General features: G+C 37.3%; 1 protein-coding gene across 1 annotated transcript; it reads right to left on the reverse strand.

The window, feature by feature from the left end:
* Positions 1-3,744: 3,744 nt before the first annotated feature.
* adipor2 (adiponectin receptor 2) lies at positions 3,745-44,903 on the reverse strand. Its single transcript, XM_084710753.1, has 9 exons — positions 44,760-44,903; positions 27,816-27,887; positions 26,972-27,241; positions 15,237-15,407; positions 13,535-13,706; positions 6,820-7,006; positions 6,516-6,703; positions 6,041-6,234; positions 3,745-5,929 (listed from the first exon to the last, which is right to left on the reverse strand). The coding sequence occupies exons 3-9, from the start codon at positions 27,056-27,058 to the stop codon at positions 5,801-5,803; spliced, it is 1,128 nt and encodes a 375-aa protein (XP_084566879.1). The 5' UTR covers positions 27,059-27,241; positions 27,816-27,887; positions 44,760-44,903; the 3' UTR covers positions 3,745-5,800.
* Between the last annotated feature and the right edge of the window lie 7,561 nt (positions 44,904-52,464).

Raw genomic sequence — 52,464 nt, forward strand, 5'->3', positions numbered from 1 at the left:
TACATTTGACCATACATACATACATACATACATACATACATATGAGCATACATACATACATACATACATACGGCCATGCATACATACATACATACATATGACAATACATACATACATATGACCATGCATACATACATACATATGACCATGCATACATACATACATATGACCATGCATACATACATACATATGACCATGCATACATACATACGAGCATACATACATATGACCATGCATACATATAAACATACATACATACATACATACATATGACCATGCATACATACATACAACCATGCATACATACATACATATTACACTACATACATACATATGACCATGCATACATACATACATACATATGACCATGCATACATACATATGACCATGCATACATACATACATACATATGACCATGCATACATACATACGACCATACATACATACATATGACCATACATACATACATACATACATACATATATACATACATACATACATATGAACATACATACATATGAGCATACATATGTACATACATCCATCTGACCAGGCATGCATACATACATACATACATACATATGACCATATATATGACCATGCATACATACATATGACCATGCATACATATGACCATGCATACATACATACATACATATGACCATACATACATATATACATATGACCATACATAAATATGACCATGCATACATACATACATATGACCATACATACATATGACCATGCATACATACATATGACCATACATACATACATATGACCATACATACATACATATGAGCATGCATACATACATACGACCATGCATACATACATACATATGACCATGCATACATACATACATATGACCATGCATACATACATACGACCATGCATACATACATACGACCATGCATACATACATACATATGACCATGCATACTTACTTACATACATACATACATATGAGCATACATACATACATACATACATATGAGCATACATACATACATACATATGATCATACATACATACATACATATGAGCATACATATGAGCATACATACATACATATGAGCATACATATGACCATGCATACATACATACATATGACCATGCATACATACATATGACCATACATACATACATACATACATACATACATACATACATATGACCATCCATACATATGACCATACATACATACATATGACCATACATATATACATACATATACATGACCATACATATGACCATGCATACAAACATATGACCATACATACATACACACATACATACATATGACCATACATATGACCATGCATACAAACATATGACCATACATATGAGCATACATACATACATACATATGACCATGCATACATACATACATATGACCATACATATGACCATGCATACATACATACATATGACCATGCATACATACATACATATGACCATGCATACATACATACATACATATGACCATACATACATACATACATACATATGACCATTCATACATACATACATATGAGCATATGTACATATGAGCATACATATGAGCATACATATATACATACATACATCTGACCATGCATACATACATACATATGACCATGTATACATATATACATATGACCATTCATACATACATACATACATACATATGAGCATATGTACATATGAGCATACATATATATGAGCATACATATGAGCATACATATGAACATACATATATATGAGCATACATATATATGAGCATACATATGACCATGCATACATACATACATACATACATACATATGACCATGCATACATACATATGACCATGCATACATACATACGACCATGCATATATACATACATATGACCATGCATACATACATACATATGACCATGCATACATACATACATATGACCATGCATACTTACTTATATACATACATACATACATATATACATATGACCATACATACATATGACCATACATACATACATACATATGAGCATACATACGACCATACATATGACCATGCATACATACATACATATGACCATACATATGACCATGCATACATACATACATACATACATATGACCATGCATACATACATACATACATATGACCATACATACATACATACATACATACATACATACATATATATGACCATACATATGACCATGCATACAAACATATGACCATACATACATACACACATACATACATATGACCATACATATGACCATGCATACAAACATATGACCATACATATGACCATGCATACAAACATATGACCATACATATGACCATACATACATACATACATATGACCATACATACATACATACACATGAGCATACATATGAGCATACATACATACATATGAGCATACATATGTATGACCATACATACATACATACATACATATGACCATACATACATACATAAATATGACCATACATACATACGACCATACATACATATGATATACATACATGTGTAAAAATGTACTTGTCTTTGATCTTTGTCTGTGTAATTATCACCATAGGTATGAAATGTAACATAAATGATATAGTAATGATAATGGTAATAATATTACCCGAACCGTAGAGGGTGAATAAAGGGCATTAATTTAAATTACTTTGTAAAAAGGCGCTTTATGAAGTTCGGTCCATTTCCTGGCATTAGTTTACGGGGCAGATCTGCCACATCCAATATGGCGGACACGCCGACGTATCCCAGCAATGGGCCAACCCGCTCAATGCAGCGTCTAAGTATATATGTCTATGCATAGACATATATGCTATGTCTATGCATAGACATATATGCGTTTATATGTACATATATACGTTTCTGGGTGTCTGGGTGGGTCGAACGGACTAAGAAGTCATGCACAGAAAACAGGGGAGAATCCGGTTGAGTTTCAAAATAAAAGACCCCGTGCAGACTCGCGATCATAAAGACAGACAGAAAATAAACAGTTTAACTACGTAGCCTGATTATCCATGGTGGAAGCACAAAGAGCAAGGAAAGAGGACTTAATGAACAAAATCAGAGCAAGTAAACATAATCAGACGGGCAAAACGCTGCGCTGCTGAAACGCTTCTGAAACGCTGCTGGTGTAAATTGAAATTTAGTACTTTTACTGAAGCAGTATGGGAGTATGAGCAGATAAAATGATGACTTACCACCAGATGATACTTCTCACCGTCGTCTTTTCTCCAAAAATAGGCGAAAAACAAAACACATAAACAAAAATGAAGAAACAAACGCCCTCTCTGGATCACCTCTCCTCCTCAGAAACACAGGTGTTTCCAGTTCAAATGATTGGATGCTGTCCTCACAGACAGAAACGCACCGCCTCCTAATCCTGTTCAGCCAATGAATGAAGAGCATCAGAGGCGAGCGTGAGACACCCGCACACCTCTGATCTCTCTTCACTTTACTGATGTATGTTGCATAGTCACAACAAATTACAAACTTTCATTAATGTTTACATCTGGGTACTTTACAACCAAGGAGGGTTGCTTTAAAAAATGTAGTCAGTAATGTAATCCAAATATCACCATGTTAAAGCAATGTAACTTGATTACTTTCTGTTACTACCTCAATATAAAATATAGAGAAACTGTTTAGCCTAATTCAGCATTTTTAGGGCTGCAACTAACGATTACAAAATGGCGGTTCAACATTGTGGACTGTATATGTACACACTATTAACACAAAGTGACACAAAGTGACAGATTCAAAAAACCTTTTTTTATTAGAACAATACAGCAGATATAAAGGTCTATTGCAATCAAACACTCCCATCAGAACGGAACGTGTGCTTCAACAGACAATATGCGCTCCCCAAGAGAAATAAATTAATATAAACTAGATAAAATAAAAACAGAAAAGAAAAGAAAAAAAAAAACAAACATTGAAATTTGTGTGATGCAAAGAAGAGACGCTGATCACCCCAAATCAAATTCCTGTTCAGAAAAAGCAGCCGTCAAATAGAAACTTGCAAATTACAAACAATCATAGACATACAGTTTATGATATAAGCTCTGAATTTCCATTGTGCAGATGTGTGAGATTTTGGTATTTGCCAGAAAACTTTTTTTTTTAAGTTCACCTTGTTTTAATCTCCAAGTTATGTCCCTTAAAGTAGTTCACTTTATCTTGAGAGGAGACTTGTTTTTTTTTTTTTGCTATTTTAGACATATGATCCCTGGCTAAATGATCAAAACAAATGATAAATAATAGAAAAAGTGAAATTAAAGCTTGCAATAATAATAATAGTAATAATAATAATACCAAAAACAGCAGTGGATAAATCAAAATACAATCCAATCAAGAAGAAAAGCATGTTTTCAGGCAGAGTATCATTGATCTGTGAGGAGGTGAATCTTATCAAGTGTCACAAAGGAGGAAGACGATGATGAACTGCATCTGTACTGTAATAATACTGCAGTTTACCGCACCAAAATGATACATAAATACGACTCTGGGGACTAGTTTATAAAAATATCTTCAAGTCAACGTAAATGTGTTTTAATAAATCATTGAGAGGCTTGTCAAACAGAAGAAAAACCTCTATTGCTGACATGGAAATGGGTTTTTATCAAGGTGAAAATGGCTACAAATCAACATGATGTCATAGCTTTTTAGATTTAAGCTCAAAAGTCTAATTTGAGATAAGAACACAAAAGTGAAAGAAGAACAGTTTAGGAGTCATTCTGCTGTCTCCTAGTTTAATGTTCAAGGTTTTAAAAACAGAAAAGTGACTCTGTGACTTGAAGTCGCTGTTTGTTTGATAAGATTCAGATGTTGTGCCTTTTATTTCCTCCTCGCCTTCACCTCTCATCTTTGCTTATACAGATCACATGAAGTTGTGTGAAGCGCTTCCCTCCTTCCAACCACAGTTATTATTGTATTATTCTCTCCACCTCACTGCTGGAGCAAGTGTAGCTTTACACCTCTCCATCCTCGTCTTTAATTGGTTTATCATCTAACATATTTATTTATTCTTGCCATCATAGGATAACATATTTTTTTTGTTCTTTTTTCATATATATTTCATACAAATCTATAACCCAAAATTTAGAAATCTTATTTACATGGAAAAGTTTGTTTTTTTTAAACTTTAAAAGTGACTATTAACCCCTCCTCCCGCCCCTGTTCCCATCATCTCCCCCTGCTACCTTCACAATCATGGGAAGAAATCCATTTTCCACTCGATCATTTTTCTTTTTTCTCATATTTGAATGCTTCAAAGTGTGAAAACAGCATTCAGAAAAAAACACCCCAAAATGTTTTTTCTTTTAAAGCCACAATTATTCTTCCTTTTCAAATCAAACCATTAAACTCTTAAAGGTCAGAACTCAAACACAGAAGAAAATGTAGATTATTGGAGGGAGGCTTTGAACGCCTCGCTGCCGCCCTCCAAAAACAAGCTTCCTGGAAAGAGTCTCAAAAATTATAAAACACACCGTCTGTGAAGTGGTTTTATAGTCAACGGAGCCGGAGGAGGTGGGGGTGGACAGACAGACAGACCAGAGGGACAGAAAGAGAATAAAACCCCTCATCAGTCTGTTGTAAGAGCGCCCCCTGGGAGGACATCCTGTGTATTACACACACAGACACACACCAGACAAGCCACACAGGTCTTCAGTCTGGGGGTGTGTGCATGTCTTAGGTTTTATGTGCGTGTGTGTGTGTTTGTGCGTGTAATTCTGTGCATATTATAAGAACCAGTGCCTCCCCGAAAGATGTGAGTGAATCAGTGAGTCAGTGTATGTGTGTGCGTTAGAGAGTGCCGTCCTCAGCGCAGCCCGCTCCCGCCGTGTAGCGAAACTCCTGCAGGTTGGAGACGCCGTGGAAATGAACGAAAGCCCCCGCGACCACCAAGATGTGAAACAGTTGGTGGGAGTGGAACTACGAAAAAAAAAAACGGAGAGGGAAAAGAGTAAATCAAATGTGCACGAAAGAGAAACAGAGGGACATAAAGAGTGAAAAGTGTGAGGAGGAAAAGTGTTCGTCACTTACCCAGATGTCACACTTGCCAGGGAAGAATCTCTCGGGGATGCGAGCGGCGTACAGACAGGCGCCAGTGATGTAGAGCGTCGCCATGAGCAGCAGCCAGCCCATCTGACCCATGGTCGTGGCTTTGATCAGACCCTCGCTGATGACAAAGTGCAGGGTGGGAACGACGCCGCTCAGACCGAGACCCACAAACACTCCTGAACACACACAAAGAGGAGGATTTTGAATACTTAAATCTGCAATAACTGATTTTTTTGCAAGTAATTTAACACAACACTGACTTATTTATCATGGACAATAGTATCGGCACACCATCGGTATCTGCAGATAAATTAAAATCTAGAAATTAAAATCTTATCAGTAGAAATGTTTCTCATTAAGGCCACAAACAATATTTAATTTTCAAGCTTTTATTGGCCAATATCGTGCATCCTTAAAGATAAATGTTGAAATGTTTCACATCACTATTTGACTCTACCTGCTCTGACTCCTCTGTACTGTGGCGTGGCGAAGAAGTCGCACTGTGAGACGGTGATGGCAGCCAATCCGAGTATGCACACCACTATCAGGTAGATGAAGCAGGGCTGGGGGGAGCAGTAGAAGGAGTAGTACAACCAGGGGACGAAGGAGCCCATGATCAGGAAGGCAATCCCACTGTAGTCCAACCTGGACACACAGAGACAAAGAGTGGATTATAGACATAACACATGACAGTAACTTTACTTTAAGGGCATTTTATATTGTAGAATTTTTGTGAAATTAGTGAGTTTATGGTGTCTTACTTGGAGAAGACTCTGGAGACGCCCTCAGAGTGGCAGTACACTGTGTGGAAGAGCCAGGAGAAGGAGAGGCAGAGGATGGCTCCAAGGAAAAACATCCCGATAACCACCTTCTCCTGGACCGGAGCCACGAACGACATGTTGGGCCTGAACATGTACATCAGACCCAGACAGAGGAAAAACAAACAGCCTGCAGAGACAGCACATGGAGGGACAGACAAGAGGACAGAGTGAGGATTAAATATCAGTCTAGCAAGACCCCCTACAAGTGTTAGTGTCCCACACTGAGTTTATCTGAGATAAATATATCACCATGCATTCATTCAGCTGAAGCCTTAGCATCACCTTTTTTAGAAACTTTTACAACTTGTAGCAAGTGTGTAACTAAATTAAAGTACAGTTTAACTCCCTAAGGATCATAAATCAAAAATAATATGCTGACCATACATACATACATATGAGCATACATACATATGACCATACATATGAGCATACATACATATGACCATACATATGAGCATACATACATATGACCATACATATGAGCATACATACATACATACATATGACCATACATACATGCATACATATGACCATACATACATATGACCATACATACATACATACATATGACCATACATACATGCATACATATGACCATACATACATACATACAAATGACCATACATACATATGAGCATACATACATAAATACATATGACCATACATACATATGACCATACATATGAGCATACATACATACATATGACCATACATACATATGACCATACATATGAGCATACATACATATGACCATACATATGACCATACATACATACATACATATGACCATACATACATATGACCCTACATATGAGCATACATACATACATACATACATATGACCATACATACATGCATACATATGACCATACATACATATGACCATACATACATACATACATATGACCATACATACATATGACTATACATACATACATACATATGACCATACATACATATGAGAATACATACATAAATACATATGACCATACATACATATGACCATACATACATACATATGACCATAAATACATATGACCATACATACATACATATGACCATACATACATATGACCATACATACATACATACATATGACCTTACATACATGCATACATATGACCATACATACATATGACCATACATACATACATACATACATACATACATACATACATATGACCATACATACATATGACCATACATACATATGACCATACATACATACATACATATGACCATACATACATATGACTATACATACATACATACATACATATGACCATACATACATATGAGAATACATACATAAATACATATGACCATACATACATATGACCATACATATGACCATACATACATACATATGACCATAAATACATTCATATGACCATACATACATATGACCATACATACATACATACATATGACCTTACATACATGCATACATATGACCATACATACATATGACCATACATACATACATACATACATACATATGACCATACATACATATGACCATACATACATACATATGACCATACATACATACATATGACCATACATATGACCATACATACATACATACATACATACATACATACATATGACCATACATACATATGACCATACATACATACATACATATGACATACATACATACATACGTATGAGCATACATACATATGACCATACATACATATGAGCATACATACATACATACATACATATGACCATACATATGACCATACATATATACATACAAACATACACATGACCATACATACATACATACATACAAACATACATATGACCATGCATACATACATACATACATATGACCATACATACATACATATGAACATACAAACGTACATATGACCATACATATGACCATGCATATATATATACATACATAATATGACCATACATACATATGAACATACATATGACCATGCATACATACATACATATGACCATACATACATACATACATACATACATACATACGACCATACATATGACCATACATACATATGACCATACATATGACCATGCATACATACATACATATGACCATACATACATACATACATACTTATGACCATACATACATACATACATACATGCAGATATAAACACTGGTTGATAATATCGGCCCAGATTTACTCATCGGACCGATGCCGATATGTGATCAGTGATACAAACATTGGCCGATACCGATATTAATGCCGATATATCGTGCATCCCTAATGAAGTACTACAATCTCACCCATATAACAAATACATACATACATACATACATACATATGAGCATACATACATATGACCATACATACATACATACATACATATGACCATACATACATACATACATATGACCATACATATGACCATGCATACATACATACATATGACCATACATATGACCATGCATACATATGACCATACATACATACATATATACATATGAGCATACATGCATACGACCATACATATGACCATACATACATATATACATATGACCATACATATGAGCATACATACATACATACATACATACATACATACATACATACATACATATGACCATGCATGCATATGACCATACATACGAGCATACATACATACATACATATGACCATACATACATATGAGCATACATATGAGCATACATACATACATATGACCATACATATGAGCATACATACATACATACATACATACATACATATGACCATACATATGACCATGCATACATATATACATACATAAGACCATACATATGACCATACTTACATACATATGACCATACATACATGCATACATACATATGACCATACATACATACATATGACCATACATATGAGCATACATACATACATATGAGCATACATACATACATACATACATACATACATACTTATGACCATACATACATATGACCATACATATGACCATACATATGACCATGCATACATACATACATATGACCATACATACATATGACCATACATATGACCATACATACATATGACCATACATATGACCATGCATACATACATACATATGACCATGCATACATACATACATATGACCATACACACATACATACATACTTATGACCATACATACATACATATGACCATACATACATACATACATGCAGATATAAACACTGGTTGATAATATCGGCCCAGATTTACTCATCGGACCAATGCCGATATGTGATCGGTGATACAAACATTGACTGATACCGATATTAATGCCGATATATCGTGCATCCCTAATGAAGTACTACAGTCTCACCCATATAACAAATACATACATACATACATACATACATACATATGAGCATACATACATATGAGCATACATACATACATACATACATATGACCATACATATGACCATGCATACATACATACATACATATGACCATACATATGACCATGCATACATATGACCATACATACATACATATATACATATGAGCATACATGCATATGACCATACATATGACCATACATACATATATACATATGACCATACATATGAGCATACATACATACATACATACATACATACATACATACATACATACATATGACCATGCATGCATATGACCATACATACGAGCATACATACATACATATGACCATACATACATGCATACATACATACATACATATGAGCATACATACATACATACATACATACATATGAGCATACATACATACATACATACATACATATGACTATACATACATACATACTTATGACCATACATACATATGAACATGCATACATATGACCATACATACATACATACATACATACATACATACGACCATACATATGACCATACATACATATGACCATGCATACATACATACATATGACCATGCATACATACATACATACATATGACCATACATACATACATACATACATATGACCATACATACATACATATGACCATACATACATACATACATACATACATACATACATGCAGATATAAACACTGGTTGATAATATCGGCCCAGATTTACTCATCGGACCGATGCCGATATGTGATCAGTGATACAAACATTGGCCGATACCGATATTAATGCCGATATATCGTGCATCCCTAATGAAGTACTACAGTCTCACCCATATAACAAATACATACATACATACATACATACATATGACCATACATACATATGACCATACATACATACATACATACATACGACCATACATATGACCATAAATACATACATACATATGACCATACATATGACCATGCATACATATGACCATACATACATACATACATACATATATACATATGAGCATCTATGCATATGACCATACATATGACCATACATACATATATACATATAAGCATACATATGAGCATACATACATACATACATACATATGGCCATGCATACATACATATGATCATGCATACATACATACATATGAGCATACATGCATATGACCATACATACGAGCATACATACATACATACATATGACCAGACATACATATGACCATACATATGAGCATACATACATACATATGACCAGACATGACCATACATACATACATACATATGACCATACATATGACCATGCATACATATATACATACATAAGACCATACATATGAGCATACATACATACATATGACCATACACACATGCATACATACATACATATGACCATACATACATACATACATACATATGACCATACATACATATGACCATACATACATACATACATACATACATATGAGCATACATACATATGACCATACATATGAGCATACATACAGACATACATACATACATATGAGCATACATACATACATACATACATACATATGAGCATACATATGACCATACATACATATGACCATACATATGACCATGCATACATACATACATACATACATATGACCATACATACATACATACATATGACCATACATACATATGACCATACATATGACCATACATACATACATACATACATACATATGACCATACATACATACATACATATGACCATACATATGACCATGCATACATACATATAAATGACCATACATACATACATACATACATACATACATACATACATACATACATGCAGATATAAACATCGGTTGATAATATCAGCCCAGATTTACTCATCGGACCGATTCCGATATGTTAAAAAATGACAAACATTGGCCGATACCGATATTAATGCAGATATATCGTGCATCTCTAATGAAGTACTACAGTCTCACTCATATAACAAATGCTTTAGTTGCAGTATCTCTGTTAAACCACAAGGTGGCAGCGGAAACTCACACAGTTGAGACATAAAAGGCTCTTTGAGCCATTAAAGAAGAAAACAAGATGCTTTGGATTAAACAAAGTGTTGAAACAACAGCTTAAAACCAAGTTTTCTTCAAACACTAAACCAACTAATTCTAAGGCGCTCACTAGAAAACTAAAGTAATGCCCTGGAATTTAATGGACTTGAGGACTTTTACTGTTTTCTTTGTTTTCTTACACAAACCCACAGCTCAGCTCTTGACATGGCAGTACTTGTAAGAGCTAATAAATCTGGTTTTGCTGGTTGCTGGAGTGAAATTTTACATAAGATTTTGTTATGAAACCTGTCTGGTTTAATGAGGATTGACGAAAGGATAAAGAGTTCTTTCCTTCTTTCTTTGTTTCTTTGTTCCGTCCTTCCTTCCTAAATATTGAGCTGCAACAATTAATCAATTAGTTGTCAAGTATTAATTTAATGATTGATTGATTAATTTACAATTTTCTGAGAATCAGAAAAATAGTTGTCAGATTAAGTTGCAGCCCTATTAAATATCTGGTGTTGCCAGTTCTGGCAACAGTTAAAGTTTTTAATCCTCTTCTTGAAGCAACACCTTTGAGATTAGGTTTACATGAATGGGTTAAGGCTATAGGAGTGCACTGGATGATATATTGTCCCACAAATTATTATTATTATGATAAATGATTTTATCATTTTAAGTTCATTTTATGCCATGCCACTGATATAATGATGACATAATAACAAAGCACTGTGAAAACATGCGTCAGGCCTAATTCTGTCTGAACGTCTCAAGCCTCGTGTCGTACAGACACAGGTGATCTTCTCCTCTGTCCAAATCTCTGCCATTGCTGACAGTTTGTAACTGACCAGGCCAGCTGACTTTGCTACGAGCTGATTGGCTGCTGAAACAGGAGACGTTCTACAACGAGCCGCTGGCGACTTGACAAACTGAGTAGCAGGTGATGTCATCAGCGTGCTTGAGATGAGCTGGGCCTGAGATTAGATGATGGGCCTGTTCACACTGCTGCAACTTGTCCCTGCGACGTTCTGAAACCATTCTGTCTTGTTGTGAGTCTTTGGTTTGAATTGAGGTTTCGGCTCTGCGCCCGAATCTTATACTGGCGGGAAAACACTGCTGTTTATTCCGGATAAAATGTTTGTAACATTCTTTTGTAAACAAACTTGCACGTAAACACAACGGGCATAATCAAGTCGATAAGTCGATGTTTTAATCATGACACGCTTAAGTGCACAGTTGTTTAGGTTGTAAGAGTATCTGTGTGTGTGTGTGTGTGTGTGTGTGTGTGTGCTACCTAGCAGATGTGTCCAGATGTTTCCCGTCTCTGTGTGGATTCTGAAGATGCTCTTGAAGCAGGCGCGGAATGAAGGCATGGGCGGCCTGTGGCCGTGAAGCAGGAAGTCGTTGTCCTTCAGCCAGTCGGGGAGCACGTCGTGAGGTATGACGCGCCACCGGCCCTCCCACACCTGATTGGTTAACAAAGGACACACAGAGCAAGACATTATATGATGACGAAATGATTCCTAATCTAATTTAAATGTCCTTTATGAGAAGCAGCTTGTTGTTTACTGAACGTAGGATGCGTGTGTGAGAGTACGAGGGGAGTACAGTCCGGGATCACGAGTGTGTGTAGTGCAGGTGTCAGTGTCAAATGAACAGTATCGAGGTCAAGTGATGTAAATAAATAAACTGAAGCCCGATATGGCAGAGAGCGGAGAGAAAGAATCCTTTGACAGTTTCTCTCTTGTGATTCATTTCCCTAATTTACAACCTGCTGGTTGCAATTTCAGTGTGTGTGTGTGTGAGAGACAGAGAATATTAGTCCAAGCTGGTGTACTCATCACATGAGTCCAAATTCCAGCGGAGTCATCTTCCAAGCAGATACTCTAACTCTTAATGTTGGCCTACTTTTTCCATTTTCTGTTTCAAAATAATAAATAATAGTGACACATAGTTGGTTAAGAAAAGCCTTACAGGACATAAACTGGCTTCTTAGAATTCGATATCAAATCCATCAAATCATAAACATGTTCTATAGGAGTGTCGTGATTCTCAAAATCCACAATCCATTTTGACTTCCACTTTAAAAGTCACGACACTGACAGCTGACAGGTTTTATGCGCTGATACCTTACATTTTCAAATCATTCTTTAAAAAGAAGCTGCATGGTTGTATGACATAACTGCCATATTTTTTGTGAATCTATAGCACTTTTTAAAGGTGTATTTTCAAGCTTTTCCAGCACCTTACAGCAGTGGTTAATTACATATTTATATACATATACTCAAAATTATTATTTCATCTCTTCATCAGATTAAATCAGATGTTATTGTGCTATAAAAATTATACCTCATAACAGTATTCTACAGGAGGATGATGAATGAAAAAATGAAAACACAAAAAAACTTTCATGTTTCAAAATGTGTCACCAGTCTGTAAGCAGACTCCTCATCAACCTGGCTGAGCCAGTATACGACTTATTTTATTTTTATATCTAAAAAGCAAATTATTCAGTTAGGTATGAGTTATTATGAAAGTAATAAAGTGATAAAATTGTAATTTCAAGCAGTTTGAAGCACTTTATCCAAAATGAATGCACTTTTCAACCCGTGCACTCTCAAACTACACCATAAAACACCTTCATCACTGGGAAACTGGTTGATTTCTGCCAGTGACTGGCTGACTATGACTATATTTTGGACATTTTCCACTTTGGCTTTTCTCCAGACTGATGAAACGTGTTCTGTATGAGAGATTACGAAGAGCACTAAAAAAAATATAAATAAATAAAAATGATAAAGCATTTGAGGTTTTCTCAGGACACCAAACGCCTGTTTTCATTGTGTTTTTATGGTTTTATTGGTTGATTTTACTGTGTGATTTTATGCTGCGTTGTTGTTAAATCACCTTGGTAAAACAAACGTCACACTGGGGATCTTTTGTGTGTGTGTGTGTGTGTGTGTGTGTGTGTGTGTGTGTGTGTGTGTCCTTGTTACCTTGTGCACAAACTCCTCCATCCTCTCCATGGCATGGTGAGCCTGCAGCAGTGGAGTCATTCCCATGAAACCTTCATCACTGCTCCTCTCATCCTCTTCCTTCTCCTCTGCTTCTCTTCCTCTGTCATCCTTTTCGTTTATTCTTCTGTCCTCGTCGCACTCTGGGACACTCTGATGAGACAAGAAACAGACACCTTTTTAGGACAGAAGGATTTTATGACACATTTTCTCTTGTTTGAACAAAGAGCAAAAATGTTTTCTTTTCAAGCTGACATTTTATTTCTTGGGTTATTTAAGCTTTATTATGTGAATGAGAGTGTGTCTGGATGATCACCACTTCAGAAATATGTGTGACTTTATTGATTCCAGCTTGCATAATCCCGCTCTCACATGCAAATGAAATTCAACATGACAAGAGAACTTCCTTCCAGGTTCATCATCGATCATCTTGCATAATCTGCTGCTGCTGACCTGTGATGTTCAGCGGATGAACATCATCACAAATCATGTTGTTGTTGTTGTGTCCTGAGGTGCACTGTGATTTTTCTTCTTTTAAATTGCTTGCGAGCAGTAAACACAATCATTTACTCATCATGTCACTTTTTTTAATTATAGCAAAGAGACTCACTGTGTCTCTGTGATGGTGTGTATGTTGCAACATATTGAACTCAGATGCCTACAAGCTGCTCGTATTCTCCAAATCAACCAATTTTCTCATGTTTTCTAAATGAAAACAATTACAGAGAGCATTTTAAAAATGTCTTAAAGCAGTTACTGCCAACCAAAAACATTTTTTTCTGTATTTTTGCTTCTTTTCAATTATATTCATCATCTCAGCACTTGTAATGAAAATAAAATGTCGAAAAAAAGGTTGATACACTCTCAAAAGCCCTTCACAGACCTGTGGTTCATAGCCCATTGACCTCTATTTTCAGTCTCCCTCAAGAATTTATCTGTTTCACCTTCAAGGAGAGAAATATTATTGCTTTTACCTCTCTAGTAGCCTACAGGGATATATTACTTCATTGGAAGGATCAAAAGAATCCATCTTCTAATTCTTAGCTGAAAGACATAAAGTCCGTCTTATACTTAGAGAAAATTAAGCACAGTATTAGGAATAATTTAACAAAAGTTTGGTTCCTGTTCTTTCCCATGTTAATTCTATTCCATCTTTGGAAGATTAGCATGATTTATTTAGTCAGTCATCTTTCTAAATGCAAAGATTTGGTATGCGACTGTTCATGCAGCCCCATGTGCAACACATTCAGATCTTTCTTAGTTTTTAGTGTCTTTTTTTCCTACCATATGTATGTTTTTGTGCGTATATTATACTGGAGAGAGTGTACTGTGTTTTTATGTGTTCATAATGATGTAAAACTGGGTGACGTACTTTCAGATGGATGTATGCTGTGTACTGACAACTAAATAAAGATATGAAAAATCTTAAAAGAGTCTATATAACCATGAACAAGTCAGTTAAATGTTAAAATTTTAATAAGAGAAGATGCAAGTGTGCATACATACATATACATACACATACACTGAGAAGTGAATTAATACTGATTGCAGCACTGATTGGTATAAATTTGGGTTTCTTGTCTCTAACTGTATTAGACTCATAACAAGGGAAAATTAAGCAGAGAGAGTATATTTTAAGAAAAGAAAGAGATAATTTTTGATTGAACAGATGTCGACACAGTCAGACAGTGTGAATTCAATTTAACACAATAGCTGTCACAGCTGGGGAGCTGGGCGCAGAATTAATATGGCTCGTGCTTTGTGATAAATACACAGTCATTCATCATAACTGACGCACAAACACACACAGAGTTGACCACGCACGCTAAAAAGCAATGGTTTTGTGAGTGGATTCAGGTGGACTAAATTGATAACACACAACAAAGAGGTGTTGCAAGCAAAAAAAATATGCATGTAAACAGAAAATATATAATATTTCTGTAACACCAAGACTGACACACAATCTTTACCACACACACGCCACGTTCCGCTGAAAGGAAGTGATTAGAAAAGATGTGCTGTCTGCTCTTTTTTATTTCTCCCCAGGAGGAGGGGGAGAGGTGAGGAACAAAAGAAAGACAAGAGTGAAAGAATTAGAAAAAAGCAGCGAGACAGAGACAGACAAGAGAAGTGCAGAAAGAGAAAAGTCCTGTTGTGTATATATAATGCATGACTAACCCATTTTTAAAGACCCACCAGCAAAATACACTCCAACTGCATGGTTCCTGCTTTGTGTGTGTGTGTGTGTGTTGACTGTGATGTATCTTATGTGGACATTTACATGTCTCACACAGTCAAAGTCTGTTGGACAGTCGGCACTTTCAGGTTCCCTAATGTCAGAGTTTGTTATTCTGACATCTGCCCATCTGCGTACGAGTGTGTAGACTGAGTTTAATCATGCATGGAGACGAATCTCAGTCTGCTGCTGCTGTGTACACTCTTAGAAATAAGGGTTCCAAAATGGTTCTTCCTGAAAGGCTAGGGTTCTACCCAGGGCCATCTGCATCTGAAGAACCATTTTTTTAAGAAGGGGTTTGCCAAGGGTTCTTTGTAAGACTAAGAGTCCCATTAAGAACCCTTTTTATCCAAAGAACCCTTTTTGGAAGAAAGAGTTTTTCAATGATTGAAGGTATGGGTGCTTTTGCCTAATCGGAAGAATGCAATACGATTCCCTGTAGAACCCTCAGTAGACAAGAGGGTTATAGGAGGAAAAAAAAGGCATTTTTAAATTCCCCTAGGTAGGTTCTAGATAAAATCCTTGGGATATAAGAGGGTTCTTAGTAGAATCCACTGGCTGGATTCTAGATGAAACCCTTGGAATATAAAAGCTTTCCCTGATGGTGTTCTAGATAAAACTCTTGGAATTTAAAAGGGTTCACAGTGGCCTCCCTGGTTCAGTTCTAGATGAGATCCTTGAATATAAAAAGGGTTCTCGGTGTGCTTTAGATAAAACCCTTGGTATATAAAAGGATCTGGATAGAACCCCAAAAGAGGATTCTAGGCGGAACCATTACACCATGAAAGGGTTCTCTGTGACCTCTCATAGGAGGTTCTGGGTGTAATGTTTCACAGATGGTTCTAGGAATAACCCTTTTATGTGGTTCTAGGTAGAACTCCCTGAAAGGGTTCCAGTATATATGGTTCTAGTTAGGACCTTGATTTCTGAGGGTGTACAGTCAGACACACACACTCACACACACAATTTCACATGTTCTCACAACTCAAGGCGAGGAACCGTAAAAACCACATTCTCATAGATCCACTGTCTCAAAGCTGAGATAAGGGTGACACCTGGCATTGATAGTGTGTGTGTGTGTGTGTGTGTGTGTGTGTGTGTGTGTGTGTGTGTGTGTGTGTGTGTGTGTGTGTGTGTGTGTGTGTGTGTGTGTGTGCCTCAGTGATTGAGTATAGTATGTGAACAGAGGGTATCTGGGTGACTGCCAGCTAGTCACGTGTGCTCTGCAGTCTTTGTAATCGCCTCTCATGTGTGTCCATGCATGCATGTAATGTAGGTGTAAGCTTAAATCCAGATGCTGCCGGTGTCGCTGTGAATTGTAAGGTTATTCTTGAAGGGTGTGAATACCATTGAGTGTGAGTGTGTGAGTGTGTGCAGGGGGACAGCAGGGTGTCCTCTAAGAGTACTCAATATACCATCACTGTATCAGTGTGCACATACACACACGCATTCACACCTGCACAGATGATACTGAGCTGAAAGAAGCTTAACGTACACACTGATATTTCACACAAAACATACAGGGCAATAGTATGGCAGTAAAACAGTAAATATTTTCAGGACAGATTACAATAGGTGACAATGTGTCTCACACACACACACACGCACGCACACTGCTTTAGTTCACATATACAGGACAAAAAAGAGAGCAACACAGACAGGGAGAGACAGACAGAAATGGATGGGAGGCATTTAGCCTACAACCTGTACATTTACGTGATTTATGATCAGCCACCTTCTCCTTACAAGCAACCTTTTTACTGACCCACTACAACTGTTAGGCTACTGCAGTGTCACACTGTTTTACTTTTGCTGAGTCAGGTTTGAGAGAATGAGAAAAAGAGAACATGTGCTTTTGAAATTGAGTCACATAAGCAATAATGTATAGTGAGACGATCACTGTTGCGAAATAAATCCTTTCAGGGTCATGCAGCAATCACCCTGAAGGGATTTATTTCACAATAATGACCTATGTACTACACTGCAAAGCTAACTATATTATCCTGCTTATTACATGGCTGCTTACAAAAAAATAATAATTTGACACAAAATATTAATTTAAAAATGATTTTGTTGCTCCTCCAGAGTCTATCTTTTTTAATACATTTAGATATTCATGGATATCTGAGGCTCATCACTGAGTTATTCTTCTCATTCTTCCACATCACTGTTATGTAAACAGAGAACCTGTTACTGCATGAGAGGGTTATAATAAAATAATCATTATTTTATCAAGAGAAATCATCCAAGGAAACAAAGGATTGTGTTATGCAAGCAGCACATAATGTACAGATGTCTGGTAAACTCCAAACGCCTAGATTTCTTGCATTTTCAAGCTTTTTTGTACTCTTACTTACACACACCTATACTTTTTCTGATTTTTTTCTGTTCCTTTATGGTTTGAGAAAATTCTTCTACTCCTTATCAAGGCTCCAAAGTAGCACCAGTCAAATACTGGAAAGATATGCATGTGGCTGGTGGATTTGCTTCACTCACCAGCCAAAATATACAATGGTAATCTGTCAAGTGGCGTGTTTAATTTGAACATTCACTATTATTTTGCACCCTGCTTCTTAGGCAAAAGAAGAAATCTAAATTGAGTTAGTTGAAAATGCATTATCACTGAGCTGAAAACTTTTTGCCAGTGTGATTTCCTGCCTTGATCTCAAGAATAACTGTGCTTAATATGGGTGTTGCACTGCAAAGAGGAAGCTGTGAGGGTTTGCGGATATTTGGAAGAAAACAATACTGAAAATTACCAGCTGCCAGCTTGTGGTTCTGAGAAGAAACATCTTTTCTCTGGTGAAACAGCTGTGTGGCTGCACTAAACTCAACCCAGACAGTGAAACTGGCAGTGTTGAGGTTTAGCAGCAGGTGATGGAGAGAGTTTAGCTGCAAACTGCTGATGTTGCTGTAATCAGATCAAGTAACTACTACAGACAGGAGGGCTATTGGAGTGAAGCAGTTTTAGGTTCTAAGAAACTCAGGCTCTCCCTTATACACTAATGTGCTTACATTCAGGCACTCCCACACACACGACTTGGACGAATGCAGTATGTCCGCCGCACGTGACTCAGTTTGCCCAGTCTCCAACAGTCATTATGGCCGAGGTTTAGGAGTCAAATTTCGCTTGTGTGAAAGTGTGCACGCGTGTGGTCAAGGATATGATCGTATCCCTCTGGGAAGTGTCCATCGTCAGCTCTGAGCTCACTGGACAACAGCTCATCATGTATGACTAAAACAGTCTGGAGGCCAGCACATCCCAGGCTGGCTGCTCCTCTGACACACAGCCACAGTCACATGTGCTGGCTAATCATTCCTCTGAGTTGTTGTTGTCATACTTCAGCGGGGCTCTGTTCCCATTTTTCTAGGAAAAGATTCCCTGGGAAACGCCTGAGGGAATCCTCACAACTCCGGAAATGTATTTAAACAGATAACATGTTTAACCTGCTGAAAGGGTCAGCTCGTCTATTATCAAGGTAAACATTTGGCTTTTGGGTGGAGTCTGCAGGAATATTACTAAGTATACTTACTAATCTAACACAGTTCCCATCTGCTTTAGACTTCTTAACTCATATGGCTGTCATGACTATAGTACCCCACCCTATGATCAAATCTAGCACTGACTGCTGCAGAGAAATGATATAGACAACAAAATCTGCAGAAGAGCAGCAACAACCAATCAATTATTAATTAATTATTAATCAATAATTAATCTCCAACTATTTTGATAATCAATTAATTGGTTTAAGTAATTTTTAAAGGAAAAAACTTCAGATTCCAGCTTCTTAAATGTGAATAGGCCTAGTCTGCAGCCAATGATCATTTTCCCAGTTAAGAAATTAACTGTTTGGTCTATTAAATGTTGACAAGTGTAAAATAGCCACAATAATTTCCCAAGCTGACTTAATTAATTTACTCATTTTGTCCAACCAACAGTCCAAAACTCAAAAGATATTCAGTTTACTAACAAAAGATTAAAAAATCCAGCAACTATTCACACTTGCACAGTTAGACTCTGTGAATTATGTATTAAAAACAACTAAAAACAACAGATAATTATCGAAATTTTACCCTACTCATTTCAGCTGTAGTGACAACTCTACATAAGCATAGTGTTTTCTGTGCGCATGTGCTGTAATGTCACGAGAGGTCACCAGTGTTATGACATGTTAGTGTGTGTGTGTGAGAATATCTGTGTATGACCTTAGCAGAGTGTTTCTCTGATAACAGGGTAGCTAACCTTATCAGTGTGTTGCAGGCACACTGTAAGATTTGAACACATGATTGGATGAGTCAGTTATTTTTATGAATCTGGGGTTTTTTTTCCCCTCACAAAAAATATTGCACTTATCTCTCAGTGTCATTGTGAATGTAAAGGAAGAATGTGTTTTGTTTTGGTGAACAAGAAAGCTAGACATACTAATGATTGAAGAACATCAGTTTACCAATGTCCAAAGGAAAAAAAAAGGGTTGACAAAACCTGAAATTCTAAAATAGGAATGGTTGTTTGAACTCGTGTTGGCAAAAAAAGAGCAGGGTGAATATAACTTTGGGACACACATTTAAAGTCAAGACAAAAGAAAAACTGCAGTAAACAAGAACAAAATCACAACTGCAGCTGGAAAAACAGATAATGGATAAAGTACCCAGGAAAAACTCACAGGAAGAGTGTGTTTGTTGTTGTTATTCTTAATTTTGTCCTGCAGAGACTTGCAGCACTTTTCACACAGGTACAAGCTAAGCAGCCAGTCTTGGATGATACACCAGGAAACCAGGAAATCCCTCGAGACACTGCTCTGCTCAAGACTAAATGAGGCAGTTTTTCTTAAAAGCCCCTGAAGACCAATCTCTCCCTCTGTCTCACACACTTAGACAAAAAACATATATATCCAGCTCCCCTCAGACTCATTAACCATTCTGTATGTTAGTCCTTGCTAATGACTTTCACCTGACTAATGACTGTTCATATGCACACACACACCTGAAACCCTGCGTGTATGTGTCTGTGTGTGTGTTAAGAGGAATCGGTTCTAATTAGTTCTGCTGAGCTCTCCAGTCAGCTAGTGGAAGATAAGTTTGAGAGAGAAATGAGGAGGGAGGAGACACATTTGAAGAGAAATCTCTGTTTTCCAGCAAAACACGGAACTTTCGATGTAAACAAAGTCACGTGTTGGCAGTTCGGTGCGGGGCGGGCTGCAGGAAACAGCTGCCAGCCAATAAGAACGCAGCTGAAACTCTGCTGACCAATGACAGCAGAGTCTAAACGTATAACGGACCAAAGAGGAAAGAGCTCACCCTTGTACATGGTAACCCCTGCACAGCGCAGACAGGACATGTGACTCACACATGCACAATGCTCTCTTGGGACCAAAACAATTTGGAAAAGATGCCAAGACCCTCAAACACAGACAGTATGTTCCAAACACACGCGCACATGCCAGACGCTGACAAACAGTGTGCTCAGGCGGCCACAAGACAAACTGTTCTCTCTGTTCTCGCCCATGACCGTGAGCAGGACATGAAAAAAAAATCTGCATTAGAATGACAACAAACTAACACAGATTTTTAATCACACAGCTCACAGTCAGAGACCTTAAAGCAAGGATCTTCATTGTTTAAAGGTGCTTCAAAGTCTTTTTTTTTGTTGTTGTTTCTGGCACCATTGGCTGGGAGAACGGATGGTCACCTGCAGTGTTGGAGGATTTTAAAAGCCTGTGGAGCTGTGATATTAGTTGGCTACTATGGGCTTTTTTTTTTAAATTCTTCTGGTTTGTGTTATCTCAAAGTATTTATTGCCAATTATGTATTATTTAAATTAGGACTGTGCCAAATGTCACCTTTTCTTAAACTGAGGTCAAATGAGTCTGTCATCATATTTTATGACATCAACACCCTAAAAGAATCCTCAAACAAAATCTCTCATTCGAATAAAGTGATTCATCTGAATATATCAAATATACTTTTTCTTAATGAAAATATTATGAATGATAGCCACAGTATATGGGCACACAGCGGTGCCCCAGATCTAATATTTTTTAATTAACATTTGGACTTAAATGTTAAGAACTAAATGTTAAGACTTTAGACTTAACATTGCAGTGTTCTTATTTCTATAATTTTTAACTTGAAGTCTTTTGTCGATTCATCTGTATTTATAGTCTTGTATTGCTAGAAAAATCACAATTCTTCTGCTTATGGACATTTTTCCTGGCATTTTGGCAAGTAAACATGTGAACTGAACTGAACTTACAAACTCCCCTTTCACCTATAACTCTTAAAATGTGGAAGCACGTCAGCGTGACAAGTTCTGATTTTTCTCCCTACAGTTTTGGGGGATTTAAAGCATCGTGATCACAGATGACAGGTACAATACGAGGAAGTGAACCTGAACGTCAGATCCACCTGAAGCTCGGCATCAGTGCATTAAGGCAACACAAAACACTGGCACAAAGAGAGGATGTGCAAATGACTCAAAGGTCAAAAATCTCAAGGCATTGTTCACAGTTTAATGGTATTTCCCTTGTTTTGTTGTTTGGTGATTGAAGCGTGTGTAATAAAATTCCACAGCTTGCATTTTCAGCTGACAATCTCCCACTCTCATTCATGGAGGTGTTGCAGATTCATCTTTACAGAAAAGTATCTGTTGTTTCATTCTTTGGATAAACTCCTTTAAAAAGGACAGAAAAAAACATGATTAGACTTTATTAGGTTCTTTGGCTATTTTTAGTTCTCTTTACTCCACTCTCCTGAAAATCTCATTTTCATTAGTTGCATTAGCAGAATTGAAACTGACTCACCTAACAGTTAATACCGCCTAACATTCCTCCAGGTCATAATTACCTACATTGAATTAAACAATCTGTGAAAAACACTCAATTGAACTCGAATGGCACGGAGAGTGTGCACTTATGGATTACCAATGCAAAACTAGAGGGTTAGTTTTTGAGGCATCACTATGACAAGTAATGGTCTGTTTAAGACAATTCTGAGCACCAAACCCATATCAAATATTTCATACTAAAGCTATTAGGCCGGGATTGTTGGCAAGTAAACAGCTATTGTTTCAAAAATTCTTTCATGCAACTGCCGGGTGTGCTCAGGAAGACACGCAAACACCAGAATCTCATGGGGACAAGTTCAAAAAGGTCTGGCAAACAGGAACGTTGAAAAAAAAAAATCAATACTTTGGATATAACAAAAAATCTTTGAAAAATCATCCCTGTAGCTCTTAAAATAAAGTATTTACACAAAAATATAGTTTTGACTGCCAGAGTAAGAGACACAGAGGCAGCCAGTTCAATATGTGGCAGACAGGAAGTGTGATACCAGCCCCACAGCTATACCACACACTCACACACACGGGTTTCCAGACTCACATTAACACCTACAGTAAACACTGAAAAATTCAGCGCAGCCTGTGGGGTGTTAAAGACAGCCTGCCCTCACTGCTCGGGGCCAGGGGGCCCCTAGTGTCCTCTCAGGTATCAGTGTTGTGTTTCAGCAGGTAAAAAGGCCGCGCACAAACACACACAAGCAGACATAATACACACACACGAACACTATTGTGTTTCAGCTCAACGGTTCTATGCTGATTGCCTTTCACACTGAACAGCACACCGGCAGCTTTGTCTGTACACACACACACACAAACACACACACGTACTGTCTAAACAAGAGCACAAGTGATGCCTCTGAGGGAGAGTGTCTAGCATTTGTTTGATCGGTTCGATACACTGCCTTCATTGGATCCTAATCACGCTGATTTTTTCGGTAAACGTGTTTGCATTTCTTCCAGGAAGACATCTGTATATAGACATAACAGGCCTATTTTTAGAGGCTGTGAATCTCGCACACATTCAATATCCACATCACTTCAGACTGAGAGTGGAACTAAAACTGAACATCAGGCGAAGCTGAGCCAACCCCATCATAATGCACTGTTAATTACTACAGCACAGAATGAGTCATCGAGGAGTTTGAAAAGCCTTGAAGGTGGTGAGGGTGTCGATAATAAGCGGAGGCTGAGGAGATTGGGAAACTTGGGCTCATGATCAAACCGTGCAAAATCAAGTTCCAAGAACCTGCTGGTAAAACCTGAGAAACTGATTAGATACTGCTCTGTTCTTCTTCCTGCCCCTGAGCAAGGCACTAAACACCCAAACACTCTGGTTACGGTGCTCAGTTATAACAGGAAAACGCATTTAAAGTTGTTTTTTTAACTTTGATCTACACACGATTGATCTTTTTCTCTGTTGATGACACATCTTGTGCCCTTTTTACTGTATGTACTTTTATCTAATAAAAAATTTCACAAGTTTTTATGCCTGTTTTGAGGGTAGTCATGAGTACATCGATATCTGATAATGTGTCACTGTTTTGTATCAGAATCAGAAACACGGGTTACATTACAGTTAAATAAGTATATATAAGCATAGACCTTTATAAAAAACAAACAAAAAAACAACAGAAATCAGAAGTATGTTAAAACAAACATGTGCTTGTACATATATGTTTCTATGTGTTATGCGCAAGGCTCTGAGGATAACTCACCGATGAAAAACATGCAAGCAGAACTAAACACCACCAAGCAGTGCTTTTAAAGGCACACATAAGCAAACTCTCTCATGTTGTTCCAAAACCTTGTTAAACGAACTTTAAATCTGCTGTGGTCAAATTATCATCTAATGTTTAATTAACAGTAGAGTTTAATCTACTACTTCTGTAGAAAATAAGTCTTGAGAGCCTAACTGACGCTAAAACATGTTGTGTATACACACACAAAGGCAACAGCAGACTGTGCTCAAGTGATTAAACCGCAACACTAATCACTGTTTCTAATGGACATTAGTGCGTGTGGTGAATGACTCACATCGACAGTGCTTTGAGTGTACAGGCAGCTTTGCAAACATACTGAAAAAGCAAAATCAATTCCCACTCATGTCATGCATTGATTCAGATTAATGTAAAAAAAAACAACAGAATTTTAGATTTCGATACAATAGTGATATATAAAAAAAAAAAACGGAATACCTTTTGATTTCATGGAGAATTTCTGCAGGTTTCAACAAGTTAAATACAAGACTTTTCCAGACCTTTCTAAGACCAAAGATTGACCTATTTTTTTTTTTCCAATAGTTTCAGTGCTTTGATACTGAGATTGTATAAATATGTCTTCTCAAAAAAATTACTGAAGCACTGATACTTTTGACAACCGTATTTTAGATTTTAATTTGAGAAAAAGACCTTTGTATAGTTTATGGTTGTTATTACACAGGAAGACTTTGCAGGTCAGCATCAGTTACAGAATATTATACTTCCCCACTAACAACACCTCTTTAATTATTAATGTGAGGGTGTGTGTTTTGGTGGGATAGTTTTACTGTGTAACCAGTCGACCCATACCACGCCACATGGCCCTGAACCAACCACATGTCAGCATATGTGCGTGTGTGTGCATGTGTGTGCGTTGGACACTCACCCCATTGTGTGAGGGGCACTCTGAGGTGCTGAGGTGACTGGTTGAATGACCTGAGGTGGGCGTGTCTCCTTTCTCCCGGGGACTCATGGGATCTGTAAGCGTGCTATCTGCCAATGAGTGTTCAATGAGGTTTGAAGTTCTGTGTCGCAGCACAAAGGATGGGCCCTCGGCCCCACTCGTCTCTCCTCCGTCCAGCTTGAGACGCTGGACCGGCCACCACGGACAGAAGACTTGATGGATGAAGTTCACTAAATCCGGATGAGACCAAACCTGGTCGGATTGAATAGGAATAGGTAAAACTTAAAAAAGAGAACACTGGAACAGATATGACAAGACGACAATATCATCTTTGATTTCTAGACTGATAAAACAAGACATTTAAAGACATCTCCTCAGACTTTGAGAAAGATGGACATTTTTCACTATTTTCACACATTTTATTGACATCACGGCCCTAGATTAAAAATAACTTAACTTCAGTCTTTGTTATTATTTGGTAACTGCTAGTAAATAAAAATAAATTGTTTAGCAAGTAAAAATTTACTTTGGACAAGCAGATTTCTGACCAACATCCATATCAGGATTCAGTGTAATTAGTTAATTGATTTATTTTATTATTGTGTATTTTCTTTACAAAAGTACTGATACCAACATTGACATTGGTTTTGTTTTGCAATTTCACATCTATAACTCAGATTTAATAAAGGACATTTTTTTATGTTGTGATTTCCTTTGGTTTTTCATATTGCAGTATAGTATCATGGATTTTTTTTTAATCATGGTATTATCATATCTCGAGTTTTTGGTATTGTTACTCTGCTACAATACAAGATATATGACCAACCTGGACTTCACTGATGAGGCTGAAGTCTTTGGAATGGAATAATGTCTTCACTCAGGACTTTATGTGATGAAGCTGAAGAGAGACAGAAAGAGAAGAAAAGATGGTAAAGAAAAAAGTTAGTCTCAACGCCTTTGTTTATCCTCAAATGTGAAATTACAATAATAAAACATAAACAACACAAATCAAAACAGAACAGAAGAAAGGACACCAGGACATCATAACAGTTGTAACACCATATTCTTACAAAATTAAAGTAATAAGATAATCCTGTAGCAGTTCCCCAAGCAATAAAAGTACAAGCCAATATAGTAAAACCAATAAATGTTGAACATTGCTTTAAACCTGAGCAATTAAAGCAGTATATACAGTATATGTCACATCCAAAGCATTAGGAAGTCTTCTATTAGAGCCTGACTGCCCAGATTAAATACATGATAGTGGAGGCATTATAAAGCAGTTAAAAGGTTACAAAGTTCAATCCCCTGTTAAGACAAACTGTCCTGCAGATATACTGTATCACTGTTACCACTGCAGTTCTACGTAAAAGGCAGAGATGATGCTAGCTACCCATGGTATCTATCAAGGTCTTAAAATACAGGATCTACAAACACCATCAGACAATTAGCAGCTGCTAACTTGCAGTCATGGTGACTTGCTTAGCGACTAAAGGTGTCAAGGACAGGAAGAAGAGAGGCACACAGGACGTAAATGTGTTCCCTGCTGAGAGCTCACTATACATTTTTTTCTTGATCTTTCTCTAACCACCTCTCAGTTTCTCTGCGGCTTTACAGGGAAACAGAACACCTTGTCACGTCATTTAAAATTCAAGTTTGACAAACAGTGTTGAAGTGAAGAGCAAGGTGGGAATTTTCCACCAAGATCAAATCAAATCAAATCAAATCAAGTCAAAATCCAGCAACTGCTGCTACGTTAGTTCAACAAAACTAGGGCTCCAAACTATTATTTTCATTGGCAATAATTCTGGCAAATATTTTCTTGATTAACTGATTAGTTGTTTAGGCTATAAAATGTCAGAAAATGGTGAAACATGTTGATCAGTGTTTCGTAAGGCCAAAGGTAATGCCTTGTCTTGTTTTGTCCACAACCCAAAGATATTTAGCCTGGCACAGATGAATAAAGAAAATATTCACATTTAAGAAGTTGTAATCAGATAATGTTGACTTTTTTCTTTTAAAAACTTTAACTCAAACTGATAAATTCATGTTTTAAAATTCAGAAGAATTTCTCATGATGGCAATGAGTGTAAAAGAAAGTGTTCAAGTGAAAGTCAAGATAAATTGCCAAAATAAACTGCTTACTACACATGTGAGGACCTTAACAACAACATAAAGTTGACTTAACAGACATGGCAACTAAAAAAGTCCTTGGTTGTAAGATTTGCTTTACTATCCTTGTGCAGACATTTGCCCTTGGTAAGGATAAACATGCTCATGGGTACCTGACCTAGACCCATTTATATCTGCATGTTTTTACAGGAGCTCATTTCCAAGTACTCACACGACCAACGCGCTAATGTTGTGTTAATGAGAACTGCAGCTGCACATTCATATCAGCATGTCTTACACTGCTGAGATCAGTTTTCTGTGTGTGTGTGTTTGCGGTTGAGAGGTTGAAACACACACACACACACACACAGCGCTCCAGAGGGCCCCTCCAGCACTAGACTACTTCATTTAAACCATCGCCCTGCGCTACCACACATACATTAGGGGATAACACACTCAAGGGTGGAAAAAACAACACAAAGGCATGTACATACACACCTGAGCAAGCATGTACCATTAAACAAATACACACACTACTATAGACATTTGAAATAGGGTAATCTAAGTAATGCTTTTGGACCTACTCAACTGTAACATCAATGAGATCAACTAAATAGCAGAGTTCAAAGGGTTCAAGGCAATAGAAAGTTGGCGTCTTGACATTACTGCTGCTCTATGCTAAGTACTGTGTATTTTTTTTTCTAAAAAGCAGGTTTTCTGGATGTGAAAATTCAAGGTAAGTGTGAGTGGAAAGTCAAAACTGAGAGGATAGTGTGCTGGACATTGTATATAATTAACAAACACACAAAATGGTGTTGCAAAAATTAGTTAATCGAAACAAAAATAATTGCCAACTAGGGTTGGGCCGATGCAGATGCATCATTGATCGACCATTGTTGTAAAATTGTGATTTGAAAGCGCATTATTCTTCTTATTGTTACAGCTCCTTGCACCTGATTTACAAAAGGAAAAACACTTTATTTAATCACTATTGACTGCTCACTGAAAGCATGTTTTAGTTTAGGTCCAAACATAACAATTATTTTTAAATTTGCTATCTTTTTGCAGCTTTATTGCTTAACAATATCATTGTCAACTGACATGATCATATGCCAATAAGGTAGACATCATCCAATGCTACTGCCAACTTTTTAAATGTAAGGACGTGCCGCTTTTCTTCGTCATTTATGTATAAATGAAGAGTCTTTGGGTTTTGGACTGTTGGTAGGACACAAGAAGGAATTTGAAGATGTCACTTCAGGCTCTGGGAAATTGTGGTGAACATTTTTCACAATTTTTTGACATTTTACAGACTAAATGATATCATATATCATATATATATAATCAATAGCATCCTAACACAAATACTTTATGAGGACTAAATGTGGAAACACGATACTCTTTGAAGCTATTTACCATTATACTATATTATAAATGGTATCATAAATTATAAATGGTATAAACAAGCTTAAACCTGTCTACTTCCAAGAGGTACAATTACTTTCAATTACTTATTAGTGAACTTTGTCTTTGTTCTAGGTATTTTTTCTTTCCTTTACTCAGAAGTAAAAGTAAAAACAGTCTGGTTAAGTTTCTGTTCACCTTTACACTAATTACACACACTGCAACAAGGAGCAGCTTTTTCTACAGAATAGGATTGTGTTCTACAGGCAGGCTTATGTTTTTTTCAGTGAATGATGATCATTTCAGCCTCACCATCATTTCACTGGAAAAAAGACACAACTGGCAGTGGTGATGAAAGAACACTCAAAAGCTGAAAAGAGAGGACAGGGGTAAAGAGGCCAAGACTACACAAAAGAAAAAGACAGAGAAAATCATTATAAGAGCCACAAGAAATATACAGAGTTTTATAGCCCAATGACATCGACCAGCAGACAGTATGGTTATTCTATGCTACGAAGATGAGAGGGAAGACTGTTAGAGCTGAGCTGAGTTGAGATGAGTGGCCTGTGGGCAGGTCCCCTAATCGAAATCAAACACTTCTCTACACTCAGAGATTGTCCAATCAATCTCTCCGCTTTTCCTCCCTCCTATTTCTCCCCAATCGACTATTTCTGAAAATTACATTGATGCTCTTTTTGAGTAACTGCACCCTCAATTTCTGTCACAATGAAAAGTGAGATTTCATGCCGGGTCCTTATTAGCGAGGGAATAAGAGGAATAAACTACTTTTGATGGGGATTTTTTTTTTTTTTTTTTTTTTCAGCTGTAGTCGATTCCCAAGATAACGGTCTTGTGGCCTGATTGCCACACAAGAACAAACAGCTCTCCTGACAATTGAAATAGCTGAGAAGTTTTGTTCTGCGCGGGTCTGATAAGAGTCTGGAAGCAGAGGGGAAAAAAGAACATTAAAGAGAATTGTGTGGACGACCACGAGACCATTTCACTCTGTACTGTACATATCGGTGAACCCATAAAGAGAGTATGCTCAGTTTCCCAGCTTATCATATGTACGCCTGGTATATATGGAAACCAAAAACAACAATAACAACAACCTTCAAGCTAGCAACCTACATGAAAAGATGGAAAGTCACCCTAACCCTAACCTGGTTGCTAATAAACACAAAGCAGCTGGTACCTTTTCTACCTTTTCTATCGCAGGGATTTCGTCATTTTAATGACAGGGCTCACCTCTCCATGTACAAACAATCCCACTAAAACAAGCCTCCCCCCGAAGCCGAAGCATTTTTTCCTCTATTCCAAAATGATAATGGATTCAGCCAGACATGTCTCCAGTGCAAGCACTAGAGCTGCAACGATTAATCAATTAGTTGTCAACTTGGCCTGTTAAATTAATACCCATCTATTTTGATAATCACTTAATCTGTTTAAGTACTTGTTTAAAAAATAATTTAAATTCTCTGATTCTAGTTTCTTAAATTATGAATGAATATCATTGGGTTGTAGACAAACAAGACATTTGAAGACATCCTCTTGGACTTTATAGACCAAATTACTAATAGATTAATGAAGAAAATAATAGATTAATCAACCATGAACGCTAGCTGGCACAGTGTTAGAACAAAGTGTGGAGATATGTGGGTCTGGCTATGCATGACTTCAGTCATATTATCTACAAGGGAAGAAAAAAACATAGAACACACACACATACACACACTCTTTGGCACTGCCAGAGAACAAACTGGACGACCACAGTAACAGAACAGACAGAACAGAACGGAACAGACTGACCCCATATTGAGATAAAACACTCGTTATGATGGAACATAGAGAAAGAACTGATTCACACGCCCAAACCAAATGGGGCTTCCCAGGGTCCAAGCCAACTCCAAATGTTGGATTTTCAGTTCTGAGAGAACAGCTGACGCATTATGTCCATCGACAACAGGATGTATCATGACTCATCAAGATGTTTCGTGCGGAGTAACTGTGTGATCACAATTTTCTTGGCTCATAAAGGCCTTGGGAATGTCGTATACGCGATTATTTTTTTTCCTATTAAAGTCCCTGTATGAGGTTCAATTATTTTCCTACAATCAAGCTCCATGAAACAACCCAATAAATTTACCATCTGCTGTGTTTTTCTGTAACTCACAAAAAGCCATCAAACTGTCCTGGAGTGACACTTTAACCCCAGGGGGAGACAGAAGGATGGACACAAAGGATAAAAACAGCACAGAAGCATGAAGGGACCAGACTCGTGACATCTTCTTTCACACAGAATTTTTACTTCTCTGTCCTACCCACTGAAAGTAACCACACCTCTTTAACCATTCCCTACATACATACATTGAGGTTGTATGCTGTCACCAAAACAGAAACAGACTCACTTCAGTACACTCACTGACTTCCTCTTAATTTTTCATATTTCATCCTCTTGACATTATGAACCAGCTCTGAGGCTTTAAGAGGAATGCCATCAATACACATTATAGCCCTTTAACCATGGATGCCATTGAGCTTTTAATATTGATGCGACTGATTTGACCCAGAGGTCAATAACAGCAATACTGGGAGTGTGTGTGTGTATCCAAGCTGATAAAACAGTATGTGTATATGGCTTACAGGCTGTGATGACATTTTGTGTGTTGGCAAGTTTGAAACCTTAGCGATTTTAACACGACACGAGGGAAAATATTGATTTTTAAATATCAGGGTCAATGATGTGAGGGGGTGCGTGACATTAGGATTTTATTGATACCAATACTGCTTATTGATAATGTTATTGATACTACTCTTCATAATTTGGTGCAATAAATTAATAAATGAAATGACATGAATCACTTTTAAATTAAATAAATTTAATTCCACAAACTTAATTTGAGTTTTAATTTACTTTTTTGCAGAAATAAGGTGTAAAAATTGTTTCCTAAGTTATGGTAGTTACCTATGAGGGAAGAGCAATAGCTAAACTTAAACAATATTACAAATGACCAAAGAACTACAGACATAGTCCCTGAAATTCACAGATGCTTAAAGAAATAGATTAGATAACAGTTTAGAAAGAAAATAACTTGAAAACAACATTCAAAAAGAGTAAAGATATACAAAGAGAACAATGTAGAGGAGAACTCTAGCATCTTTGACTTTTATTTTTGTAACTGTTAATTGCTTATTTGGATCCCCATTTGCTGGTCTATGTATTAGTTGTTTCCCAAATTATTGTTAATGATTGATAATAATTGACCATCTTTAACCATCTTTTTCCCACATCAGTCGTCCACCTCTCACTCCAACACTTTGGTCCACAGTGACATAGGCCTACTATGTCATGGCAACTACTGGATGGATTGTCATCACAGTCGGTACAGGCATTCATCATCCACTAAAGATGCACACTGAAAAATAGAGTGATCCTGTGCTCTTTTATTTAGCAGCAACATCAACTTTACTGCATGATAGTATATATCTACAGCTAATAATCACATTTATTTTAGCCCTAAATTGTAATTTGAGATTAATAGTAGCTATAAACATGCTAAGATTAGCATGCCAAAAGTCTACAGTCAAGGTCTTTTATCCACGTGCACGATACCACACAGGCATGAGGATGTGCTCAGCCAGCATTCCCTCACCATCTTCTTTGTCTCACTCTCACTTCCTCTGTCTTTCTCTCTCAAACACACCAACAGACACACACGCACAAGCAGAGGACAGCTGACTTCACTCCAAAGTAGTCATTGTCACTGTAGAGCTGTGAAGAGGTGGCTCCGAAAATCAATCCTGGCAACTGACAGACAAACCTAACAGGAACTCAGGTGAAAAAAAAAAAAAAACAAACTAGGGGAAGAAGGAAAATAACAATTACTGATAACTGAAAAGAGATGTCAATGGGAATTGATTTGTTCTCTTGTTTTTTCTCCTCGCAGGAAAAAGTAAGTGCTGAACCTGGGCAACAGCTGTAAAAAAGTGGAAGTGGAATGAAAAAGAAGCAGAAGTACCCACTTCTGGGTCTTTAACTGTGGACTGGGGACCTACTATAAGTTAAGGAGCCCATCTGTCACGGCTGGGCCGTACTATAAAATCCCATGTATATCACTTTTTGTGTAAATTATGTGTAACCGAGGAGGGGAGCTTCGACAGGTGACCTAAATGATGGTGAACGCTGCCTGATTATGAGGCCGACGCACTCGGTTTGGTAGTCAGGGGAGAGAAAACATGTTTTATGAGGAAGTTGACTGTGCATGGTGACATTGGACTGAATTGGGTGACAGTACTACTTCTGCTAACACAAGAAAAAAGTGTTAAAGGAGGACAGAATTTATGACTCACTAAACCTGCTTTGCAACATCCTCACATATTAAGTTGTGTAGGTCATAGACTATTGCAAAAATTCCTTTACAAATGTAGGATAAAGGTCAATGTGCAGTACAGCACAAGTATGGTGTAACTGGTCCATATACTGAAAGCATTAAAAATTATTTTTCAAATAGTAGAACAGCTAAAACAGTCTGGTACATTCAGAAAATGACATCACTTAAAACTATGAAAAGACAACACTTAGGCCATACCTTAATATCCCAAATTGACAACAACGTCTAGTCTAATATCACGACATTGATATAATATTGATATACTGTCCAGCTGTGTCTGTAAGGAATAATACTTAGACAATGCAAAAAGGCTAAGTGGCATGTTGCTTGTTTGAAAAACCTCTCACTCTGGTTCTGTTTTTGCAAAGCTTTACACGCTTGCTTCACCTCCAACCTATTTTCTTAGGCCAAAACACGACACTGACACTCTTGACCAGTCAGCAGTCAATATGGATTACAAGAGACAATTTACACGGTGAAAAGCAGCACATCTCCTATGATCCACAGCACCTTTTTCATAGGGATACAACCTAAGGTTTGGAAGAAGGACAGGGAGCTGTTGGGAGTTTCATGTAAGTAAGTGTCCCTCAGCTGTATAGAGACCAGGCTGACTTAAGAAAATTACGTAGGTTATGAATAAATGACACAGACACAACAAGCCTTCTTTCTGCAAGAGATTTGCATTATTTCTTTACAAAAAAAAATCTTTAAACAAGTTGCCTTTTCTCTGTTTTCATCTGATATTTGCCTCCCATCCTGACAGAATGTTTTTCTTAAAACTCTGTATTAAGTATCTATTAAAAACGGGATCTTTATTAGCACTTTATTCAAGACAGGTATGCCGGAAAGGCTGACAAGTTAAAACAATAACTTTAAGCCAAATACACATACAGTGCTGGTTGTAACAGAAATCTCATTAGAGAGATTTACCACACAAAGTCAAACCTATTTCTTTTACATTTTCTATTTTAGGCTTTACTGCACATCACAATGACTACACAGCTTGAGATTCAGCTAAAAATGCCAAAACATTCTTTTGATACACCGTCCACAGCAATGCTACAGTATCTAGAGGCTGCCAGTTCTTGTGTTGTAAATGTTAGTGGCTTTCAAGCAACATGCCTTTCTCCCTACAATGTGTGCTCACAGTCTGAGTCACTTTGTCAGATATGGCCTGTGGTCTGTCACCTGCTATGTCATTACTCTCTCTCTGACACACACACACACACACACACACACACACACAGTCACAAAACAAACACTGTGCCACACTGGGCAGCAGTGCATATATTTACTCTCCCTTTTTTCCTGTCACACACAAATACACTTTACAGTACATTTGTACTATACATAGTTAAAATTTTAATCAGAATAATCATAGCAATGACACAAACTAGGATGAACCATTATAGCTGGGATACTATTATACTGAGTTAACAAACATCAAACAAATGCTTAAACCTGCAATAACTGATTTTTTAGCCAATTTGGGGGCAGTGGATGTGAACACAATATTGACATATCATCACCTTTTTAAGTTGTGTACCAAGCAAACAGTTGCTTATTTACACATTCAGCAGTTTATTCTCAGTCATGTTTTTGCCCACCGAATGAAAGCAAGTCAAATATTTACTCTGAATTTGCTCTATTTTTGGTCTATACCAACCCTTGAGTGAAATATCTGTCTCTTTACCTGCTAAATGCTCCGATGTGTTCGCCAGCTAGTTTCTAACTGTGTCTGCCTGCTGTTTGGTGCTGAGCAGGTGGTGTACAGTGGCTTTTTAGAGCTTTACTGCTGAAAACAGGTGCATGCCATGACCAAAAGCAATAGTATAGCCCCTTTTATACTGAACAAAAATGCCCAGATGGATACAACGGTGACTTCTGCAACCCTTCTCATCTTAGCCACAACCTCCATCCATCTCCGTTCAAACAGCGCTCAGAAATAGTTCCAAATTAGTCGGCGTTGAGTTTGAAAGAGGGACTGCAGCATAAGACTAAAAAGTAACAACCATAACACATTGAGATGAAACTCTCTATAAAGCTCTGTAAAGAGCTGCAGATTCAGGTGACAAATTAAAGGTACAGTAGGTTCATCATTCTGAATGATTGCTTTCACCTTGTCACCTGCTACACTGTTATATGAATATGAAATATATCCACTTTAAAGTTGGTTCATGTCTCTTAAAGCAGTCTATTTTGTAATGAACTTTCAGCAGGTAAGATATTTGACTGATTTTATATTAAACGTGATGTGAAATAGCTGGAGTGAATACATGTTTACCCAGTGTTACTATGAGGTGATAGCATCTAAAACCAGAAATCCAACTTGAGCATGACTTTTAGCTTTACAATAACCTGACACGCTGTTTTTCAGGTTAGACAGACGCCTGCAACAGTCAACAAAAGAGAGAGTGTGTTAGAACATGTTACACAGTCAAAACAGGTTTACTGATCTCTATCTTTTGTTTAAGACAATACTTTTCACAACCTGACAGTCAGCTAAACGATAACAGTTAGGCGTACTGAACATCTAACATGTTTATTTAAATTTTAACCAAATGATATGTTAAAAAAGTGCAAAATAGTAGGTGCATGCCCAACAGAGGGGTTTCTGGGGGCTCAGTTGCGACTTCCTGAGTGCACTGTAGACTATTAGCTACATGAGACGCTGGTTATACAATAACCACTTGATGAAATTAGCTGTTGACATTTAGCTTCTCTAATTCAATTTATAAGCTTTTGTGTAAATGACGTCACCTCGTGCTTTAAAAAAAAGCCATGCCAACTGACTTGAATAACCAGTACAAAGTCAACAGCACAGACACTTCGACCTTTGACAGTGAGCAGAATCTTTTTTGTTCAGTCTTAAAGACACAAACACGTTATATAAGATTACAACATCCTATGACAGCATATTTTGCACTTTGCCCTTTAAACAAGACAGTGAAGCTGACTGGACCCTGACCTGCTCTCATGTCTGTCTCTCCTTTCACTGTTTGCGAACATCAGTACATATCAAACATAAAAATCTACAGGTTGAAAGGTCAGGGTGAGTGTGAGATGGCAGTAGATGCTGACAGTCAGTGCAGACTCTTTTCTTGTTAAATTGGCAATACCTTGAGCTCCTGATCCTACTTACTCAGGTAGAAAGACAAGTTGTATTGATGTCAATAACTAATTTTTTTTTTCTTTTGGCCTCAGTGGTTTTGTCTCTAAAAAGCAATTAAGGCTGTACATGAACCAATAACCTCAAACCTTTTTATCTTGTGGAAGAAAATGCAAAAAAATATGACTCATTTCGTACTGAATGCTCAAATTTAGAGGAGCAGGACCTCATTTATGTCAATCAACGGTGATAAATGGAAAACAAGACTTTCTGACCTGTATATTCTTACTATTTTGCTATACATCAACTATTGGACACACATTTTCTTTCCAAAAACAGGATTAGTCACTCTGGAGTCAAACTCTTCATTTGTCGGTGCAGTTAACTGTGTTTTATGCTGCGTGTGTTCCTTTGGCAGGGGGTCAGTGAATAGGCCTCCCTTTGTATTTAGGACAGCTTTACAATGATGTAAACCTGCTGCTGAAGACCACATGACTGCTTTTACTGTTCACTGGGACTGTGTGGTCGCACTGAGACCTGCACTTAAACATAACCACACACACATACACGCCCACCCTACCATGGTATTAGTGAAAGCACACCTTTAATTATATGTCTCCATGTAGCTACACGTAAAAGCAAGTGACTGCAAATAATTGTGTAATAAAAGCGACGCAGCTCACATGGGTGTGGTTCGCTTCATGAGAAGATTTATTATAGATGCCAGACAATTTGCAAATTTGTTTTGCATGTTTTTCTGCATCAACAGATGATCCTAGGCGCCTTTTTTACGCACATTGACCAACATACAGTCATAAAAAAACATATATTAATGTAATATTTGGATTTTATTACTATTACACGTCATATCTAGGTTGTCTGTGGAAATGTGTGTCCCCTGGTGACCACTCAGTCCTGGTACAGCAGTGAGTTACTGATGCGATGCCAGCAGTCTTATGATGGAGAGATAAACAAAGAGGACCAGTGTGTAGTGAACCACACATCCTTGTTCTCTCATTCACAGTAAACACAAACAGACAGCCGAGTAGCGGCACAGTTACTACACACGCTTGACAGACATGGTAGATTGGGATGGGTACCTAGAACTGGTTCTAAATTGGTACTGGTTCCTGACTGGTCCGTAGCAAACTATTGATAAGCTCCAGGAATAACGCTGCTGCTCTCAGTATTTATGTAATGTTAATTCATTCTAACATAGCTGGGCCTAATGATGACGAAGCTGCCGACGTCAGGTGATTGCGTTTGACCTTGCATAACTGTGGGTTCACATTCAGTGCTCTTCAGACATGGCTGACATGCAAAATGTTCAAAAGTATGGGCTTACTTTACTAAATTTAATGAAAATGCAGCTAAATTAGGTCTGGGCAATAATTATTGATTATTTTTATTACCTATTTTTAATACAGACAGGAGTAAAAAGGTTGAATCTAACCACTTGACTTTGAATTTGACCACTTTATTTATCAAAGCATACAGGTAATAGAAAAAAAACTCCCATACTGGTGAGCCAACTAATTAAATGAAAATATAATAATAATAATAATAATAATAATAATAATAATAATAATAATAATAATAATATACAAAATGCATGTTTTTTTTTCTCATTTTCATTTTTTTTAAATGATTTTAAGTTTAAGTTACCCTATTCAACAAATGGATCTACCAGACAAAACAATTTCAAATGAGGTGTAATTACTGCCACTTCCAGACTATAAATTTATTATTGATTAATACATTTTTATTGGTTACATTCTTAATGGTGATTAATCAATTACTGATTAATGATTAACATCCCTAATTTTGTCACCATCTGCACTCATTTTCTCACTCCATCCCTGCTATTGTTTTATCACTCAGGCCTAAGCTAAATGCAATGTATGTTTGGAAATAAAAAGAGCTCCAAGTAATACCAGCAACCTCATGAAACACTTACAAATACAACATTGTATAAATCTGAAGCAGTGCAGCATGTTTAACTGCTTTAGCAAAGCAGCTGCTGCACCAACGCCCTCGGTTCAGGCTCCCGGCTCCGATGCTGATGGGATTTGCCAAACTAAGAATGCGATTGTCTCCATCTCATCAAGTCAAGTCTCATTATCCTGATAAAAGTAAGTCTTCAGTTAATAACTCAGGACACAGTTAGCACTGGTTTTAAGCACTTTTAATTTACAGTATGTTCCTACTGTAAATGAAGCCATTAGACGTCTGTCAAGCAGCAACCGCAGCTTTGTCAGCAGTCAACAGAAGTCCAAATTATTGAGAGCGGTATCTTTAAGAGTAAAGGCCTATCAGTATCAATAAACAGTGTCAGTATGTCCCTATAACATCCTGTTCATAAAATATTTCTAATTTCATCTGATGACAAGAGAAAAATACCATGACAGATTACACACACTCAACACATGTTAGGTGACATTCAGGTGTCCTTTGCCAGAGGAGATTGGCCAATTCGTCATAGTCAAGGGTTCAGTTTGACGTGAAACAACCTCAGGCAAACTCACAACCTGTATAACAATCTGTCACTATACATTTTAAACAGCACTAATCCCTCTGTCAAACACTCATCTACTTAAACTAAACATCAGTTTAACAGGCCATCTAAACTTCACAACATACCCCTTTTTTAGGAGGTGACGCCTCCAAAATTGCAGGTAGTAAATTAAGAAGTATTCTTGAAAAAGTGAGTCAAATTCAATGATAATAGCGAGAAGCAAAACATGTCCACCCACAAATAAAAAACAACCTGATATTGCCTCCAGAAGAGAGGAGTGTTCCCAAAATCTCAGTTTTTCATACAGACACAATGCCACATAAATCATCCATGTATCAGGTTGGCACTGCTGCCTGCTGGTTGTACCAGGTTACCAGCTCTCAAATCTTCACAGTTTGTGGGTGATAACAGCTGATAAATCAATCTGATATACAGTTGCTGAGTTAACTAGAGCAGTGAATCTCTGAGCATAAGATAAAATAAACTTTACTGATTCCACACCAGGGAAATGTGTAAAATGTGTAAATGTTCCTGGACCCCCACCATACAATGCCTGGGCTAACATGTAAAGCATTTAAATTAAATCCTGTCCAAATCACTACCCAAAGATATTTTAAACCACTCCTCTTTGTCTCTAAATGGTACTGAACCACCATCCATGCGAACACAGAGCAAAGACAGACCACAACAAGGTCGGTGCGCTGTTAGCTCTGCTGGTGGACAACCACACACAGAGGGTTTCAAGCGCTGGGTGGTAATTCAAAGGTGGGTCACATCACATGCAGATAAAAATAGGTCCCCTTAATGTTCTGATGAAAAGGGAACCTAAAGCTACTAACCATATTAAGATATCAGTGCTATCTGACTGCAACATGATACAAGCACTGTAAAATATTTAACTGGAGAGGTCACCAAACTCATTTTATTCACATTACTGTCAAATTACCTTTAAATATAAGTTTTCTCTCAGCTTTTTACCCTGTTTGAAAATCTGGTTGATGCCTCTAATAAAGATAGGTTAACTCGGGTTATGTCTGGTCTTTTTGAGCGCCTTTGCTCTTGTGTTTTCCTATCAAGAATTCTTACTGTTGGGTGTGGGTACAGGCAGGACATCCTGTAGGACGTTATACTTCAGATGAACTTAACACAAATTAATCCAACAAACTCGGCATGCATGTACAAAAACTAATAGAAGTAAACAAACATATTCTTTCTTTTAATGTTGTTTACACTCAGTGTTTGGGGCAAAAGAAACTTCCTGTGTCTATGGACAGCAATTAACTGGTGACAGGCTTATTTAGCTGGGTATATTGCGAATGTTGTTATGTGTGTACACGTTCACTTAAACAACAACATAATCCATTTAAGGAAAAGGCGTGTTTTGTTCTTTTTGTTTTGTGCACCACATGCAAGAGTAGTGAGGAAAGAAAAGAAAGCACAGACAGAGACAAGAAAAAGAATATGAAAGAAAGACAGAGGCAGCCACTCTGTCTTATGATCAATCAATTTTGCTCTGACAGTTCTCTACTATTCTTAGAAGCTATGTTTAGCTGCTCTCCTGCCTGGCACACTGTCAAAGACTGACTTCATTATACATTAAATTCCCTGGAGAGTTGTACTTCCAGTAAAAAATATGACGTATTGCTCAATAGCCATGTCTAGCAGGGTGAGACTCATGCCCACATCAGCTCAAGCAACTTATGAACTCAATGAACTCTTAGTATAAATTGCAAATCAATATCTTCCAACAGGAAATTACTGCAAATTTCCTGGTTAGATGAATCACATATAAATGAACCCCATGTGTTAAACCTACTGTTTTCCTATACAACACAGTTGCTATAGATTAAAATGGTGCTCAGATCTGCTTTGCATCCTATATGGACTTTGCCACAGATGCACACTGACATGCATGAGTGCAACTTGAGAATAACAACAGGGATAGGCATGTGTAATTATATTTACTACAGATCACAGTTTTAAGTTTCTTTCCAGTGCTGTTAAGTTGCATAGGAGCAAACTTGCATTGAAGCCCCACAGGGTCAAACTACACAAGAAGCCACTGATTAAAAATGCAAAGTGGGTTTCAACACAAATACCAGCTAGGACACTACCCCATGAAATATCCATGGACTAATCTCATGCTAGGGGATGGCTGGGAGTGTTTTTGTACATATAAAGTTTGGGTTCAAGACAAATAGGCTATCAGCTACCCAGTCCATGAAATATTTATGAGATGACCTCATGCTTTGAGGCAAACCGAACAGTCAGAAGAACACTGAAATGGGATGGGCATATATATATGCAGTACAGTATGTGCTTTCAGTACAATTCAAAAGAAATGCTACATAGCAAAAACATAAGAATTTCACACTCTATAGTCTAGGGTGCCATGATATGGTAAAATAAAAGTCATATTGCAATCATTTTGACAGATATTGCAATGCAACTGCAATATGATTCATAATTTGTGGAAATTATCATTTTAGCATCACAAGTTTTATTTTCATTGAAGAAAAATTTTGATGTGACATTTGTTGGGTCCAAGCAAACATGTTTTTTTTTTTTTTTACATCTGTAGAACAACATTTGTAGACAAGGGCATCTGTGCAGCGCTACAGTACTTCATTATGGTGCTGTTTGGTCACACGTTTCCTTTATCAAAAAGTTGCAGCTTCTGCAGTTTATTAATTGCGCAGCCAGAATGGAAATGCATACAGTGCTGTATGTGCATTCAGTACAACTAAAAAGAAATGCAAAGTAGCAAAAAAATATATATATATATTCCTAGCCAATAATATGATGAGAAAAATCTGTTTCAGTTGGCCTTCTTGCAGACAGCATCATCTTTATTTGGTAAAAGAGTAAATTTCAAAATGTTAGCTTCTTCTCAGAGCAAACTCATTAAAAAATTACTATGGCTTACTGCGTGAAATGTGTGTTAAGTCCCCTCAGACTAACATAAAGCAGATGGAGTGGATTCATATCGGTGCTTTAAATCTTTGAGGTTCAACAACAGAACTCAACTTATAGTAGCTACATAGAAACATTACTTGTTCAAGAAATAATTACTGCATAGTCCAAAGGGTAGGTCCTACAGAAAGCAGTATATTTTTCTTAACATGTACTTATTTATTGATCCATCCAATAATACTCCTAAATAGGGCCATATACTATTGCAATGAAGCCCAACACAGTGTTATTATTTCTTTGGATATTATTTGTGTCTACACTCTTATAGATAGATAATTCTTTTTTTTTTTTTCCTCTATTAAAATGACAAGCAGGGAATAGGGATGGGACATAGAGGGGTGGACTGTTATGTACTATATGATGAAACTGAAAATCTAATTAATAAAAAAAATCTTGTAAAAAGATAAATCTTTTATTATTATTATTATTATTATTATTGAAAAGTCATAGTTGGATACCAAAACATGTGTTAAGAAACAAGATCAGCCAATCTGAGCCACAACAGGACTGTCAAGTGATGCAATAAATTAGCCTTTACAGCATCTATTTGCATCTTCTTATTAACAATTTAATACATCTACATACAATGCATTGAAATTGCTGCAAAAATAGCTGTACATCGAGACACACTAAGCACTGCTGTGAACTCTGAACAGAGTACAGAGGAGTCAACACAACACTGGCGAGCAAGCAAGACAAAGAAACCCAAAACTCCAGCCAGACTACCTTCTTGTTGACAGCACAAGCCACACACAAAGGAGCGTTTTAATTTGTTTTACCTTAAGCTGTTGCAAAAAATGTCTCACCTTACATTTGACCCATGCTGAGATGTCAAAGGTAAGATAAGAAACAGACTGCAGCCCATCGACAGACTGATGATGATGGTTTGTTTACACCGAGCTAGCGAGCTGGCCAGTCCGCTAACAACAGCTGCTAAATAAGAAAGAAGCCAAATAACTCTCTAACAAAGCCTGTGTTTATTTTGACAGCTCACTACATCCACCTGTGTGCCTTTTAACATACCAAATACTGCCTCCATTTGAGTGATAATGCCCCGTAAAGAGAGAGCAGAGCTGTGCTTTCTTGCCTGCTAGCAGATTATGCTTCTCTCTGTTGTTTTGACAGCCAGAATTAGCTGGATAGCAAAGCTGCTAGCAGGCAGGTTACGTTACGCTAGGAAAGTCCTGGGTGGATTCAACTGTCTGAAACAAGCTAGAACAACCATAATAATAACAAACAGAGGTCAATACCAGTAAAATTACTCACCTGGTCCTGATGTCTGTAGAGGAATCCGTCCTCTGGCTGGTGTAAAACAGTTAACAGGGAGTTGTGGTCGCTGTTCTCCCCCTCTCCACTCTGAACGGTTTGTGACTGTCGCTAGACCAGACTGGACTCAGCAGCGACGTCGGAGGGAGGCAATCAGTACGTGACGCCGCTCGCATGACGGCAGATAGCCAATCAGATCGCCCAACAGAGAAAAATAGCCCAATCACTGATGACTAGGAACAGGAAGCGACGTGGTAGAAATTTAGTTACGGTTTTGTAGTTTTTAACTATATTAGCGTACTCTAGGCTCGAAAAGTATATAAAATTAGTGGATATTGTGATATTTGTGAGCTGAAACAAATATATGTGATTGGTTATGAAATATGTTATGAGCTGTGTAATTCTAGTTTAACATCAGTGGTGTTTAAGTGTTGTAGCCAGCAGTCTTTCAGTTAGAAACTTGTTTGGCAACCAGCTGCCATGTGGAAATTGAGCAGAAATACTTTATATATATAGACCAATACTTTGGTCAGGCAAATGTCTACCAGTGTTAGAAGAAATACTAAGACCTCTATAGTATAGTATATAAGTAAATGTATAAATACCCTGGTCTAAGAATACTCCATTACAAGTTAAGTCTTAAATTTAAAGTGATACAAGTATATTTTCAAAATTACACAGTAAAGCATTTGAGTAAATTGAGATTCCTACCAATCTAGATTAGACCCATATAATATCCCTTAATCCACAAACCAAAGAAACATGACATATCCAGTACAAAAGACACGTATTTAAGCAACTAACAATCATTTTCATTATCAGTTTATCAATCAAGTATTTTTGTGATCAAAAGTAAAGTGATGTTTTCAAATGTATTGTTTCTTAAGAAGACAGACAGCACATTCTGACTTTTAAGAGGCTGACATGAGCAAATATTTAATTTTTACCTTATTTATGATGCCAACAATTAATTGGTCATCAAAATTGCTGACAGGCTAAGAGGAAATTATTCTGCAGCTATAATAATTGTATTATTGTTAATTAAGGGTTATGAATCCTCAATACATGATGAGCTGCCATAAAGTATAAATAAAACAGGAGCAGATGGTGTGACAGTTCAACTCCACCCCGTGACTTCATACTGAGAATCACGCCACCAATGGATCACCTGCACCCTCTATTCATCCTGATGAGGGTTGAACACATCCATGAATCTACTATGCCGTAACACACACACACAATAAGAGACACCCGGCTGTGCTGCAATTACAGTTGACTTTGATTGCATGATTGTGCAAATGGATTTACTGTGATGCAAGACTCTGGCAGTGCAGCTGGGTGTGTTGCTACAACCAGCAGCCCAGTTCAGTGCAGTTTCATCGGTCTGGTTGATCAGGTTCACGATCACACACTTAACAAGTTCAACAACTTTTTCAACAGATATCTGTTGGTTTTGGGGGGAGGAGAGGCCTCAGAAATACAAATGGGAAGAGTAAATGTTGAAAACTTGCTGTGCCAATATGGATATTTGTTGTAACCTCAGTACATTGGCCTGTGTGCTCTTGAGTTAATCTTATCACATCTTAACTGATTGATAAGAATTGTTGAGTATAAAGTTTTATTTTGTTTAATCTAAAAGTGTAGTGTTCTGGATGTTCTCAATATTTTATGGAGGGAATTCTGAACAGTTTACAATATGGTATAAAATATATAATTTAAAGATAAGATTAGATGAGTTTGGCTGCCAACTCACCTGCCACGTTTACAAAACAGAGGTTTACAGCTTTGGATTCCTGACAACATCTCACATACCTTTTAATAACCTGAAAATGATTTTTTACATAATTCATTATAACTCAGCACACAGTTTCATTGACTAAGCTGGAGGTTTTTCAGCTAATTGGTTGAACTGGCTGGCTGTCACAGAGTTCACCTCCCTCTGTCTGTCCACCCTCATGGCTCAAATCATTGATTTTGTTTTTAATCATACAATTGATGTGTTTCGAATGTTCTGTGCCAAGTGTACATAGGAACATAATGTAATGTGATTTTAACCTTGCCTGGTAGTGATTGTCTGGGTTTATCTTAATCTCAGGATAAAGTGCTTCAAAATAAGGAATGGATGGTTCCTTTAGAATTGTTTGTTCTAGTCAGTGGATGAGACAGATGTCCCTCTTGCAGAATTCTTATTTTTCTTCTAAATACTTGTAATAATTAGCATCTATTGTAATAAATATATACATTTTTGTATAGCTTACCATTTGTTGTAACTGTCTTGTTTTGAGTTTGTCTGGTTGTTTTTCTTTTTTTTTCTTTTTTGTTTTGTGTCAATGCAGCAATTTTAATTAAGAGTTTTACTGTATATTATAATAATGTAAAAGGCTGTAGTTCATAGACTTAAAAAGTAATTTAAAATGTAGGGGGAAAAAAAGTCTATTCTCTTAATTTGTCTCTGTTGTCCTTCTTTCTCCTGAGAAAAGCAGATAAGACAGGATGACTAATAGTTGGCCAGATATTGCACATAAAGAAAACAAGATATCTCAGCATCATGGTCGCCGTCATTTGTCAGTGTGTCTCTGAATGAAAAATGTCATCAAATTGCATCACCCCTAATTGAAAATTCTCGATTATATATTGTTTGTCAGTCAGCCTAACTCAGCAGATGATCTGATAAGCGTGGAAGCATTAAGAGAGACCTTCAGCTCCACAGGACTCCAGTGGACTCACAGGGGTGGCAACAAGGTATTGCAGTTTGTTTGCACAACCTTGATTTCTGATTGCACCACGTTCACACTGCTAATGCAGTTCCTTTGTTGCTCTATCTGAGTGTGCGTGGAGATACGGATGCCAGGCCCTCCTTGGGTAATGTGGTCATTTAGATTATCTGTCACCACTGCTACCAACCAGAGCAAAACATGAAGACTTGGCTGTACAGGAGATTATTTAAGACTTTGTTAGAGAAATTTTAAAGATTTAATCAGCACTGTGCATATTATATGTGTGTTTGTTTCTTTCTGAAATACAAACTGAATGAATGAAGACAAACAAATGACTGAAAAAGACTTTCATCAGCATTTGCAAGTACAGTGGAAACCTCTTACTGTGACTGTATGTTCATTTTCTGTTTCAATTACTAGAAGACTGTTTCTTGTTGTCTGAGTACACTACACAGGCAAAGTATCATGTGAGTAAAGTTAAAAACAAAACAAAACCCTGAATTAGCATAGTTTTTAAATTATTTTTCTGTATATTGTTATGTATGAAAAGATCCTGTCAGCAAACTGATCACTTTAAGTGAATTATTTAAACAGCATTTTCCTGGGAATTATTCTGTCCACTTTTTTTATCCATATATCTGTTGATCACTGTGGTCAAGAGGTTTCCACTGAATTTAATATCACTCGAAGCTCCATATCTTTTGTAAATTGCATCTATGCTGAATACAGTAAAACATTTAAACACAGCAAAGAAACCAGGGTCATTGTTCTCTAGCTTATTATTAATATATATCATTGCTTTTAAATTGGAAATATCTTTTCATTAGCTGACAGTGATGTATACAGGAATTGTGTATTGAAGACACTGTTTGTGTTGCTGGGATGCTGCACTCAGTTTCCACAAGTCTCAACAGGTGGACCACACCTGACACTGGGTGTATGTTTCTTTTTAAATAACGTGTATCGAAAATATTTATTAATTTATTTATTGTCAGTTTAGGGTAACAGTGTCAGCTAAATGTTCGAAATGGTTAATAAAATCACTGCAACTAAGAACTGTGACATATCTTAATGAACACTTAACAAAGAAGAAATAAAGCTTAAGACCTCCATCATTTCACCATGAACTCTCTGTAACAGTAATAACAAGTACAGATATATACGTTAATGCTACAGTGATGACATCCATGGTGAAAAACAAGCCTGAATGTTGCACACATGATCCCACATAATATGATCTAATACCGACACACGTGTAGAGAGAAGAGTGTGTGCGTGATAGAAGAGAGGAGCGCATTAATATGAGCAGATTCACACCCACCACACCTCATTCTCTCATTCACAGGTCATGGAAAGTTTTTATCACGGCTGTACCGAGTGTTTAGTTAAAGCAGAGTTGTCACACAGAGAGAAAGGAGCAATTTCAATTTAATATCTTTGTTTTTTGAACATGTTTTCTCAAGTTTGGTTAACTTACGTGAGCTTAATTGGTTTTGCAAAACTAAAATAAGACTTTAAACTGATTATTCAGCCAAAGTTAAGTGAACTTGCATATTTAAGTTGAATCAGCTCAAAATTATTCATCATGCATATTGAAAATTTTGATTTCAAGTGGTTGGTTTTTCTTTGTGAAAGCTATTTAATAAACTTTTAAGTTGAAGGCGTGAGTTTGGGTTTTGTGTCATTTCTTAGCAATTTGCATCCTTTGTTTCAGGTGTTTCCACTTTCCACTAACTGCAACAGAAACCAGTGATGCTGCTAAACACTACTGCACATACAACATGTACATAACTCACAGTACAAGTACTGAATCTACGGTAGCATCTCCAAAAGATTAGATATTCTGGTTCAGCAGGACCGAGCGGTTCATTCTGGTCCAGCCAAAGCTTGTAGAAAGCATATGGATGAACGAGCTTACAGATAAGTGGCTGAGCGTTTATGTTTGACTTGGTCCTTGAGCTCCTCGTGTGTGAGTGTTTAAAAAAAGACAGAAGAAGAGAAACCTGCGAAAAGACAGAAAGAGAGCAGTCGACGCAGCAACAGAATATGAATGTATTTTTGTGTGTGTGTGTGTGTGTGTGTGTGTGTGTGTGTGTGTGTGAAAGAGAGAGAACATGAAGTTGTGTCTTCTTCCCTTCAGCTAATCCAGATCGCCTACGGATGTTTTAACTACAACAGCTGCTGGCTAATCTACGCACACACTCAAACACACACATAACACACACACCATGTGCATGATCCCATTGTACACTTTGCTTCTGGTATCACGTACAGCTACAGCAAGCAAAATGATTACACATATCTTTGTCTCAGTAGTGACACAGTATTGTGAAATATAGTATCTCCTGTATCCCACTGACATCCTTATGATTTCTGCACCCCTTCTCACAGGAAACAGCATCCTCTGTATAAGAGAATACCTTGACTTCATTTGACTTGTGGACATTTGTCTACTTTAAAGTTCCTCTGCCTTGGTGGTTTCCCTCCTTGGCGGACACAGGAGGAGGAGAAACCAGAACTTCCGACTCCTCCTCTCCTGCTGCAACATACAGAGAGAACAGGCTGCAGAAGAATGATCTCATTGCTCAATGCCAAAAAACAGCATAGATATGATAAAATATTCTTAGATTAATTGTATGAGAACACAGGTGAACTCAGGCGGGACTGGGGTGGGGCTCTAAGCGCTTCGCTCAGAAGAGACTGGGGAGAATATCCCAGCTTATGTTGCTAAAACTGGAAGGAAACAATTAAAGAGTTTTAAAAAAAAACCTGCACAGAAAAACCACTCCAAAGTCTTTAGGCTGGCCCGACATATTTGGGGTTTAATATCCAGAAGTCATGTGTTTAATATGGAAGAATGGATAGAGAGCGTCGTGTCCATTTTTGTTGCCATTAAAGCAACTGTTTTGCATTTAGAAATTTCCAGATGGTCTCTGATCATCTGGTATCGCAAGACGAGCTCTAGGGTGTATTTCCAGTGGACAAAAGTGATAAAATGTCATAAAAGGCTGCCCTACATGCTAGGAAATTAGTTGGCCTCTAGGTGCCGCTAAATGGTTATATAATTAGTTACCAGTGAGTTTTAATTAGGTGTAGCAGTTGTTGTACTTTAAGGTATATAATAAAACAACTAAAACAAATATCACCATAAACACATCAGTGTTCTGGTGCCCCACTGGTGCTACTTTACTCCTTTTCATCCCTGACATTCAGTCTGAGTCTGCCACTGCATAAGAGTAAATATCAGAGTTATTCATTCCACTAAGCAGGTTTGGCGTCAAAATTAGACAGCTGGCAGTCAAACACTAAAAGGTCCTGTGGGTAAGAACCAGAGGGTCAGATCAGGCCTCAGCTGGGTCTCATTAATGCCATCCTTGGACACTGTACTGATGTTCCAGGCCAGTTTGCCACTCAGTCTTGCTGAGACACTTTTTTGGCCTTTTAAAGAGCCCAGCGGCTACGTGTTTTGCCCCACTCGGCTGCTTAGCTGCGACTCCAGGAGGAGCAGAGTCAAAGCTGTAGAGAGGAAGATAAGAGAAATGTTTATGATGACGTCTGAGCTGCAGGACAGCTCCAGCTCACCAAACACCAGAGGAGACAGGAGTCAAACTCCAGGGTGATAGTGGTGGCTGAAACAAAATAAGAAAATCTCTTTTTTTTTTTTAACAGTAAGTGCCCCCTTAGGCACACTGGCTTAAACCTTGAAGAAATAAATTCAGAATTTAGAATTGGATCTCATTCCCTGAAGAAACTGTGAAGTAATGTTGCTTTAGCTGCACTTTGTTTGTCCATGAGAATAACACCAAATAGACAAAACTTAAGGCACAAAAGCTGCAGACAGCCTTAGCCAACTATCCTGCTACAACACCACATCCACACTCCTCCCTCTGCATGAACTGTAAAAATACTTTAATGCTGGGCTGCACAAACAAGGATTAATTGCTAAACCTAATTAAATCATGGCTTAACTTTAAATAATGTTGCAACAAATTTTTAAACAGTCTTATTACAGTTAAACCTCGGTTTAGTTTGTTTTAGTTTTTAGATTAAACTTAATGCTGTTGCACCAAAACTTTAAACTCCAATTTAAAATGTGATCAGGTATTAACTTTAAACTTACACTTGAGGAGGTTTAACTTTTAAAAGAGCATAATTTTTATCGCAAGTTCTTTCTTTGACGGATAATTCAGTTTGAGCTAGATAGCAATCAACATAAAACCTTTTAGCTACTTAGCAAACTGTTTTGATGATGTTTTAGCAAGCTAATAATAAATGTCACATTTTGTTAACTTTTAAGTTTTTTTTTTGTTTTTTTTTTTACTTTTTAGCTGGCCAGCAAACAACGCAACAGTTTGTTCACTGGGTCCCAACAGCAGTCAAATTTATTCTTCATTTATTTATTTTAATTTAGGTAAGCAAGCATCTACAAATTGATTAAAATCTAAGAGATTAGTTTTTAATTGTGCCAGAGGACCCTGCTTAAATTTTAATCTAGTTTCTCATCTGGGATTAATCTTAGATTACATTTATCTTTGTTGGTGCAACCCTGTCAAAGTATATAAAAACAGACTGAAAAACTGATATAATGTTAGACGACCTCCCTCATTATAAGAGTAAGAAAAGACTTCACATGAGGAAGATAACCTGCTTGTTTCAGAGTTGAGTATAATCAAATTAGCAGCATCACAGCAGCAGATGGCCGTCAGGTGAGGAGGATTAGAGAAACCACCGGGTTACACTTTCACTGCTCTATAAATAACATAATACACACCTGCATGTGAGCACACACACTTCACAACACTCTCAGAACAAATCTATGTAGAGTTAATGCATGAATATAGACTTTGTCGTGGATAATCAGTTGCAGCAGTTTTGTTTTGTGATGAGAACATTAAGCACACACACAGACGGACACACACACACACACTGAGAGTCCTGTATCAGGTGAGAAGGATTACACACACAGAGACAGTACTGTACAGTAGGTC

Source organism: Lutjanus erythropterus, chromosome 22 (assembly GCF_056507025.1).
Source record: "Lutjanus erythropterus isolate fLutEry1 chromosome 22, fLutEry1.hap2, whole genome shotgun sequence".
Lineage (NCBI taxonomy): Eukaryota > Metazoa > Chordata > Actinopteri > Lutjaniformes > Lutjanidae > Lutjanus > Lutjanus erythropterus.

Bases quoted from the DNA above. Each gene is read 5' to 3' on its own strand.
- adipor2 (XM_084710753.1), bottom strand. From the start codon at position 27,058: ATGAGTCCCCGGGAGAAAGGAGACACGCCCACCTCAGGTCATTCAACC. The intron at 6,704-6,819 runs GTAAGACACCAT...CTGTGTGTCCAG, and splicing joins GTCTCCAGAGTCTTCTCCAA to GTTGGACTACAGTGGGATTG. The intron at 5,930-6,040 runs GTAAGTGACGAA...TTTTTTTCGTAG, and splicing joins CTGGCAAGTGTGACATCTGG to TTCCACTCCCACCAACTGTT.